The 71,366-nt window shown below is 39.7% G+C and overlaps 3 protein-coding genes across 4 annotated transcripts in view; all 3 read left to right on the forward strand.

The window, feature by feature from the left end:
- The window catches only part of MATN3 (matrilin 3), a 14,169-nt gene extending 8,958 nt beyond the window's left edge, over positions 1 to 5,211 (forward strand). The window contains 4 exon segments of the mRNA XM_054280469.1: positions 154 to 201; positions 204 to 263; positions 2,825 to 2,932; positions 4,755 to 5,211. Coding sequence (XP_054136444.1) covers positions 154 to 201; positions 204 to 263; positions 2,825 to 2,932; positions 4,755 to 4,810 — 272 coding nt within the window. The 3' untranslated portion in view covers positions 4,811 to 5,211.
- Positions 5,212 to 10,024: 4,813 nt separating this feature from the next.
- WDR35 (WD repeat domain 35) lies at positions 10,025 to 53,062 on the forward strand. 2 transcript variants are annotated; one of them, XM_054279593.1, is made up of 28 exons: positions 10,025 to 10,111; positions 10,865 to 10,982; positions 11,817 to 11,888; positions 13,213 to 13,305; positions 14,380 to 14,508; positions 14,725 to 14,858; positions 16,482 to 16,647; positions 16,742 to 16,887; positions 18,887 to 19,012; positions 21,499 to 21,684; positions 22,231 to 22,263; positions 24,318 to 24,378; positions 32,804 to 32,948; positions 34,210 to 34,279; positions 35,026 to 35,079; positions 36,855 to 36,964; positions 38,905 to 39,115; positions 39,694 to 39,774; positions 39,900 to 40,036; positions 42,269 to 42,472; positions 44,703 to 44,849; positions 46,005 to 46,137; positions 46,801 to 46,911; positions 48,348 to 48,512; positions 49,481 to 49,621; positions 50,394 to 50,550; positions 51,161 to 51,401; positions 52,338 to 53,062. In XM_054279593.1, the coding sequence occupies exons 1-28, from the start codon at positions 10,088 to 10,090 to the stop codon at positions 52,486 to 52,488; spliced, it is 3,546 nt and encodes a 1,181-aa protein (XP_054135568.1). In that variant the 5' UTR covers positions 10,025 to 10,087; the 3' UTR covers positions 52,489 to 53,062. The 2 variants fall into 2 exon arrangements, with proteins under 2 accessions (XP_054135568.1, XP_054135569.1); XM_054279594.1 differs by lacking the exon at positions 22,231 to 22,263.
- A 1,745-nt stretch (positions 53,063 to 54,807) lies between these two features.
- TTC32 (tetratricopeptide repeat domain 32) lies at positions 54,808 to 56,064 on the forward strand. Its single transcript, XM_054280231.1, has 3 exons — positions 54,808 to 54,920; positions 54,995 to 55,155; positions 55,923 to 56,064. Exons 1-3 carry the CDS (start codon positions 54,808 to 54,810, stop codon positions 56,048 to 56,050), a joined length of 402 nt encoding a protein of 133 aa, XP_054136206.1. The 3' UTR covers positions 56,051 to 56,064.
- Positions 56,065 to 71,366: the final 15,302 nt, after the last annotated feature.

Raw genomic sequence — 71,366 nt, forward strand, 5'->3', positions numbered from 1 at the left:
AATTAATGTATTAACCCCCAGTAAGACAATTGCTGCTCCAAGGTGAGATCAGTTACACATCTCAGCAGTTCCTGATAAGATTCACAGAGGAGAGGCTCCCATCATGGAAAAGCATTGCCATTGGGGAGCATTAAAAATGTTATCTTGGTTTTGGTGTGTGTGCACCAGGAACCTATGGCTGGTACCAGGTCTGTGTGAGTGATCACAGACCTGTGACTGCTATGGAGGCTTTATCTTAAATTCAGATGACAAAACATGCTCAAGTAATAACTTAATATTTAGATTTTTTCCTGAATATGTTTTTTTTTATTGAAGCACCTCTTTTTAATGTGTTAAACATTTTTAATCTGTTTGAGAAATGGTCTATCAACTCACAAGCTCTCAGGAAGTATAATCCCTTTTCATTCTTTTATACCTCTTTCCAAAATATGTTGAGCTAGTTTGGTCCTTCTTCTTTAGTTTTAGCAGTTACTGTATTTAAAAGTAGTTTAATGTTGTCTCTTATCTGTCATCATACCTTGAAGGACTCACTGTATTTAAAAATACAATATGTCATAATCTGCATTCCTGAAATGCGAATAACTGGGGGTGTTGGCAAAGCAGGGTTCTGGGGCTCCTGCCTCAGGGATGTGAGTCTCCATTGCCTGCCAGCATTTGGAGAATGGCTGGGGGGCTCCCAGGGGAGCAATGCTCAGGTCAGAACTGCTGCAATGCTAAACCTTGTATCCTTGGCATCTCCTCTGAGCTCAGTGGGGCAAGGATGAACTCACCAACTGTTTTCAGATGGGCAATACTGGGATCAAGTGTTGGCAGAACCTCTCCACAGTTTGATGCAGAATGCAAAGTTGGGTAGGAAGGGACCTCGGGAGCTGCCTAGCTGTACCCCTGGTTCAGAGTGGCAATAACTTGCCGTCACATCAAGTGCCTGAAGATGCTGTGTAAGAGCACAGTTATAAAATTGGTGGATATAGACAAACACTATCTGCAAAAATAGTTTTTTGTTGGTCTGGACTTGACCACAAAGGCAGTGTAAAAACACAGCTTAGCATGCTTTGTGTGTCTTGTTGGGCATCCCAGTGGCAACAGGAATGCCCCAAATTTTGAATATCAAATACTGGAACACTCTCAATTTTACAGTAGGACTGTAGAAGAATTCAGAATATCTTTGGACAATTGCCAGAGCTGGTTGGAAAAATAATTTTGCTAAAAGAGACAAAATCCAAGGAGGATCTGTATCTATCATTGGAGAATTTAAATGCAGACATAAAAAGTTAACTGGCAGCTGGTTGGAAACCAACCATGTTGGTATGATGTTCTAAACTGGCCTTCCTCCAGCTGACTCTTGAACAGCTCTTCTTTGTACATTGACCATAAAGCCAGTGGAATGTTCCAAAGAGGGGAACTGAACAAATAGTGCCTCAGTGGAATCAAGGAGACACCAATTTCAACATTGGCTTTAAGACAAATGAGTTTCTGCACTGCCAGATCTGCAACTTCATAGATTTTGCAGTTTCCTTTTAGAAGTGGAGTATTAATGGCATGATTGACAAAAAAAAAAAAAACCCACCAAAAATCCCAAACCAAACCAAGCAAACAAACAAAAAAAAAAGAAGCCAAAACAATCCAGGGAAAAAGGGAAATGTACTGGTGTATAATTTACTGGTTGTATAATTTACTTTACTTTTACAAATGCTCACACACTTTGCTAGACATTAATCAGCTATGCATTTATATATCTAGAGAAAACAAAATTTATTAATATGCTTTTGCTGCCTTTGCAAGTAATGCAAAAAAAAATTACCAAGAGATGGGTATTTTATGCACATAATACTACTTGGTAAGTTATTGAAAATGTATTTGTAGGCTCTCTTTTAAGAAGGCTTTGCTTTTGGAAGCTTATGATTCCAGTCTCAGATATGGATGGTGAGCTCACTACAGTACCTGTGCTGCAGTGGCTGTTGATACATTTGTTCTCAGCCTCCAGCAAAGTGGTGCAGCCTTAACTTATTTACTTTATGGAGTAGGTGAGGCTAAATTGCCTTTCATGCAGCCAAGAACTCACAGCCATCTACTGATGCTTGACATTATTATACTACAGTGAAATTGTCATCACTGTTGGGGTTTTTTTGTGAATTATGGAGAAAAAGGAATTGTTGAGGACAGCTGAAGCTGGTCCCCTGTAAGTCTGGAAGACTGAGTTCAAGATTTAGGAACAAATTCAAGGAAGCACTGTGGAGTATAGCAATGATCACTTTCCCTTTCTGAAGAGACTGGTAACTTCTGTGTCTTACTGACTGGCTCCTCCAGTTAGATGGCTGTGTCTTTCTGCTAGATTTTAAATTCACTTGGGCCTATTTGAATGATGCCATTCCCTCCATCTATATTCATGTGACATTTGAATGGATTTGTGTCCATACTCCCTATGCATGCATGTCGCAAATGTCAGAAACCAAGAGTACTTGTGGGGTAACACAATTAAAGTTGAAGGGGAGGCTGGTTGGTCTCTGCAGCCAGGCCTTTTTTATATTTTTATTTTTTCTCAGTAATGGTCTAATTTAAAGAGTGTAGAGGATCCAAGTAGGCAGGTGAGGATCATCCTGCTCTGCTTCCTTCTTGGCTCGAGTTGAGCTCTCTCTTCCCTGTCCTGGAGTCACTCACACCAGCCCCTGTTCACTGCTGCCCCTCCTTCCCACCTGCCCTGGCTTGCAGTGCTCGCTGTAGTCTCAGAGCGTGGGTTTGATCCTTCCACAGGATCAAGCATTTTCTTGGGATTTAAATGTTCAATAATTGTAGCAAATACAGTAAATGCTGTTTTCTCTCTTAGGAGCCATAACGAGCAGTCTTGTAACTGCTGAAGAGTCCTGTAAGTGTGAAGCTATAGCTGCCCTCCAGGACTCAGTGACCTCACGCCTCGAAGCTCTGTCCACAAAATATATCCTTTTTCTGACATGATCACCTGCATTCAGCACTTTCCTGGTATTTTAGAGGTAGATGTTTTGTTATTAACCAGGGAAGAAATATCCAGGGAAGAAAGTATTTTCAGGATGATTTCAGAAATATTATGGAAAAAAAGATAGGTTGTTGCAAACACCACTATGTTTTCACATTTCATTGAAGAGCAACATGATACAGATAAAATAAATGCATATGTCCACACCCCCTAGATTATATCTGCCATGTTGAACATCAAGCACTGTTCATCAAACTCATAATTCTTCTGGCTGGCTTTTACTGTTACATCAGACACTCAGTTTTGAGCCCTCCTATTATGTCCCAAAACTTTAGGGACAACTTCATGGGCAGTGTGACAACAGTCCCATTAGCTGTGGTATTCCTCAGCATCCCACCTCCATAGGCAGACACTGTCCCAAGTGATATTCCAGCACCTTCTTTTCCCTGAAAAGGTGTGAGCCTGTTGGTAGGAAGGCATGCAGGAGCATGAGGGGGCTGCAAGGCAGGGTGCTGGAGGCTGTGGGCAGGCTGGGCACCCGAGGTGCCGGCTGGGGTGGGATTTGCCGGCCGCGTTTGCTGCAGTGCCACGGCTGCAGCCGGGAAAGGAAACGTGGTCAGCCCCCGGATCAGACGTTCCACAAACATGTGGGAGAGAAAAAAACCCCGACCAATAAACAAAGAGAAAGTGGTGATCTCTGTGGTACCACAGCAAGCCTGAATGCTGAAATAAATGCCCTCAGATGACATGGCAGGAACTAATAACTGGAAGCTGAAGTTGGACAAGCTGTGGTACATCATAAGGCATGATTTTTAGAAGTGAGAGTGGTTGATCACTGCTACAATTTACCAAGGAACGTCACAGATTTTCTTCACTGAAAATTTCTGAGATGGAATGCTTTTTTCTGTCAAAGGTGCTCTTATTCAAATAGGAATTGATTTAAAGGAGCATTATGTCTGTGGTTATCATCCTAATCTCTGAGGCTTCAGAGTCAAGGAAGAGTGGATTAGAAAGGAATCAAGGAAGAGTCTATTTAAGATTAAAAAAAAGGAGAGCAAAGTAGTGATATATATATCAGTTATACATAATTTAGATAGATACATGAATTTTTCAGTTTGCCAAAGTTTCTGAAAGTCAAATAAACACTTCTGCCAAGGACACAAAACTTTCCCAGTTTTTGAATAAATTCACAGTTATTTTTATGAGGTCTAATTGCACATCCCTCTTCATGCGGTGTGCTTGGAGTTCAGTTTATCTGCCTGGGAAAAGCAAAGGGAAGAACTCAGATTTTCCTGGATTATAATGTATAATTCTAGGGAATCTAGTTAAATCTGAACACATGTATTAAACCTGTAATGTCATCTCAGTAGTAGCACGTCCTTCAGAGATCAATCTTTCTGCCCCAAGAGCTCATGTTGAACAAGAAAATGTTCTAGGTTTAAGTTAGGAATAGACTTTATACAAAGAACTGAGGCTTTCTTTCAAAGTTTTTCTTTGATGGGCCATTTCTATCCCCAGCCTCCTTTCAAGACAATCTGGAAAACATAGCAGAGACCATCACCTTCTGCTCCTCATCCCTGGGTATCACCTGATCCAACACATTATAAGAAATTAGGGTTGTTGAGATTATTTGGGAAGATGCCAGATCTTGACAGAGCTCTAATATGTTTGGAAATTTCTGTTTCAAGCATGTATTGACCTCACCGAGAAACCAGACTGTTTTATGAAAATGCAGCAATATGAAAGACTGTAAATAAAACAAACCTTATAGCCATCTATGTTATTGCCCTTAACAACTGACCACTAGATGAAGTGTCTGAGAAGCTGCAGGCATATCAAGACAGACAGCAGATTGTCTGAGCTATCATTTTGCTTCATTTTAAAGTAATCTTTCAGAATCAAGCCTTTTTATTGTTTTCAGGAAGCTTTATTTCATTGCACAGCTTACAAAACAGCAGTGGTTTATTATTATTGACAAACATGGAGAAGACTTCAGGAAGACAAGAGTCTTGAAAATACAGTGACACTAAGGATCTTCATGTATAGTCACTTTATAGCCATAAAGCTACTCATCCCTGCTGTGCTTCAGTTTCTACGGCAGATACTGCTTTTCTGTAGTAACTGCATTTTTTATTCTCTTACTTCAAAGTAAATACAGAAAAAAAAAGAATGGATACAGTATATCACATTATATAAAATTTTGAAATGGCAAGGCACAATGAAAAAATGTGCCTATGTCTTCTGTCAATTAAATGGGGAAGTAGGGATTGTGTAACTTATTGTAATAAAATATAATATGATATGCACATTGATGTTGGAAGTTATTTTGTATTCAACCCAAAAAAAAAATGTGTTATGAAATAAAGGGTTTAAAAAACCCAAGGAAACAAAACTTTAGGGATAAAGGAGGTATACATGGAAGAAATAAACAGAATACTGCCCCAAGTCACACGTTTTGAAAAAGAAGTATTTGATTTTAAAATCTAAATGTTACTGTAAATATAGATAAAATATTGAACAGTAATTTCAAGTATTAATAATGTTTAAAATGTAGAAGAACAAAAAACATCCTAGAATTTAGTATTTTTATCCTGCAAGATTTACTTATGTTCTTAGTCAGTTGTTCCTGTTGTCATTACAGACTTTACTGACACTTGTGTCAATCAGGCTTTTGGGATAAAACACACAAGCTAACAACTAAAAAAAATTAATTGTTAAAGGAATCCAAATAGATACACTTGGCATTTATAATAATCCAAATACTATAGAAACTATATTTAAATTATGAGTCAAAACTATGTGTTTTTTTAATGGAAAAATCCCATATATTTTGTAGACCCTTGCAATATAATTGCACAAAATATTCCATGTGGTAACTGGTTTGCCAAGGATGTATGAAACAACATCTGTACTTGTTTCACACCCTGCACACACCACATTCAAGCACGTTCAGTTATGTTCACTGCACATGGGAGTGTGACTTCAGGTATGCCTGCACAGCAATGTGAAGCTGGAATATAACACCAAACAGCACAAGTGAAAATGGGACACAGCTTCAGCTGTAAGGGCTAAAAATGACACTATAAACTCTCCAAGAATGCTGGATTTGGCTCTGCTTGGTATTTTGTGGTGTGTCCCTGTACTGATATTAATTTGCTGTAGTGCAATTAAAGTTAGCATGGGATGCCCTGGCTATACTGCACTTCTTTCTTCAAAGTGCTGTGCATGCATATTTTTTTGTATTTCTCCAAGTCATGGAGTTTTATATCCAGCACTTTACTTTGCTTACTTTCATGTCCTCTGCTTAGGCAGGAGTATTATATAGGCATTTATAGGGCCAGAAGTATGCCTTGGCCTCTGTAATTGGTAAGAATAAACAAATTGTAAATCTAATGCAAGACTTTACAAGTTCTTGGCAATTGGGAGGGGATGACATCAGTCCTATTTACACTAAGGCCAGTTTTCAGATGAGATGTAAAATTTTATAGGATAGTGGAATATTGTCCTGGAGGCCAGATGTATCTTGCAAGCTGTCAGCTGGGCAGGCTTTGATTCATGCACTAGTATTCATAACTTCATTTTGCATTATAAATTATAATATTTACATTCAATTCCTCTGAGCAATCACCTTCCTCACTTTGTGAGTACCAAGTAAAATTCCAAGATTATATAAATTATTTGTTTAAAATAGGACATATTGTTGTTCAGAAAAATTGGATTTATTATCCAGTGTGCTACAAGCCAATAATTACACACTCAAAAGAGACTCGATTGTTCATTTCAGAGTTGTGCACCCAGGTCTGGGTGCTCAGTGGTGTTCCAAAAATCAAGCACACTGCCTATAAAAACTTCTTAAACTTAGTAAAACACAAAAATATAGTAAAATTTCTTCTGAATACAATAAAATTGCACTACAGATTCTGTTTTTGTCCATGTGCACTTCATGAGTCCCGAGGCAAGTTTCAGTTTTGGGGGTCTTTCTGTTAAGACCACCACAAAGTTGGAGGAATACCTTTGGTCTGTGTAATGAATTCATGAGTCCAGTCATTTCAATTCCATGGCTCTGTGTGTGGTTTCAGCAGTACCTGAAAAGGTCCTTTCCACTTCTCAGCTAGTGGAGATCTTTCCAGGTTTTCAGGTACTCTTGATCTCCATGCTTGAAAGAATATATTGGTGACTTGATTGGGACTGGTGTTATAAAGAGCAAGTACCTGTGTAATAATCTCAGGTTTTTCTATAAAGACAAGAGATAATCTGTTAAAGCTTTTTCTCTTACCACATCACCTGGTCAGTTTTTCCTGTCAGTTTCACATCATGTGGTGTACCATATAGAATTTAAAATTTTTCTCAAATTTGTTTTTACAACCTGGCAGACTCCTTCCAATGTATCAAATCAGTGGTTGAAAAGGGAACTTTTACATATACAGGGTTTTAGTGTGCCCAAATTCTGCCTGCAATTGGACTAAATGCATCCCATAATTCAGTCTTACCATCAGTACTTTCCTGGTCCAAATTATCACTATCCTGATTCTTTCTCAGAGAAACCAACAATTGTGCCCTTTTTTCTTCACTATCCACTTTCAGACACCTTTTCTCTATACTAGAAAGCAGAACAGCAACAAGATAATTTCTTTTTCTCTTCCATCGTCATTAACACATTTGAATCAAACACCAATTACCTGCATTTCTTTCTTGTTTTATGACCATTTCTCAATGAGAAAAATAAATCCATACACAGGATTTCATCCCACTTATCTAATCTTCTGCAAAATAACAGTTGTAGCATGTTATTATGATTTAATGTTCCCATTTCTGGCCACTTTTTATCACCATCCAATTTATATTTTGGCCACCATTGAGTACAGTATTTCTTTAACTACCACTTTGTAAGAAGTTCTCCACCACACTTGTCCTAGTGATTCAAAATACATCCTAATGGAGAACAAGGAGAAGGTTTAACTGATTGCCCCATTCCACATTGTTACCCAAAAGAGAAAGTTTTTTAACCATGACTTCATACACTCCACTTGTCACTCTCAAGCATGTAAGTATGAGTTTTCCAAAATTCTACTACACAATACCAATTCCACAATATTATATCAACCTCTCTATTTACTTTATACAGTCTCTTTTCATGTGTTGCATCTTTGTGTCTCTTATCCACTCCTGGGTGAGGAGATACTTGCACAGTCTCTGACCAAAAGGACAATGGATGCTGTAGTTACATAGTGCTACAGGTTACATAGTTCTTCTGTTAACTAGTGTTCTACCTTCTGTTTGTCAATGACTCTCTTTCTTCTCATGTTAATTAATCCATGCGCTCAGTCTTTCTTTTCTTTTGGGTTGGTGGATTTCTTGGGTTCGATGGTTGCAATCTGCCCCTGCCAGAATTTCCTTTTACCCAGTCTGAGCTGATTGCCACACAATGCTGAGTTGGCTTTGTTTCTTTCTTATCTTGGGAGTTCTGCCAAATGTGGGCCTTGTGGCCCATAAATTCTCCATTCTTTGTGTCCATTATCAGTGTGACATCCTTCTTCCCAAGCTTTATTAACCTCCCCCTAGGTCTGAGATCATCAAAACTTGTCCAGTTGTAAATTTTAACATGGCAGTATTAGTGAGTAATTTATTTTTCTAATACCTCAGCATCACTGAGAACTTGTTAGTGTGACATACAAAGCTGTGTTTCGTGTCAGGTACGTACAGGCAATGTGTGTATTTGTGATTGTGATATGTGTGGAAACTGACCATAGGACAGTTATAAAGACAAATTCTAATAATAACTAAGGAAAGTAAAGCATGGAAGAAGGCCTTTGAACCTATCTTTTGTTTGCAATTAACCTTAGTTGATTTAGAAGCATTTGAATTAAAGCGTCAAGGATGTTGCTCTTTGCTTGTAGTTAAGCCTTAAAGAGTTTTGCAATAATAACCTTCTGAAGTATAATTTTAGAATATTGCTTGTATCCTTGAAACAATAGCTTTGGAATATATATAAAGGAAACATGCTTATCTCACACCTTAACAAAACAGAGAAAAACAGCTTGAGAAAGGAAGATGAACATCAACTCAAGGGTTTATAGTTTCAAGGACCAAGGGAAGCTGGACATCACTGTTATGAGATTTATAATCTCTGCAATTGAAAGGTAGGCCCACATCTGGAGAGCTGGACTTCACCAGATGGGATTCTTCCTTCTTTTGGAAACTGGACCATCACCATCTGGGGATACTCCTTTCTGGGATACATCCTGAGAAAAACTAAATCACAATAGTGTATAGAATTGTGATGTAAAAATTTGGAATAGAAACTGATGATGAGTAAAAATTTGGAATAGAAACTGCTAAGAAAGCTTATAAGTACCCCTATAAATACCTGTAAGCCTTAACTATCGGTGTGCAGTTGGAGGGAAAACTTCCCCCACTGTACCCGGCACTGTACTGCTCATACTGTACCATATTAATTAATAAATTGATTAATGCTTGAATATCGGCCTAATCAAGCTTCTTACTTGTAACATTAGTTGCTCTTTGTTTCAATGATTAAGTCTCCTTCCTTTTTAATTAGGAATGCCTTTAAGCTGAAGAAGGGCAGGTTTAGGTAATATATTAGGAAGAAATTCGTTACTGTGGGGGTGGTGAGGCTCTGGCACAGAGAAGCTGTGGATGCTCCATCCCTGGAAGAGTTCAAGGCCAGGCTGGATGGGGCTCGGAGCAGCCTGGTCTAGTGGAAGGTGTTCTGCCCCATGGCAGGACATGGCAGGGATGTAAATGGCCTTTGGAGTCCCTTCCAAACCATTCTATGATTCTATGTTGATGTAAGTTACACTACAAACACCGTGCGCAGACAACCTGCGGTTCACAAACTTGGGGATATTTCTTCGTGTAAAAGCAGCGTGACCTTTATTAACGAGCCGGCAGTGCCTTCTAACCGAGCCGAGCACTCCCGAACAGCCTGAGCCAGTCGATGCCCTCAGGGCCCAACGCGGGAACCCGGGCCTGCCGCCGGAGCGGGCACACCGTTAATGGCGCCGGCCGCTCCCCCGGAAGCGGCGCCATTTCCGCGGGCGGTTGCCAGGGGGACGCGGCGCCGGCTTGGGCGCGCTGCCGTGAGGGCCGGCCCGTCGGCTCCTGCGCTCCGCCGCGATGTTCATCTACCTGTGCAAGAAGGTGCTGCTGGGGAGGCGCGGGCGGCGAAGGGCAGGCTGCTCTCGGGCAGTGAGAGCTGCCCTGGGGAGTCCCGGGGATCGGGAGCGCGGAGCCCGCGGGGGCTGAGGGGACCCTCGGGGCTCTCCCGCCGCCCGCGGCTGCTGCGGCACTCCCGGACCCGGTGCGGCACTCCGGGACGCGGTGCGGCACTCCCGGACCCGGTGCGGCACTCCGGGACCCGGTGCGGCACTCCCGGACCCGGTGCGGCACTCCGGGACCCGGTGCGGCACTCCCGGACCCGGTGCGGCACTCCGGGACGCGGTGCGGCACTCCCGGAACGCTGTCCCGCTCTGTCCCGCTCTCTCCCACTCTGTCCCGCCGGTTCCCCTGGCCTAGCCTGGGGCTTCTTCGGTGTCCCGCTGCTCCGGCAGCTCCGCAGTGTTTCCCCCGGCAGGCTCTGGACGCGGCTTTTCCGCTGGAGGCCCAAGCCCTGTGCACTGTGTGACCCCTGTCACCTGGTTTTGTTGCTCAGCACACCTTTGCAGGTGTCCTGTTATTATTATTTACTGCATAAGTTCAATTGCTTGAGGGTGGCACAGTTTCTCTAATGCTTACAGTACTGTCTTCTCTCTTTTTTTGCATGTACAGGTCTGTTAATAGAAATAAATTTGTCTCTTGTGCTATTGTAGATGTCTCTGAGATGTTCAGATAAGACGATGTAAAATAAAACTTGGTTATTGCAACTGTGTAGAGATACAAATACTTCTTTTTCAGATTGCAATTCCCGGTAATATTCGATTAAAATGTATTTCCTGGAATAAGACCCAAGGTTTCATAGCCTGTGGTGGAGAGGATGGATTACTGAAAGTAATAAAATTAGAAACACAAACAGGTAAATGGGAGGGGTGTGTTAGTTTGTTAGTTTTTGTTTCTTTTTTTTTTTTAATTTTTTAATTTGTATCTTAACAAAACCTACCACACTTAAGCATAACTTCTTCCCCAAGTTACTTGACAATATTACATATGTTTTAAATCTGTACATAGCTATTATGTATTTCTTGTAACATCAAATTTTTTCATCATGGTCTTATGTATACAGTTTTTCTCAAACTGGTCTTATTTGGCACACAAATAATTTGTCTGCCCATTATATCTGCTGAAGTTCTCTTCAGTGCTGCTTCCTTTTTTTTTATTTTTTCAGGGCATATAATTAATTATTTTTGTGTAGACTCCCTCTTTATTTTGGAACTTAGTTTGTTATTTCTTGATTTTCTTTGAATCTTTTCTACCATCTTAATTATTTTACAGAGAAAGCTGTGTATTTTCTTTTAAATAAATATGTTCCAGAAAAAGTAAAATCCATTTTCAAAAATTTTGAAACTTTTTTTCTGAATGTAGCGAAATGTGATAACCATATATATTGTTGTGGGGTTTGGGATTTGTTTTTCTTTGGTTGTTGTTGTTTTTCTTTTTTTGTTTATTTTGTTGCTTTTTTCCCCGAAAAACTGCTAGACCATAAGGCATGTACCAATTTGGATGACAGATGTGAATGGCAAACACATGGAACTGAGGGGTGGAAATTTCATCCTGCAGTTACTATGTACTTCTTTTTAAGTAGTTCAGTGTATCTATGTAAATTGTGATTAGAGCTTCAGTATTCATAGAAACATGATAACAGGTATGCTTTCTAAGTTTAATTTTCGTAGTGAATTCTGTTATTTTTCAGATGAGGCAAAGATAAAGGGACTAGCAGCTCCTAACAACATTTCTGTGACTCAGACTCTGGAAGGTCATAGTGGTAAGTGTATTTGGACATTTGGTCTACTTTTTGTTAGAATAGAAATACAAGATTTTTTGAAGCTGATAGAGTAATTTTGGTATAACTTTTTATTGTAAATCCAAAATAAAGTTTGTGAGTATTCAGCATGGTATCTAATAGCTTGGCTGTATATTTTTACCATGACATCTTGGATAAGGCTGTTTGGGTTTTCATTCTAGTAATGTCTGTGAGATTACTGTTACAGTAGTTTTCCATTTTCTTCTGAAGAAATGAAAATTGGTTCAGTAAACTTGATTTTTGTGTTAAATATATGGTAATTTTCCCCTTTATTGATGAATTACAGAATGTGTATATGCATAGACTGCAGTGTACAAAGTTTAGAGAGGTTAGAAAGCAAGCTGGAGAAGTATAATGTGTGAAAGTAAAAACTGAATGCAGCACAAATTAGGGAGGACTTAACTTCTCACATGAGAAATGCTGGATGGTCATCAGCCATGGACAATGGGATACGAAGAGGATGCTAAAATCCTTGCATTATTTAAGGAAATGGACTTCTTTATGAGGACTTGCAGTTGAAATCTGCCAAGAGTCAGGGTATTTTAAGGGCTTAATTAAATATGATTGGAACAAAGTAATTGGGAGGAATTGATTTAGCTGATACTTTGAATGGATGTCTTCAATTCTGAAATAGATTCCTATTACCCTAAAAATCTCTGACAATCAGAATATCTTTGATTGCATCTGTTGATAATGTTCTTGACTGAAGCACTAAAAATGGAAAGGATACAGAGAAAATGGGTACCCAGCAGTGAGGGGAGGAAAAAGTGTGATACAATTTGATCTGCAGTATGGAACTGATAAAATTTCAAGTGTGTATTTGTGAGTGGGATCCCATGTGAAGCTTGAGGATCTGAAGGATTTGTGTGTAGAATGCTCTTTTGGGTAATTATCAGGGAGATTATGTTTTAAAAGTGCAGCAATAGTGAGGATCAGACTGCTAAGAGGAAGAAAAACCCCAAACTTCCTACAGCTGCAAAATTTTGTCAGTGACCCAGAGTGTCAGAGGTGGTCAGAAACTGCAAAACCATGATTTGGGTTTTGGGTGTGCTCAACAATGAGCAGGATTTGGAGAGGATGTTACTCCAGTGGGTGAATACAGAAGCAAAAGGAGCTCTTGAGCAGAATTTTGAAAGAGGAAATAAGTGACACAGAAAGAAGCCTTCAACTAAATCCAAGTCAGCAATGTAAATTTCTAAAAAGCTCCAGGTTGATTAAGTTGGATGTTGTATTTTTTATTAAGTACTTAAATAATGCCAGTAAAAAGCTTTTTATCACTTTCTAGGTTTTGTGCAGGTTGTGACATGGAATGAACAGTATCAAAAATTGACTACCAGCGATCAAAATGGCCTCATCATTGTGTGGATGATGTACAGAGGTATTCTGCAGGATAAACTTGAGATGGCATAATATTCTGTGTCATTAGAAATATTTTTATCCCTCACTTGTAGTTTTTACTGTTGTTTTTCAGAGTTTTTATTTTGCAGATTGTATAGCTCAAAATAGTTTTAAAATTACTTTCAAGTTTTATAGTAATATTTGTCTGTAATTTTATAGTGTAGTCACATGACACAAGGCATTTGTCCTGCAGAGCTACCACAGATGAAGATATCAGTACTCAGCCATGTGCTTGATAAACTGCTCTAATTTTTTTATCTCTGTTGCTTGGAATAAGAAATGAAAAATATATTGTGCAATGAGCACAAGCATGTTAGTAGACTACAAGAACTTATCAACACTGCAAAGAGCATCAATTAAATACTCTCATAAAACCTATCTTTAGAAATGTTTAAGGTAGTGAACCAATATGACTAACCAGTGTATGACTATAATTATCTTTTATTGCTCTTGACCCTTTCACACACACATATACTGTGGTTCACTGGAATTCATTTAAAAGCCAACAAACCTCACATCAAGGTAGCCACTTTCCAACACATGTGGGAAAGAAAAAGAAAATAAAGGGTTTTCCTATTCTCTTGGGAATTTTAGTTTAATGAAAAATGGAAACAAAATCTTAGCTGTTCTTAATATTTCAGGAGTAAAGAATAAGTCTTTCTGGCTGATACATGGTGGCTACTGTCACATAAATAATCTGTTAGTTTTGGAAAATAATCAGTAAATTACTTATTACCTATTCCTAGCGAAGCTAGTTTTTCCTTCTGTTTATGTTTCCTATTTTATTGTCAGTTCTGAAATTCCTGAAGCACAGAGCTCTTTCTGTAGGCCCCTCTTGGACTTTGGCTCCCCTTTCCGAGTCCTCATTCATCACGGTTGGCTTTGGGGATGAGCAGCTCCCATGGGAGCAGTGGGTTTCACAGTAGCTGTGTCTGTGCCTTCTGGGGACACTGTGCTGTGGTCTTGATAGGCTTTTACTGCAAGGGCAGCTCAGTGACTAGCATGTACCTTGAGTCCTCTAGAGGTAACTGAGTTTTTCTTTCACTTCTAATAGGTTCTTGGTATGAAGAGATGATTAACAACAGAAATAAATCAGTGGTTCGCAGTATGAGCTGGAATGCTGATGGCCAGAAGATTTGTATTGTGTATGAGGATGGAGCTGTGATTGTTGGATCAGTGGATGGTAAGATTTTAAGCCCTACTAATTGTTGTGCTGTCACACAAATTTGTTTGTGGTGTTATATACACAGTGGCTCTGTTTCTCTAGGTAAATATTATTAATAGTTATTTACTAATTGTGGCTTTGTCTTCAGCTGTGTTAGTTTTTACATTGGTAGCTTGCATCCTGTTTTTAATTTTTGTGGTATATTTTTTAAGTGCAGTCATTGTTTTGTTCCAGGCAATCGCATTTGGGGAAAAGACTTGAAAGGCACCCACCTGTGCCACGTGGCCTGGTCCTCCAACAGCAAAATTTTGCTCTTTGGAATGTCAAATGGAGAGATTCACATTTATGACAATCAGGGAAATTTTATTGTAAGTTCATTGTGGTATAATTAAGGATTATAATTATAATATCAGGGTATAATAAAAATTATATATAAGGATTATAATTTACTTCAATAGGCATAAAAGCTCACTTCCTTTTAATTTATTAATGTTTATTTAAGTGGTGGACATCAGTACTGAGAACTGGACAGCCTCCTTGAATAAAAGCACAGAACATTTATTCAAGAGTTCTGCAGCTTTTTATTATAATTACTTCTTTTTTGGTAGCTAAATGATTATCACATCAACTAATGCCTTTCAGCCTTGCAATAGTTACTGAAAATGTAAAGTAGGAATGGTCAGACTGATGAAATTGAGTTAAACTCTTCAGGACATCTGAAAATCTTTACTTTCAAAGATGTTTGTGATGATAGGTCAGATTTAATATTTTTTAGCTGTTGTTTTTTTCCTTCTTTCATAATGTGGAGGAACTAATGCTGGCTTAAAGGATATTGACTTCTTACAGCTTCTGCTTCCTAAAGTATTAGTAGGATTTTAGAAAAAGCAATAGTTTATTTTCCTGTTGGTTCTATCATTCTTTAGAGAGATCCTGGTAGTGAGTAGAAAAATAAAAGGAAATAGCTGTAGTATATTGCTGAATTCCTGCAACTTAGATTTATTTATTTATTTATTTATTTATATCTACTTACTTAAAGTATTGGAATGTGACTATAACAAAAAGCTAAGTAAAACAGTAACTTTAAAATCTGTGTATTTGAGACCGTGTTTTTAACTTTTAGATGCTTAATATGGTGAATTTTCTTCTCCTTTCCATTACCTTCCTAAGAAAGTGTCTGCTACCCTTCCCATTTTCTTTTCTTTATCCTCCCACTGTATCTTTCTCTCTTTCCGCTGTGTGAGTCATGGTATTTCCAACTGCTACAAATTACTGAAATTCTTGAAATAATTTGCTGTCATTTCCCCCACCATATCAACAATATGCATGGTTGTGCTTTCTCTCCCTCTCCCCCTCTCTCCCATTACTTACCTGGCATTCCTCTTGGAATTGATTCAGGAATTCCTTTATCTGTCAGACAAACCCTTACTTGTGTTACCAGGTGTTCTGGACTAGTTATTGCACAAGGTCTCTTAATTGGTGTTCTTATTTGGACATTAGTTTTTTCCAATTATTTTTATATGTTATTCAGTAAACTTTAGTCAAGAAAAAGCAAACAAAAGTTTTTTTGTTTTGTTATTTTTGTTGATGTTTTTGGGTTTTCTTTTGTTGTTTTTTAAATTTTGTGCCTATGAATGGTTTGAAATAATGATTATTTTTTGCTGTGTTCCAGGGGGTTTCTTATGTTTATGTACATGTGTCAGTGGTGGCCTTTTTACGTTGTTGGTTTTCTTTAAGTTACTTTTCAAAGAAGGAAAATGCCAACATTAGGGTACTTCTTAGTAGTTAAAAATATATGTTTTTTGTATGTCTGATCTGACTTTGATTATATAAGGAAGTTTTTCAAATCCATAAAATTCTGACAACTTCAACATTTTTCTTGGGACAGGAAAACAATTTTGCTTAGACATCTTGTCTTGCAACTGTCAGTAGAGATTTAAATTATTCTTTAAATAACATGTTTTATATGACTTGAATTAACCATTCCTGTGCAGGTGAAAATGAAGTTGAGCTGTTTGGTGAATTTAACTGGAGCTTTCAGCATAGCTGGGATCCACTGGTACCACGGTACCCAAGGCTACATTGAGCCCAACTGCCCTTGCCTTGCTGTCTGTTATGACAATGGGAGATGCCAGATCATGAGAGATGAGAATGACTACAGTGAGTACAAAATGTAGAGTGCAAGTTACTGAGCTTCCCTCGACCCAAAATGTCTACTTGTGTTGATATTCTATGTTTATTCCTTAAAAACTAGATCCTGTTTTGATTGATGCTGGTATCAATGTAGTGTGTATTCAGTGGAACTCCAATGGAAGCATTCTGGCACTGGCAGGCTCCCTCAAAGCAGCTTCTCAAGATAAAGATATCAATGTTGTGCAATTCTACACTCCCTTTGGTGAGGTAAAAATATTTGATACATAGTGTAAATGTTTGGGGGTTTTCTTCTTTCTAAATTTTATTATGTTTTGCTACAGGGTCATTACCAGTGGAATTTGGAAGCCAAAATGTAGGTGTTTAGTGCTCTGAGGTCCCCATCTGGGATATCCACATGGATCTGGAAACAGGACCATGTACCCTTTTAGAACAGCAGCATAGTGGCCAGTGTGAAAATCCTCTCTCAAAACACTAGTGATAGGATAAGTGTGGTGTCTCACTTTGAACACCAGACCCCTGAGATGACCCTATGGAAGATAAGCAGTTTGGAGCTCAGGTACCAGTCCAGATGTCAACATCTGTGTATCAAATCCAGAAATACTTGTCTTTCTACACTGGCTGTGTAAAGACCTGGGCATCTCTAGATTAGAAGCTGAAAATACAGCAGTGAATGAGTATTGGTATTAAATACTTGATATTTGCTCTTTTATATGGAATCAGTAAAACTGGCAAAAAGACATCTTGTATCAGTAAAAGCAATGGCTTAGAAACCTCAAAAAAGCTAATTTTTTTTCTAAACTTCTTCATTTGACTGTTGATGCTATTGTTTTGTAAATGCTTTTTGTCCATCCTGGCTTTTTATAGTAGATTAAATGTTTGATAGTTGAGAGACAATTGGTCAATACATTTTTTTTGTGCTGTTTTTACCTTACCAGGTAATATCCTGTTCCCTCTTGGTAATACCCTGAAAATCAGAGAGTTAGTGTTGTGTATCAGAGTGTAATGAAATTTGTCCCTTGTACAGAGGAAGTACTGGCCAGCTCTGAGCTGTGCTGTGACAGGGGTTAAGATCCAGCGTAATCTACAGGGGTTGCCTTAATTGAAAGGATTTAATGGAACCAAAGGTTTTGGCAATAATGTTGCATCTCTGGTTGCTCATGTCCTTTGGATTAACTGAAACTGGTGTTCCAGATTTTTTATTTAGTGTTTAAAGTTTTCAGGTATTAGAATTGTTTTGTACTCTTTCTGTACTCAGATATGGACTTAGCTTTTTTGGAAGATGGTATTTTCTGTGAATAATGTGTGAGCAATATTTTGACTTGGTATTTGCATCTGATCAAAGGCATGAAATAGGTACTCAAAAGGAAAGTTAGAACTGAGCATCAATGTTCAAATATTTTTTAAAGCCTAAGATTATTCAAAAATGTACAGTAAATAGTAGATAACTGTATCTTTTACTACATACATCTATATTATTTGCAACTAAAATGGTACCCTTTTAGAAGGATACCCAAAGAAGTGCTCTGTAGGACTTAGGTTATACTTTTGAAAACAGTATTTTTTTTCTAATTGTTTCCTTCATTCAATTTTAATTCTTCAGCAATATAAAAACATTTGAAAAAAGATGGAAAGTGTACCAATTGCCTTTCTTAGATTCTTTTGGGAAGGGGATAGAGAAGAGGAAAATGTCCATTGCCTCACTGAAAATTGTGTTCCTTTGCAGCTAATTAATTGCCTGCTCTTGACATCGAGTAGAGATATGTTTTTATTTGTTTAAGCTATCAACTGTAGTTTAGAGTGTTGTATGTGAACTGACTGATACACTGCCAGTGTCAGTGAAACTTCTGACACATGTCAGGATCAGTGCTACTGCTGTGTTTTAATTGTGACTGAAATCATAAAGGTGATTCAAATTACCAACCAAAGGGAATAATGTTTATACTGTCATTCTCTATCTTCTGTTTATTTCATCGAGCTTGAACTATCACTGAGTCCTGTTGTTTCTTTCTCTCTGGAGAAATAAAGTGCAAATGAAAAAACAAACCAAACCTGAGGTGAAAGAACACATTATGGTGTACGCCTTAAATATCTCTCTTTCTTTGCATATGTATTGCAGTTTGAGAATTGTTATGTCAAGAATATCTATAGGGCTTTTTTCAACAACAATCAAAACAGTAATTTATGTGTTTTAGAGTGGCTTTCCTGTGATAAATTCAAATCTTTTTCTTTCCTTGTTCTAACCAAGCACTTGCGTACACTGAAGGTTCCTGGCAAACAGGTGTCTTCCTTGTCCTGGGAGGGAGGTGGACTGAAAATTGCCCTGGCTGTTGATCATTACATATACTTTGCAAACATTCGTCCACATTACAAGGTACGTAGTAATGTGAAACTTCATTGCATTAATTAGTTTCCTGTTACTTATTGTCTTTCTGATCAGGTTGAAAAAGTAGCTTGCTCTAATATACACACATATATGTGTGTGTATATGTATATATATGAAACTAGTGCTTAACTTATGATTGCAGCTTGATCAACACTACTGACTTGCAGTTTTAATAGAATGTGGGGGTCTGTCATGGTGATGCAGTGACTTGATATTGTAAAGCCATGGCCTTTACAATGCATTTGGAGTTTCACTGTCACAATAAGGAAACAACTGGGCACGATTCTAAATTTGGTAGGACTTGAGGATGCCATTAGGTAAGGCTGCTGTGTTTTCACTGCTGTTTGGTTAACTAGGTTGGGCTGAGTCATATGATGGGAATTGTTTGAGCCTTACTTTACTGCCATTTTTTTTAGTGATGAATTATTCATTTGAGCCTGGAAAGTTGAGTAGACACCTGAACAATAGGAGTGAATGCAACCTGATAGATGTACTTCCTGCTTACATTTCAGTTCCCAATATACTTCTTACAAGTGTGTCTCATCTAATTCTAAATAATGTTTTATCTTGTTTACCACTTGAGTTTTTTCATTTGTTGTCTTTTTTTTTAGAGTTCGAACTATTTAATTTAAATTTACAGTTTAACAAATAATAGCAATTACTGTCCAGTATAGAGTATTGTATACTTCTTTTCACAGCACAGGATATGTTCTTTAATCATCAGTGTGTAGCCACTGTAATTAGAGAGAGTGCAATGTGAGGAACATCCTGCAGCTATATTGAAATGTATTTTGGTCAGGGAATTGTAAACACAAGTCTGCTAGGAAGCATTTTCAAATAGTTTGTTGTAAATATTCTGGAAAAGACTTTGGAAATCTGAGCTGGAAATTAGTCTTGCAGGAAATGCTACCTAATGTTTATTCTGGGAGATGTGCAACAGCTGGAACACAAGCCTGTTGCTTTTTCTTAAACTCATCAGTATCTAGGAGACCATGTGTGTTTCAAGATCTGGCACAGTTTGCAAATTAATAATACTTTGAAACTTTAGTTTTAGGAACTGCATGTGTAAGCTCATTTTTTTTCCATTTTGCACAATTTAAAAGGAAAGAGATATGTTCAAATTAATTTATTCCTGCAGCAAATAAACTTAATATGTTGGCAGTGTACTCTATTTCAGTGTTAAATATTTTCATGGTGAATGATAAATGTTTTTCTTCAATAAATACTTCTGCTGTGTTTTGGTAATATAAGTTACTCCCTTTTAAGAGCTACATATTCTAAAAGGTGACAGTCATTAAATGGGAGTGATTCAAAGCTGTAATTATCTTAGGCTGGATTGGAATTAATGACCTGGAGATGAAGAGTTAATATCACATTACCAATCTACTGAATAATCTGTTTTCTTCTATTTTTCAATAAGCCATAATAAGAGAAGGGGGGCTTTAAATGAATGTGACAGTAAAAACTATGAATTGAGCTGATCTTTTTAAAACTATTGATAGTTTGCCTGGAGTTGTAGTACTAGTTTAGAGTCTGTGGGTCTATTCTAGAAGTTCTTCTGTTGATGCTGTAGTTCATCACTTTGGTTTCATTTCCTGAGGAGTGTGGGAGCCTCTCTTGCCAACACTAACATGCTTCTTCTTCTCCCTCTCTAGTAGATGCTGATGCAGAGAATTCTGTTAGGTTTTCTACAATTGCATCATCATCTTTTGCTTTAGGTCTCATTTATTTGACAGATTCACCTCCTTCCTATTTTCAGATTCTGTTGTATTAGAAAGGATTTTCATCATTATATTTTGTACTTTAAATCAGTTGAATGCAAAAAAATGCATCCTCATGTATGTTCTGTTTCTTTTGCCTTTTTGCCCTTTCTTTTACTTGTTACAGGAATAATTACCTTCTTCTGGGAGGAAGGGAGGGGTTTTTTCATGGTACTAATATGGAAGAGGTCATGTGAGTTACTACAGTGCTCCTGTATAATTGCTTATTTTTGTCTGCCTCTGGAATTGCACTGTTTAAGGTATTTATTGTATGTCCTATGGGAAATGAACTTCAGGTTTCTGAAGTTCACAAAGTAGTCACAAAAGCAAACAGTAGACACAAAGCAAGCATTTTCATGGCAAAAACCATCATCACTGGCTATTTCTGAATACCTGCTGAACTATATAAATATGCTTATATACCTGCTGAACAAGGAGGAAACAGGGCAGAGTGAGATCTTGTCAAATTTTAAGGGTGATCCTTCAGTTCTGATGGTGATAGAAAAAGCTTGCTGTGATAGAAAAGCTACTTTGTCAGTTTATCATTCGAGTATCTTATGTGAGCTGTGTTCTCATAATAAATCAGATTGTCACTTGACAGGTAAGAAATATTGAATACTAATTGTGTATTAAAACTCTTTAATGGCTGGAACAATTCATTATTGAATTCTTGTGGTTTCTGATTGGTTTTACCAACATTGTGTTTCTTGGCAGTGGGGTTACTGTTCCAACACCGTTGTTTACGCCTACACCCGAGCGGACCGCCCAGAGTGCTGTGTCGTCTTTTGGGACACAAAAAACAATGAGAAATACGTGAAATATGTCAAGAGCCTTATTTCCATAACAACTTATGGGGACTTCTGTGTTTTAGCAACTAAAGCAGATGAAAATCAGCCTCAGGTAAAATCTGTCTTAATTTTCATTTGAAATGCTTTGTTCCACGTGTCAGTTCTTTACAGCCGGAATAAGATGAAATGTAAAAGTTTGTATCTGCCTTAGAGTTGTGTCAGTTGTCGTTTGGCAGAATGGCATAAATGGGCTCTGTGTTCAAAAACACACAGTCCCAACAAACAAAAAGTAGCTGATTCAAAGTAACTGCATCTACAGATAACTCCTAGCAGCCATTAGTAACCTAATAAAAACTGCAGCCTTCCAGATGAATGTTTCTTCAGAAATATTTGGAACAGTTCTCCAGAGACAAGGTTAAAGCATGAGAATGGTAATGAATATTTCGTCAGTCAGAAATGGAAAAAATGGGGCAATTTTTTTGTAAGTTACATTTTACTGCAAACTTCTTTGTTTATTAATTTATTTTATGTGTAATCACAATTGATAAATGTATTCTTTGGTTAATGAATGTTCTGTTAGTGTGATACTGTTACATGATTTTTCCTGTGTAATCATTTCAGAATTATTTTCTGTATCACTTGTATATTGCTTACAAAGGAGGAGCAGGAGACAGAGTCATTTGGTGCCATGGTAAAAATCCCCAAACGTGCTGTAGTGTTGCTTTGCTTCATTGTGCCATAAATGGTATACTCTCATATGGATTGAAAACATGGGACTGGGGCCATTTGCTGAAGTTGAGTGCAATAAAATAATTTTTTTTTCTGAATTGTAATTTTAAAGGAGGAAACAAACAGTTGAGAGACTTAGTGTAACTCTATTGAGCATAAATAAGAGATTTAATTTTCTCACCTGAAAATTACAGATAGTGAGGACCTATCATTTGTTTTGAAATGGCCCCAGTGTAATTATTAACACTGTGAGTTGCCAGGTTTTAGGAAATGAAGTGCATAGATTTGTGGGTAGCAGTTATTAGAGTTGTTGTCTGAAAAACTGATTTGGTTTACAAGAGATTTTGGTCTTTAGAATTGTGGTTTCAGAATGGCAGAATTTAAGCCATAGCTAATGGGAAAAAAATTACTTAATTTCAGCAGGACCTGTTTAAAGATATTGCAAGTAGATGTGTCAGACTTTGTGTTGATATCCATAACAAGGCTGGATAAATCAGCCAATGGAAGCTTCCTTCCCTGGCACCACTGTGTGTGGGTCATGCAGCCTGTCTTGGATACTTTTACTCCATTACTCCTTGACAGGCTCTGATCTGCTGACTTGGAGTCTCAGAAATGACTAGAAAGGACATAAAAGAGAAATTTATTGTAGACTCAATGTGGGGATAATTTACCAGAGAAGAATTAACGTAAACATGATATAAATAAAAAACAAGAGTTAAAAAAGCCATGTGTGTTTTCCTACACAGGCAGAGGCAGAGCATTTTTTTTTTTTAAATAGAAATCTGAGAATGCTGGTGAAAAGTTTAACTTATGAACAAAGAAAGAAAAATACTATTTTTGTGAGGTACTTATTGGTGACCAAACCAGAAAAAAAATCAAAAGAAATCCACGTTCAGCTCTTTTTCTTTGGAAGAATGAAGTTCATACAGTAGATGAAAAGCTAAATTGAGCTGCTCTCATGTGATGAATAAGATGTCAAACTATCAGTTTAAAAGGGTGGCTGTACAGTTACTGTAGTCTGCTACCACAATTACATGCATTGTTCAGGAGGTGAAAGAGCCATGAAAAACTAATTATCTTTCATTTCCCAGAGAGTCAGGGTAACAGCTCATGGGTAATTGACATTTTGGTAGCCCTGTATATTTTACTTATTTTAAGTTTAAAAACTTTACAATAAAAGTTGCTCCTTGACTTCCATACTTCTCATTCAAGGCATTTCCCTATATAATAACCATTCAGATATTTAATCCTTGATTTAGACCAGAAGAAAGAAATACATAAACTACAAAAATAAAGCATTATTGCCAAGTGAATTTTTATGTATTTGCATCTTCCTGATAAATACATAAATTTAACAGCCCAGTCTCTGAGGTAACTGTGCTATTAAAGCCTTCCTGAGTGAGATTACAAGAAGGGAAAAACTGAAAAAACCCCCTCATCACTTCTGTAGTACCTGTGATACTGCAGGGCAGAGGGAGAGCCTCACTGACAATTCTCCCCAGACTGTTACCCTCTTGGAAGTTCAAGGAGATGGAGATCTGCAAAGCATAGAACAAAGATCCTAAGTTCTGGGAGTTTATTAGATTGTCTTTTGCATGAGCAGCTGATGAGAACTAAATCCCTGAGTCAGGGCTGTATCATGCCTGTAAATGCTCTCAGTGCAGCCTGTGCCTCACACAGCAGCAGGGAAGATGCTCCCTGTGTTGCCCATGTGTTGTCTTTGGATTTTGCCTGGTAGATTTGCTCCCATGCATAAAACAGCTGGTTACTTGCCTGTTTTGTGCTAGTTCTTAATTTATAGTGCTAATTGGCAAATAGGTCTCATTTACTCTCAGTTGCTCTCGTGCTTATGCTGCTTTATATTTGCTACAGTCATGGTCTCTGTGTTTTCTGTTTCTGATGACCATTAAAATGTGTGCTGTGGGTTATGAGATGCACCTCCACAGAAAACTGTGTGCAGCTTACTGATCTACAAAAAGTGTGGTACTAATGACACTTGCTTTTATTTCCATACAGTATGTGCTGGTTCTCTGCAATTCTATTGGCACACCCTTGGACCCAAAATATATTGATATTGGTAAGTAACTTGCAATAGTCTTATTCTGTAATCTGTGTTGGAAGTGACCTGTTAGTTATCTTTTAATAAAGATAATGGCTTATCAAACCACTAACATTCCTTGTCAAATTGGCTCAACTTAAACTGATTCTTCCAGTTAATGCAAACTATGAATAACATAATTTTAAAAAAATTGCTACTTTTCTTTATTTCTTTTTTTTTTAATGGATGTCTTTTGGTACTTCAGATTTTCCTTCACAACAGTGAAGAAAAACAGTGGTAATTCAACCTCTTTATAAGAAAATGTACTTTGAAGAGGGTCCAGTTGTATCAAAGGAATTAAAATAATTAGATATGGACTTTCATTTAAAAAAACCTTGTTGCTGCTTTCCATATAACTTAAGCATCAATTTCTTGTGCTTCAGTGTTGAAAATATATTTTCCTTATCTTCATCACAATTGTTTTATCTAAGTAGTTTCAGATTGTAAATTAAAAGTCAATTAAAAAAAAATCAGTGGATTATAAGACAAATATGAAAACACTCCCAAATCCTTACTAGTGCTGAATTCCAGGTTTTCCCTAGTGCTTGTTTGCTGCAGGTGTGGTACAGAACATTTCCAAGTAATTGCATGCCACTGTTTTCTGTGATTTTTCCTTGAGAATAAATAGCATTGATTATTTTCCCTTTAAACAGATGAGGGAATTGTAGTAAACTGACAAATTAATCTTTTTATTTGACGAATGAATCCACTTTTATTTGTTCTAGTTTTTGCTTTATTTTTGGTTTCTTACCCAAATATATCTGAATTTGGATTCAGAGTAGACACTGTGAAACCTGTTTGCAGTTTTCTTTTTGAACCTTGATTCTTTGATTAACTCTCCTGTTTTGTTTTGCAAGGCTAAATAACTTATTTAAATTTATAAAAATATTTATTTGCTTTTGAATGAGAGAGAAGACTCTATTATGACAAGAAACCTCGTGAATTTTTTTTTTTAATGCAAATTGCCTTCTAGAGCCATTGTTTTATCCTCTCTGCAAAAAGAAACTTTTCTGGATAAATTAATCTCAGTAGAGAAGTTAGTTTTAAGTCATAGTGCTAATACTTGGAGTTAATATTAAACAACAAAGAGCCATTCTCTCTGATAAAATTGATGAGTAAAGTGTCTAGCAAAGTTTTGGTAAGATAGAAATGATGCGGAAAGAAAGGTGAAGAACTATTGAACAAGGAAGTAACAGCAATTCACAGAAGAGTATAGGTAGGAAAAAAACCTACCAAAGACTAGAAATAATCAAGATCATAAATGATTATTTTCCTTTGGTCTAAACAGCTTTATTCTTTATTATATATAAATTAAATTTTCAGTATCATTTTCTAATGTTCAGTTTTTCAGTGATAGCAGGAGGAAATCAGCTTTGAGTCATACATATATTTTGAAATTTGTGCCCTATATTGTAGATCATAATTAAAATTAAGAGTATGCTCTGATAAATGAATTTGACTACTTTGTCATATGAAAGGTTTATGAAATAGTGTGGTAGTTTTAGTCTTGTGAATTCTGGTTCTGTCCCTTTGATGTCCTCTTGCCACCTTTTGCAATAGGGGGGGCCATATCAGAGTCTGAAAGACTAACATGTCCAGGAGCTTCAGTTTATCAAGTTTATCAAAAAGTTTATCAAGACTGGAGGAAAAAACATCAATAAGACAATGTAACAATGCTCTCCACTGCCAAAAAAACCCATACAATCCAAAGCAAAAAACCTAAGCCCAAAACAGAATCCCATGAAGTAAGATGATGTGATGGGTGTTAGGGGTGTGAGTTGGGTGCCTGTTTTGTCCCTGTCCTATCTCTGCTCCTGATCAGATGTCTACACTGTATGTGCCCATTGGTTTCCTGGATTTGCTTGGCAGGCAGGATTGGGGTGGTGGGAGAGGGTTCAGGAACTTAGAGGGAGTAGTTCTTCTCATTTCTGCAGCTGACATCTAAAATAAGTTGGGTGAATCATTGATGAAGGGGGTCTTTTTGCTCTCCACTGGGTATGCAGAAGCCCAGGGCAGCCAGCTCATCTCTGTCAGAGATGTCTAAAATTAGGTGAGATGAATCCCACTCACTGTTAAAATTAGCTTTGCATGTACATGTCTAACTCTGCATTTAAACTCTTTGCTTTGCATTTTTCTAGTGTTCAGTTTGTGTGAACTTTGTGAGTCTGTGAGAGTTTAATAATTTTTTTTATTATTATAAACAAAGGTTTCTTTATGATTCTGCCAGTAGGACCCATCTCCTACAGCTGCCTGTACACAAGAAAAGAATCTTTTTCAGTAACTGGGAACACTTAAAAAGAAAGTCTATTTAATTGAAAAATGCTGTTGTTTTTCCAACTGTACTTGAATTGTCCTGATTAAATAATTTTTTCCTTTAGCATAACGAAGCTTTCTGCAGTCTGCTCCTGTTCCCTCCAGTACTGGAGGACCAGTTTAGTGCATAGATTTGCTCTTTCCTAGAAGTGAGTTCATTTGTAAAAGTTCAGCTTCATGGATGGACAAATACCTGAGGTTAGGAATATTTACATTTTTGAGTCCTGAAAAATTTCTGTAGCCTCAATTATAAGCGAGTCTTTCATTACTGTATTACACAGCCAAAGATTCAGCCTTTTTTTTTTTTAATATATGCATCCTGTAAGACTCCTTTAAATTTTGCTCTCCAAACTTGCAGAAGGATTGAAGGTAAAAGTGAAAAGCAAATGCCTATGAATGCAACTCTTTTGGAACACTTTGTGCTGGTTTCATCATAGTTACCTTCCTCTTTTTGTAACATTTGAAAATGCAACTTTATAGAACAACTAGAAATATTTACAACATAAGGTCAGTTGGTGTGAGAGGTTGACAGCTGTACATAGTCAAGGTCCTATTGTACAGTATATCATGCTGTTTATCACAGTTGGAGCTTTTTGGCAGTAGGAAGTGTAATTGTTCCAGTTTGACATCATGCTGAACTTAAGCAGCTGTCTGGCCTTGCAGAAGTCAATAGAGAGAGAAGACCTTGTAAAACCTTAAGGGCAGAAGACCTTTCTGAACGTTCTCTAAGATTCTGGTTGATACATGATTTCTAACAAAATTGTTGTCCTTTTGTTCTGTTTATAAATGAGGAAAATCAGCATTAATTAAATCAATTATCTGATCAGAGTCATTATTAATAGTTTAAGAAATAAGCAGTTAAACGTTAAAATGAACTTCTCTCTTACTCAAGATAATTGGATGAGTGTTGCTGACTTAAGAAAAATGCTATTATCTGTTTCTAAAATTCTTTTTTTCCCCTCTTCTTTCTACTAATACAAATTTTCAGCTAATTTCCTTTTAGTAAACTAATAAATTGTTGCATAAAGTTCTGTCCATAAAAAGTTAGGTAATTTTTGTTTTGAACTCTTGCACTTGATTCAGACTTCTAAGTGCCATCTTTCAGAGTGGCTTAAATACACTTAGGTTGTTACTTTATTTGATTTTCATAAATGCTGGTGAAAAATGATTTGAACATTGTAGAATGTCCTCAACAGAGCAGTTGGTATCTGTGTGCTCCTGCCTTTTCTTGTGTGTGTGCTCTTCACTACCATGAGTCTAAACTGTATTTTTTGACTGGCTGTAACTGTGGTTTCTAGCAGACTGCCCCTTGTTGGAGCAAGAATCACCTGGAACTCTACTGAACATAAAGTGTTTACTCCTCTTTGAGACTTAGGTGCCTTGCAGGCCTCTAGGGCAAAGCCTCTTGGATTTTGTCCTGGTAGGACATGTACAGTGGAGAAAAAAGACTGCTCATGTAGGGATGCTAAGTAGCTGACAGAGCATTTAAATAATGCATCTGAGAACGTGTGTTAAGACACAATTTGTCTGAATAGTCAATTTATAATATTTTCTAATACTGTTTCAACAAAGCACTATTAATCTCCTAATGACAAAGAAATTGTGATATTATGCAATGTTTGATTCGCCCTCAGGAGATGTAAATCTTGTGTTGTTGGGCTCTAAGCCAGTAGCTCAAGTAAGGCTCAAAAAAAGAAGAGCTTATTTCCTTTATTCTGTTGATTTTTTAATTATATCATTAGCTTTCTAATGTTTGTCTCTGTTGATGATGGCAATAGAAGATTAATTAGTCATTATCTGATGAAGAGCCATCACTTTAGCTTTCTTTAGACATTGATGGGTGGTTACACTTTCAGCTGTTCCTCATACTGCTTTTTATTTTGTCCAAAGGCATTTTGCTTCCCCTGCTTCCTGTGCCTTGTGTTTGAGGTCCTCCACAATAGCTCGCGTTTGCTAGCCCATAAATTACTCTTTTCTTCATTGTCTAACATTACTGCATTCCATCCTACTCTGGGACAACAATTAACCAGCACAGTGTCTTGTGTGCATGTTTTACAGGCTCACAGGCTTTCTGTCAAAGTCCTTTGATGAATAACTAAATATAAACTACAGAAGGTTAAATATCTTGTTATATAATAACTTTTTAATGGAAACACAACAGATGGTATCTGCTAAGAAAAGGTCACTCAGGCTGGATTATATCATCTTCTTACATGTGCTTAGGAGCACTGACATAGTGATGTGTTGAGTTATCTTTCAAGTGTGTGTTAGCACCCAGTGAAATTAATACAACAGCTTGACCAACATACAGGTGGATTAAAGGCAGAGCTGGAGTTCTGCCCAGGTGTCTTGCCTCCCTCCTGGATGCCATAACAGGGATGACTGAGCTACATGTGAAAAGCACTTGAATTGCTGTTACTTACTTGATCCTTTTAATGTAAATTGTAACGGATTTTGAATATTTATGTTCTGTAAACCGTGGTTGTTCATGAGTTGTCCCACATGTCCCAACATGTTCAGTTGTCCCTGCTGTTGCCTGACATTTTTTTCCATTTTGAGCCAACACTTGTAGAGATATTTCAATCAGGCTCTAAAATAAGGTAGATTTATTGATTAGACTAAGTTCATTCCAGTTTCTCAGGAACAGCCTGTAACAGACTTGTATGAAAACAACAGTTTAATATTGTGTCTGTCAGATTGCTTCCTTTCCATCAGATTTAGGTGGGATCACTTGTCTTTCTTGTTTGTGTATGCTATCTCATAGACTAGAAAGCGTCTCAGCCTTTTCATGTGGTGAAGTAATGTAGTCATGCATTAAGGTTGATTTCTGTCTATATTTTTACAAGAAGATTAGACACTAAAGCAGGTGTTTTCTAGCAGCTTTGAAGTGAGATGGAGTGTGTGTGGATGAAATGCAAACATTGTAGAAGGTTATTCGAGATTCCTGGGTATATAGGAAAGAAAGTTTCTTTCCTTCAGGGAGGAGGCTTTATGAAGGAATAGTGAAGAGAAATGAGGTGAGAAGAGAAAGGAGGGCCAGAAAGAATTTAAAGGGCAGTTGTTTCACATGTTGGAGTTGTTTTGATGGGGATGATGTGTTTACCCTTTTCAGTATTTGGTCAGCATCTGAAAAGTGAAGCACCTGTTAAAATGTTTTTCTCACATATTTTCAATGTCTGAAAATTAAGTATTAAGACATTAATACTGAAGTTAAGTATTGGCATGGAAAGCTGCTGTGTAGTGGAAGTGCTGAGAAGTGTCCAAATTTCTTGCCTTCTTCAGACTTGAGGTACTTGCATTTCTGTCTGCTTAACAGAGCACAGGTTCTGTGAAGGGCACTGATGCTCAGCTGAGCAGCACTTGCTGGCAAATCAATGCTGCCGTATAAGATGGTATTTCCCTACCCTAAAGGAAACTTAAGTAGTTAAACCAGCTGCCTGGGAAGGGATTCTAGGTCTTCCTCAGCCTGAAGGGATTGAAATGAGCATATTGTCTTTCCTTCTCTGCCCAGCAACAGCCCAGACTTGAAGAGGCTGGGACATTCTTCCCTCATGTTGAATTTATGCCGTCATGCAGTCAAGAAGGAAAACATTTCAGGAACAGACCATAGCCCAGTGTGGAAGGCTCTGAGGCAAGAAGGTGAAATGGAATACTTTCAGTTGGAGGGGACTGACAAGGATCATCCAGTCCAGGATCACTCCAGGGCTGACCAAAATCATGTTGCTAAGGGCATTGTCCAAATGCCTCTTAAACACTGACAGGCTTGGGGCACTGACCACCTCTCCAGGAGGTTGTTCCTATGAGTGCCTACCCCCTTGTAAAGAAATGTTTCATAGTGTCCAGACTTGCATTTGAGTTGCTTTTTCCACAGATTTTTCTGTTTGTGATTTTTTTTGTTCAATGACTGACCAATATAAAAAGCTAAAACAGTCCTACAAAAAATACCATGTGTCCTACTTTTATGTAATTGATGAAGTTATACAGGCAATTCTGTAAAAGCATCAGTTCCCATGTAGAAATGCTGCTCTCTCAGATGTGGCTCTGCATGGATCTGATCCTGATGATTGTGTCTCTGTGCTGTGCCCTGCAATTTCACATTTGGCTTAAATCCAGTCATTGCTGAGCCTGTTGTTGCAAAGAAGGGAAGGCCCTGCCCTCCATGCTGGCTGCTCATTCCTGCCTGCTCCAGCAATTGTGATTTTCTCTTTAATCCAACTTAATGTAATCTTTTATTTATTTAATTTTGAGGTCAGTTAGATGAATGAACTGATCAAATTTACTCTGTTGTCCAGCTGCTGCTAGAGCTGATATGAAAGAAGTGGCAGGAAAATGTGTCAGGGGTTGGTGCGTATGTGCTTTTTGGCAGCAACTGTCAGTTTAGTCTGAGGCATGTCCATAAAACACCTAATTGATTGTATTCTCGTGGATAAAGCACGGATACTTTGCCATCTTCTTTCTGGTTCACAACAGACCATATGTGAACAACTTTTTTCCCAGATTCAGGTGTTTCAAGGTGTGCACAAATAAGTTTAGGCTCCATGGAAGCTGTAAGTCAAAGGGGGAGTCACCTCTTGAGTGTGAGGAATGCCCATGGCTGCAGAGGTTGGCATGGCAATGGGATTTAACATTGTCTTGGACCACAAGCACTCAAATGTTGACGAAGTTAAGTTCAGATATGAGGCTTAACACAAGTGTTGTGATTTGAGCAAACCTTTTTCCCTCACAGGTCAGGAGATTCTCATGTTTAGTTTTTAAAGGATAAAAGCATTGGTTGTTATGGCACATACAGCTGGAAGTTAATAAAAAACCAGAGCAAACACATAGAATTTGTTAATGTTTTTGATGAAACAGGAGACTGTATCCTTCAGTGACTAATTATTGAAATGAATGTGTTATAAATACATGAAATACTTGAGTTGCATATAATGACTAAACAACTATGCTGCTCATGTTAAGCATCATCACTAAGCCTTCTTGCCCAGTATTGACATTTTTACTAAAAAGTATTCTGCAGCCATTGGGTAGCTTATATAATCCTCTTGGTTTCAAAGAAATGAAATCTGTTCAACCAATCTTCCCCCATCTGTCTCTTGTAGCACTGCTCTTCTATGTGGCAGGCTTATAGCTCCCTCCAGAGTTCTGTTCTGTGCTAAAATTAAGAGGAGAAAAAATAAGAGATTCACTGTAAAAGAATTGTATTTTCTACTCACATCATGTTATCTGCATGACTCAGTGTTCCACTACCAGGCTGGTTTGCACAATTCTTTGGAATTTATCTAGCTTTTTTTTTGGTGTCATAATGATTTACTTATAGAACTTTAAGACATTGGCTGATTTGCATACTAGGTTTCTTTATTTTTCTATGCTTTCACTGTTTTTGTTTTTTCTTTTTTTTTTTTCCCACTGAACATGGACAGCAGGAATGAGATACTGAATTTGTGCGCATATTCTAAGTGGGCTTAGAGCTAAAGTAAAGAAAATGTCCTGCATTCCTACACTGTGATTTTTTGGTATATTCAAATAAGACTAAGTATACAGTCTGCTAAATATTTAATTTATTGCCATTCAGATAAAGATTTTATATTTGGCCCAACTATTAACTAAGGTACAAACAGCATTTCTAGGTCTTGTCTAACTTAAAATTTAGGAATTGTTTTTAAGAAAAAGAATCTCTTCTAGATTGCCAACTTTTGAATAGCCTTAAATAAGTATTTAATAGATCTTGTTAAGGAGATTCAAGATGCTCCTGAGCTGGTCATTAACCTGAAAGTTTGTCTGTATGTATTTGCTGTTTTCTGCATCAGTGCATGAAGATTTGCTGAAATAGCAGGGAGAAGAAAGTGTTAATGGTAAAGTCAGAACTGGTAAAGAAGTTCTCTGCTCTTCTGGGCAAGTCCACAAGGCTCCTGTGAGATTTACTACCAGCTAATGAAAACTGCTGTTAGGTCGTGTGTGGGCAGATTTTTTTGGTCATTGTTTTTTGCATTTAATGTATGGGTGTGTTTTCATCCATCTTGGAAAAAATGTACAAACAAGCATCTACTCCAATGCTTGCTGCTGTAATTTTGCAACTCTTTGGGTTTTGTAACAGAGCCATTGTTTGTCACGATGACCAGAACTCATGTGATCGCGGCTTCCAAAGTAGCGTTTTACGTCTGGCAGTACCGGGTGGCCAAGAAGCTCACAGCCATGGAAATCAACCAGCTGGCACGCACCAGGAAAGAAGGCAGGGAAAGGTTTGTCTTCAGGCTTTGCCATTTTTCTTCCTCTGCTCTAGTGTCATTGATAAGGTGGATTCTTCCATGTCTAAAATGCAAACCCTTGTCTTCTCATTTTTCTGATCAGGTTTGTTGAATTTCAGGCCTGTAAGATGATATACTAGTTTTGTATAACAACTATGTGTTTGTTATCCACATCCCTCAGACATTTTTGGATTAGTTTCTGTTCAGTGTCTCCATTTGGTTGCTGCATGTTTTCCCTTATGGAACTGTGTGTCTTGATGCCTTTTTACCCCTCTGCTGTTTCCCCTCCATGCTCTTAGTTTCAGGCAGCTCCATTGCCTCTGATAACTTGAACTGCTTCTCGTCTGTCATTGCCTGCAAGAACTTAGTCTGTCCAGCTGGCCCTTCTCTAATACACTTGTGTCTGGTTGTGGCTTTGGCAACTAATCCTGTATGGACTTTTATCCTCTCAAACTAAACAAGCCAAAGTCAACATTGTTTTGCTTCCAAAATATTTCTTTCCCAGGTGCTCATTTGTGGCATTAACTTTTCTGTCACCTCCACAAAGCTTGCAACTTTGTTATGGCTTTCTTTTTAGTTATTTTGTGTGTTCTTCCATATAATCTTTCTATAAACCTACCATCTCCTATCACCATATATCCCTAATAATGAGTAATTATTTGTGCATGCTATAATAACTTAGATTGTTGTAGGACTTGGATGTCCTAGCCTTGGACAAGATTATAAATTGATAAAAATATCAAAAAATGTAGACACTTGTAATTCAGCCTTAATGAGGATTTTAACATTCTAAAATCTTTCCTAATGCTACTTTTTAAGGCAAGAGAGAAGTTATAAGTGTTGAAGAGTACAGTAATACATAAGTTTTTGTGGATGTGAAGGTGAAGTGCTTCATAGTTACGGAGAAGACCCTGGGGAGATATGGAAGTGCACGTTTGAAAAGGACAACTGAGTGGTTGATGGTTTTCAGCAGGACATTTAACTGTAACAGCAGAAACTTAATGTTACAGGATGAAAGTTTACAGCTCATAGGGAATAGACCATCAGGGGCTGTGAAAGGGAAAGCAACTGCCATATCTGTATATCAATATAAACCAGATTTATCAAAGGGGATGCTTTTGAGCATAAGAACAGGCAGCTTTTATTCTCTTCTCCAATTCCAATGGTTTCTTCTCCAAGGATGGGACATACTGATGCTACCAAAGTTGATCCTTTCTTTGGACTCACTTTTTCTTCTCACTCTCCTCCTTTACAGGATCTATCATATTGATGACACCTTTTCAGGGTCTGGAGACGCTCACCTTGATTACAGCAAAGCTTTTGAAGTGAGTGATATTATGAACTAGTTTATTGTGGTGTCACTGGTAGCTTGAAAGAGCAGTAATTAGTGTTGATTTATTTATTTTCATATATTTTCATTAGTAGAAATGGTTGTACTTAAAATTTCTTTTACTTCTGCCTTTTTTTACGTGTTATGTTTCTTCCCTCTGGCTGGTGCTGTACTGTGTCGTGTGTTACTGGAAATACATAGCAAACTATAGTGAACATGGAAAAAGTATATTCTGAGTGTGTACAGTATATTGACATCTGCTGTCTTCCTGGTCAGAAGCAGCTCCCCTTACTTCAACAAAACATAACTTTGTTGAAACTCAATAACCTTTATGATCTTTTCTAGTATTTTTGGCCATTTTCACTTCATGTGTGTGTGCAAGTGCTGTCTGACCCTACTAATGTATCTGAAATGAATTACTTAACAGCCCTCACAAGCCAGGGATTGTTGCTTTCTTGTGTTTTCTGTTAAACACCTGCTGCATTTTGGATTTCTTATTTTTCTGGAGGGAGGGGCAGGAAAAGAAAGGAAGCTGTTAATATTATTGTTATGATTGCCATAGCAAAGGCTACTGATGCCATCTACAAACTATCCACAGACTGTATGCTGACAAGGTTTGATAGCCTCTTTTCATGTGGATACTTAGCAACACTCTTGTTTATTTAAATAACCTTCTTTCTTTAGCAGGGCATGCTTACCTTTGCAGTAAAACTGATACTGATATCACTTGTTTGCTTTCAGGGAACAAGAGATCCAATTTGTGCAATAACAGCATCTGATAAGATACTGCTTGTGGTAAGCTACATGATTAACAGAACTCCTAATTGCCTCTTGTGTTTGTAGGTATAACATTCTTCTCTCTATGTTCATAAGCAGTCATAATTTCAAAGCATTTCTGAATTTAGAATTTACACAGACAAAACCTCTTTCCTCTTCTTCAAAGATAACTTTAATGGTTTCTTCTGTTAACTTGGATTCTTTCTTTAGGAGGGCTAATTCACTAAGTACTTGCAATTTAATTACAGAGTAGTTGCCTGAGTTAATACTTACACATAGGATTTTATAAAGTCTAGATCAGGACTTAATTCTGTAATCTGAGTCCTGAGAAGTCTCTTTGAGACAGTATTTGAGACAGACAAAGACTTACAAAGTTTGTCTGTTTACATATGAATGGTATAATGCAGAGTACTGTACTATATACAGATGAATACTTCTGGATTATACAGTTGTGTGGGGTATTGAATCATGCCAAAGAGCTGGTGCATTTTTTTGTTCTAAGCTGGAAAGTGATCTCATTAGGTGAACAAACTTATATATGGGCTTTAAAGCAAGCTAACTGAACAGAACAAAGAGAGAGAAAGAACTGTTTCTTCCTGTTACCCACCTTCCAGGAAAGATCTTGTTTTGTCATGTTCTGATTCTAGTGTGGATTTTTGTTTGTTTTTTTATATTATCCTTTGACTGCATTTGACAAAATCAGAAGTTCATGGGAGAAAGCATGAACAAAAAGGTGTGATGGTTAATAGGTGACTATGGGCTTGTTGCTGCTTGAAGAATATGAAAATGAACTTCTGAAAATAATTAATCTGTAATTTTTTTTAAAAAAGGAAAGGAATGAGAGGAAATGCTTTTGAGACCAGATCTGGATAAATGTGCTGAAGCTGAATGCAAATGATAGTGGTTCAATTTTCTAACACTTCTGAACTAATCTGCTTTTTAGTCTATAGGGTATACATATGTGAAAAAGTCAAAAATGGTAATTTATGCTGAGGATGTTAGGGACAGCTTTGGGGAAAGAAGGAAGACAAGGAATAAAGTTTTCACTCCTTTGAAATTTAATGTTGACTTATTTCCAACACAAGAGTTGAACAGTAGGCAAACCAAGCTGGATATGTTATTCATTTTACAGAAACACCATGAGAAAATAGTGGCAGTGATCATTTCATTTCAAGGATGTCACTCCTTTCACCCTGATGGCCTGATGGTATCTTGACACAGGGAATTGGTGTTTCATTCAGCAAAATAAAGATAAACCACACTAGTACTTAGATTTATTCCTGTTACTCAAGGCTGTAAAAAACCAGTATATTTTATAGCATTTCCTTTTAAATCTAGCTCTGGTTCTGCAGTAACTGGTGAGACTTGTTGGTATGGAGACAGCCCCACATGAGCAGAGCTGTCCTGCTTTCAGACCTGGGCTGGTGCTGCTATGTGCAACTCTTTGAGGGGATTTGCCAGTGTGGGACAAGAATCTTTTCACACTTCTCCTGTTTTATTGTGTAGACCCTGTCTGGATGGTCATGGCTCCTGAAATTCTGTGTGCTGGATGTGGACTGTAACTGTTTGTTTCAACATCCCTGATTTAAGCAGATTTGTCACTTGTAGCATCTTAGAGTATCTTGTTTGAATACCAGAATTCAGAACTTTTAGGGTGATGATTCTCTCTTTTCACTCATGCTCTGTCACTTATCCCAAGGCTCTTTTGTCTAAACCAGCATATAAATAAGACCATTTTAAAGGGTTTACTGATGGAGAAGTTCTCTCACTAAGGCAGCATTGCTTTCCTCTAGGGAAGAGAATCTGGCATTATTCAGAGGTACAGCCTCCCTAGCGTGGCTGTGGTGCAGAGCTACTCCCTGGACCGGCGTGCTTATCAGCTGTCTTTGAACTGCAACTCCAGGTAAGCAAAGACCTGTTTCTAACACAGATATCCAATTTCAAAGTGAAGCACTAAAATTTGTGAAAATACTAATTCTGTAAAATCTAAAATTCTATATTTGTTATGTACTAATTTTAATTTGGTATAAACCATTTATTAATTTTAGTTGTCCTTAATGGTTGTTTAATGATTTATTTATTACTAATTATTTCCATCTGGACAGTCATTGTTCTGAGACACTGTTAGTAAAAGTCTCCTATTTTTCACACCCTGTGTACATGAAAATATCTTTGTTTTATTAGATGAACCAAACATAACCTTTCTTTGATCATGACACAAATAGATAAAATTATGTCATAACCTGAAATTTCATATCTATGACTTCTTTCTGTTTCTGTGTCCTTCTAAAGCCTGCAAACTTTGTACATCCCATTTAATTTTCCATTGTAACATGCTATAACTAGTGGTGATTTCTAGTAAGTCTGGTTCTGCTGAACTTCATCTGTGCTAATACTGAAGTTGCTTTCTACTCAACAGCTTTTTTTTTGCAAGAGAGTGCATTTGAGTGTTGGCAGAAAAGGCAAAAATATACAAGGATTTGCAAGGCAATTTTAATAACTTCAAACAAACATAATCATTTCAAACAAAATTCATAATGCATGTGTAGAGATCTCTTGCCTCTTCAGGTATAGCCCAAAACCAGAATACTTTGCTTAAAAGGCAGTGTGATGTAGTCAGAGCCACATTCATTTTGTTTTGAACCCGAGTTGTTTTCTTGCTAAATGATTTTATTCTAATGAAATAAGCTCAGATCCATAAGTATTTTGAGGTTAATTTTCTAAATTGTGTTTGAAATTGTAATAGGAATTAAGGCTGTCTACCTATCTATGTTTAGAAATACTTTTAAAATGGCCTTGTAGTAAATATAGGTTACTATGATGCACTGAAGACCTATGCAACTGTAAATTTTCAAATGTAGCCTTTTAGAAATTGTATTTTTCCCATCTTTTGTCACTGTAATATTTTATGAAAAATCCCTTCACCAGGATTTTTCTCCTGAGAACCTGAGAAGCCTCAGAAAAGAAATGTAAACAATAATTATCTGATTGCTGGGAATGTGGTTTGGAGGTTGCTTACCAACAGGTGCATCTTTGTTTGGTTCCATGTGAATTGTTTTTAATTAATGGCCAATCACAGCCAGCTGTGTCAGACTCGTTGTGTCTGTCACGGGTTTTTATTCTTCATTCTTTGCTAGCCTGCTGATGTCTCCTTTCTCTTTCTTTAGTATAATTTTAGTATATAATTTTGTTTTAATATAATATTATATAATATCATAAAATAATAAATCACCCTTCTGAGAACTTGGAGTCAATTCTCATCTCTCACCTTGTCCTGGGGACCCTCAACAACACTGCAACAATTAACAACCACAATATTTAAACTATTTCAAAGACGAATTGGATTATACTTAACATTGTTTTTGAAAAAAGTGAAGAATACTCTTTGTAGAAATGCAAGAAATCACATTTTAGGAATTAACAGTCTGCTTCACCACACTGACTTTTTAATTTAATAATCTGCTTCATTGCCTCCTAGTAAATAAGGAAAACCCATTCTATTCAGTTGTTAATTTGAGTCTTTGTCAAAAAAAGTTTGGTGAGCAACAGACCTGTAATTTATTCAACTTGGTATCTGATGTATCTTCAAAATGCTGGATGTAAAAATGGGCATATTTCAGAACCTTTGCGGGGCCAGATCCTGTGTGAGCAGATGAAGAACATCTTTCCATGAGTCTGGTCTCTGCTGTGCAGATACATGAAAATCATATGGATCTGTGCTGGTTCTGGCACACGACAGCATCTCATGGAATCTATACTGTGCCAGGTTAGAGAGCTGTTTCAGATTCACAGCCTTGAGCAGTGTCACTTAGCTGCCTTGTTTCTCTGTGTGCTTTTCTGTAGTCGCCTCGCTATCATTGACCTGTCAGGGGTTCTGACGTTTGTGGAGCTGGAGGCGCGGGCCGCCGACAGCGCGGGGCAGCCGGAGGCAGGCGGGCAGCTCCGGCTGGAGCGCAAGGACGTCTGGGACATGAAATGGGCCAAGGACAACCCGGACCTGTTTGCCATGATGGAGAAAACAAGAATGTATGTCTTCAGAAACTTGGATCCAGAGGTAGATATCAACATATATAAACTACTCATTTAAAAAAGTTCACTCTTACGTTAATGGCTCTTTCTTGAATAGCGTTATTGTTGTGCTTACTGCTCAGTTCTGCAAGTGTTTGTTTATATAAACTTGCTTCAGGTTATATAAAGCTCAAAATCTTATCAACTCTCACATGGGAATGTTGTTTTGGATCATATAGGTAGAATGAATGGTCAGTCCTAGAAACATAAAAATGGTGTCATATTTTTCTATAAATGTATGAGATTTTCAGGGGTGTATTTTTTGTATGCTTTGGAATACATAAATGCGGTTTTAGTAGAGATACTTGTAAAATGGTTCAGTTGAATCTAAATATTGGCAGGTGTTATTTTATTTCTTTGTCATAATTTAGTTGCAGAAAACATGAGGATTTTTAATAATGTCTGTATTTACAGACTTGTCAATAATGTTAATGATTATAGTATTTGTTTCTTGTTGGAAGTGCAATTATATCCTAGGTTGGAGAAGAATGTATCTAAATGTATACTTAGGATTTAGTCAGACAGAATACAAGTTCATTCCTTTATAACTTATTTAACTTTCAGGAACCTATACAAACATCTGGATATATTTGCAACTTTGAAGATTTAGAAATCAAGTCTGTTCTTCTGGATGAAATATTAAAGGTCAGTATAGCTAGTTTTATTTTGTAGGAAAAGTCGATGTCTTTCTTAATGATAGATATCTGTTTTGTTGGGTGAGAATAAAAGTCACCAGGAATAAAAATATGTTTCTTTATCCATTATGTTAGAATCCTGAACATCCTAACAAAGATTACATCATCAATTTCGAGATTCGGTCATTACGAGACAGTCGAGCATTGATTGAAAAAGTTGGCATTGAGGAATCTTCCCAATTCATAGAAGACAATCCACATCCCAGACTTTGGTAAAATCTCCTATAAGCCAAATTTGTTTAAATTTATCTACTTTTCTATTCTTTTCCTGTTCAGACAGATCCAGTATGAAAATAAAAACCCTCAACTTAAAACCAGCCAAAGCAGTATACATTTTACACACAATCATTTAAGATTTAATGAATGTTGGAGTACCTAGAATGTCAGGCAGGTGCTGTATCATGATAGTGGGTATAGAGTGTAGGCTCAGGACACCTTTTTGCTCTGTGCTATATGGGCCCCAAAACACAGTGTTCCTTGTGTGTTGGAGGGAACTTAATGGAAATGAAAAGCTAACAGAAAGTTAACCAAGTTGGTTAAATTAAAAATAAAATGTATGTATTGAACATTAAAGAGCTTAAAACCTGGTAAAAGGAACACATCAGACTGATAGTAGGGTAAAAGTAGTTTGAACAACCTTGTAGCATTTGGACAGGCCTTGAAGGACAGAAAGAAGGGCTGGGTGTGTTGTGTTCCCATGCAGCATCTCAGAAGTAATCTGAGAAATGGAGATAGTGGCATGCTTAAACTAAACATGGCTCAGCTATTAAACTAAAGCTGAAAAGCCTGCAGACTAAACATGTTAGAGTAAACCTGTGAAAACAGGAGTGCTTGGAAATCTGTTTAATATCCCAACTTGTAAGGGCTGGAAGAGTAAAGGCCTCTACTGATAATTTAATGAAGAGGCAGTGCAGAACCTAAAACTTCATTGACAAGTTCCTTGATGAAGGAGACCAATTCTCCTTAACTCTCTGGAGACTGTTTAATTACCTGTGCCTTTCTTTAGTAATATTGGCTCTGTTTAGAAGCTAATGGTCTCTTGCAGCATTGGATGCTTAGCTTGCATCAAGGGGGTTGGAGAGTTCACTATTAGTTGTGATGGTTCAGAGATGAATTTAGAGTTGATGAAAGACTGGACAAGACACCTTGCTTTAAAAGTTTGTCCCAAAAACCATTCTTTTCTATCTAGTTGTTCCTTTGTCTCCAGAATGTTAATTTTGAAAAACAGTTATATATTGAAAGTTTCTGTAATACCATAATTTTATTAGCTTGAGTGCATACGGTGAAATGTTAGTGTTTCGAGTCTTCATTTTTACAAATGTCTTGAACTAGCTGAAGATTTTTGGAGCTTTCAAATTGTTCATGTGGTTTTTTGCTAGTCCTGTCTGTTCCCTTAATAAAAAATTACTATTAGTTTTGCAAGTCTGTGTCTCAGTAAAAGTTCTATATCATAAAAGCACAAAATATAGGTGAAATTCTGTTCACTTTGCTCTGGAATTGCCATGAATTTTATTTTATTATGAGAGAAAACATGTCACATATTTATGAAGAGATTCATTAGAAGTGCTGGATATAAAGCCAATATATTCCAGATCAGAACAAAACAGTGACCTTGCTTCTAGAAGGCAACAAACAGGGTGATGTGTAGATCAATTGGTTTCTTTGATGTCTGTGATGAGCACTTAAGTGATCCAGCCTTCTCAAATTGATTGAGAGATACACAGCTGATACTGCCTAAGCATGGCTTGGGTCACTGAATACAGCAATAATATTAGTGGTTTTGTCAGTGCCTCACTGCACTGAGTTTGCTTCACAATGTCAATCAGCCAGTCTAAATTTTAAATAGCCTTACTTTTGCAGAAAATTCTGGAGCTCATTCAAGCACCTGATACACACAGGTTGGCCTGAATTCCCTATTTGCAGAACTAACCAATAGGGCAGTACCAATCATAAAGCTCCCCAAAAGTTTTCCCTCCTGTCCCAAGCTGCTGTCCTAACAGGACCAGGAACATCCAGATGGATCAGAAGGATAATTTATTTGTCATGGCCAATGGAGCTGGAGGCACTTAGATAGAGGCTGCCATCAAGGCTTAAAGTTTCCACAAATGCACAGGGAGAAATAAATAAATGGAACTGCACTGAGACCAGCAACACATTTCACGTAAGTGTAACAGTCAAATCTTGCCCATTCCTCCCAAGCCAGTGCCCCTCTGAACAGCTGAACTAAACAATATTAGAAATTATTTGAACATCTCTCCCTGACCAAGTACCAGGCAGATCACAGAATGTTTTAGGAATAAACAAATGACTGTATTAAGATTAGCTAGTAAACAATAAATTGCAACAACTTGTATGTCTTCTTTAAATGATTACTAGTTAAATATACCCTCATTTAATTGACTCTATGGCTGCTCTTCCATCTGCTGTGTTTGTTTTTCACACAGGCGACTCCTGGCTGAAGCTGCTCTTCAGAAGCTGGATCTGCAGACGGCTGAACAAGCTTTTGTGCGTTGCAAAGATTATCAAGGCATTAAGTTTGTGAAGCGCCTGGGCAATCTGCAGAGCGAGTCCATGAAGCAAGCAGAAGTGGCAGCCTATTTTAGCAGATTTGAAGAAGCTGAAAGAATGTATCTGGATATGGACAGAAGGTAATTGCATGTAAACATCTCAGCAGTAGAGAAGTCTGGGGGGGAAAAAAAAAAACATTCCTTAATCAGGAATGGCTGTTTTCTCTGGAGAGTCTTTACCAGTTTCTGCAAAAACATAAAAGGATCAGATGGAGAAACTTTTGGTTTATCCATAGATAACCAGTTCTGTATGTAAAACAGTGCATTCCAAACTGTTTACAAAACCTTGGCTGCTCTAGGTAGTGCTGTGTTTTATAGATGGTTTTTTCACAAGTATTTTGTTGGTATTTCAGCTGGGATTCCAAAAATACAAACAATCTTAAATAATGTTTAATTTATGTGGTGTTGCTCTGTGCTAGTAGCCAAGTACACATTCTTCTCAATTACATATACAAACAACAGAGTTTTTAATGAACTGTAATCTTTGGAGAGACAGAAAGACTCTGGATGAAACTGTGAAACATTGAAGCCAATCAGTGTAATTTTTGCTCAGGAATGAAAACAAACAAAGCAGAATTTTAGTATTGCTGGGAATATAAATTAACATTAAATAATTAGCCAGAGCATTGTCTCTGCTGAAAAAGGATAATGAGAAATCACCAGCAGCAGTTGTGCAATGTAGCCTGTAGATGGTAGTCAAACATGGAGAAACGTGAATCACTTAGGCACATGAGAAATTTTTAAGCTTTGATTAATGGAGCCATGAAAAACAGTAGGGAATGATGGAGAAAAAAAATAGTTATTATTTCATGCTGTAAGAATAAAAATAAGGGGGACAGGGTGTCAGGGCAGAGAGAAGGCAGGAGCTGGGGAGAGATGCCCAATAGTGCCTGGTAATGAAAACTTCCTTGCATGTCATTAATTAGTTGCTGGCAGTTGGGTGGTGTGGGGATGTGGGCTGCCTCCTCAGCACTTCAGTCACACTGCAACACCCAGTTTTAGATATGGCATATTCATTTTCACATGGCCGAAGAGAAGTTTGGACATAGAATTGCAGAAGTCAAAAACTTACTTTTTTGTTTACTAGTTTCAACTTTCACAACTAGAAAAATCCTGATAAGGATCTACCATAAATCACAATGAAATAAATCTATTTTTCAAATAAAATTCGAATGTTTTTAGATAGATGCTCTTACTTAGCTGACTGCATTGAGTTTCTCGTGCCTTCCTTAATTTACTTGTAAGTTGAGGGCATTTTTAAAAGGGCAAAGGTCTCTCCCATTTATTTTCTATGCACCTGCAGAATTACTTTTATATGAGGTAATAATAGAATTATTCTATTTGGTGGAAAAAACATGCCAGACAGACACACAGGGAGTCATATGTATGCATGAATAACAAAAAGGAAAAACTACTGCGGAGTCCTTTCTCCTTTATCCAAAATCACCCTGAATCTGGAAAATAAGTCCCTGAAATCCATTTTATTACATCTCAGCTTTAGCCTCCATTATTCATATTTGTTGCTTCTTGGTCTTTCCCCTCACCTTCCTTCTGCTTTTAGCCTTTTGCAGCTGCTGCCATCTCTTGTAGTGGGTCAGCAGTGAAAGATGCAGAACAGAGTAAGAGGGAACCTGAAGTAACATCAGCCCAACTGTCTCGCTCATTTAACTCTTCACACAGGAGTGTGGCTGATAAGGAAGCGCATACTGTTGTATTTGCAGGGATGCTCCGATGAAGGCAGGAATGATGCATCTGACTCCATGTTCTCAGAAGGCTAATTTATTACTTTATTATACTATATTATATTAAAGAATACTATACTATACAAAACAGAAAAGATACTTACTGAATGCTCAAAAGATAATAATGAAAACTCATGACTCTTTCCAGAGTCCCTACACAGCTTGGCCATAATTGGCCAATGAGTCAAAACAACTCACACCAGAATCCAATCAGGCAATCACCTTTGGATAAACAATCTCCAAACACATTCCACATGAGCAAAACACAGGAGAAGCAAATGAGATAAGAATTGCTTTCCTTTTCTCTGAGGCTTCTCAGCTTCCCAGCAGAAAAACCCTGGGCGAAGGGATTTTTTCAGAGTGTATGAATGCCACATGCATATGTGTGATATAACCTGGGAGCTCTCTTGAGTATTTGCTTTAATGGAATAGTGTTGAAATCGTAAACAAGTTATCTGGGATCACTCTGATACCTGCATTGCATGTGAAAACACTTTTGGATGCTTTTCTCAAGATGTTTGGTTACCTCTTTTGCTGTGTTTGACTTTTCCCTGCTGGTTCCTGTTCAGAGACCTTGCCATCGGGCTGCGGATCAAGCTGGGCGATTGGTTCCGCGTGCTGCAGCTGCTGAAGACGGGCTCGGGGGACTCGGACGACGCCCTCCTGGAGCAGGCACACAACGCCATCGGAGACTACTTTGCAGACCGACAGAAATGGTAGGGCCTGCAGAGGAACCAGCAGTAAGGAGCTTACAGAGGATATTATTAAACTGATGACAAGACTTAATTTATGAGGAGGGACAGGTACAAGGAAAGTCAGGATGCAATACATAGGATAATTTTGGAATAATGAGATTTTGCTCATATCTTTATGGTTCCATTATATGATAAACAGAGAGCTGATGATCAGCTACCGAAATGGTGAAGGTCACAGAAATCTCTGCTTTGCCAGAAGTCTGTCTCCTTCAAAGGAAGGCAAGGAAAGAGAAATATCTGTAAAGTTATATTAGGGTGGATATAGAACATATTAAAAAAATCCCCAAAAGGGATTAAAAGTAGTACATAATTACTAACTACCAGTGAATTTTCTAAAATGCTTCAAATCACAAATATTTGGTAAGGTCCAGAGTTCTCCGAGCTGCATCTGTCTCCCAAACTGGGTACCCAAGGAAGATTTTAAGGGCAGTGCACACCTGTAATGGTATTTCTCCAGAACACATTTTGCAGTCAGGTGCTTACTGAGCCAGAGGTAATGTCTTCATAGCTAATAACTTACAGGGAATGTTTTTTGTGAATGTTTGTTGTTGCCTTCTAAGCCCATGTCTTAGTTCCACAGCTCCACTATGTATTGACATTATCCAAACTGTATTGTCCCAATGCAGCTGAAAATTTGTGATTAGATTAGAAATTTGTAATGAGATTAGATTTCGAAAGTTGACTTTTAGATGCTTTAGGTAACTCTGGAGAATGGTCTTGGAGGTCTTGGTGTTTGCATTTTAAAATACAGAAACGCAACAATAAAGCCCTTTTCTGGAAGTTTAGCTATAAATTGTCCATTGTCTCCCCTCATCTCTGCAAACGTGGGAATAAAGCTTTAAGAATTCTTTGACTTCCTAATCTTATGCTAGTCAGAGAATCAATATTGCTACACTTTTAATATAATGATCTGTGAAAATTAAAAAAAAAATTAGTGCATTTAGTGCACTGTTTTTTGGAAAAACAGTGAAGTTCTAGCTATGAAAGATTTTCAGGCAAAGTTACCTATTTAAAATAATGTGATTTTAAATTTAAAAATGCAAAATACTTACAGAAGTGAAAACTTCTCTTGTGTTTATACATCAGAAGCCACCACTTATTTTTTTGTCTTATTAGGTTAAATGCTGTACAGTACTATGTCCAAGGACAAAACCAGGAACGTTTAGCTGAATGTTACTACATGCTAGAAGACTACCAAGGATTGGAGAATTTGGCCAACTCACTTCCAGAGAATCATAAATTGCTTCCTGTAAGCAAAAAGCACTTTTATTGTTCATTGTCTTATACCAAACGATTTATTTGAAATTTCCCATCTTGGGAGGGTTAAAAACAAGAGAATGAATTCAGTGTATGACCTACTCACTTAACTGCAGTGGTGTTACTGTGGTATTGATCTCTAGTATTACTGTTATTTTCACACTCCATCACTCTTCCTTTCCCTTATTGTTCCAGTTCCCCAGAAAGACCTGACTGACAATACTTTTAAAGGAGGGAAAGTAGATGGGATAGGGTGTGTAGGATAAATAGGTGTACAGGGTATAGGTCTGTATATGTAGCAGGAAATTACCTACTAAACAATAGCTAATTTAAAACTATGCTGTGGTTGACTTAATCCAAAATGCCTGAAAAATGCAAAACATGCTCCTTTAATGCCTTTTCCAGTAAATCAAGACATAGCATTGTCTTTTAACCTCATTGTAATGGCTTTCTTGAATTCAGAAGCAGTGTGTGAGCCTAGCATACTGTTCTAGAGATTTAAAACAATGCCTGGTGCCTTCACAGGGTCCATGAAGCAAACAGCCCATTCCCCACCCTCTTGGACTTAAATTAACCAAACAGGAGCACTGCTGTTGCTGCACAATGTACTAAAAATGAAGAATTGAATTTAATACAGTGCTGATGTTTTTTGCAGGATATAGCTTATATGTTTGTGAGAGTGGGGATGTGTGAACAAGCTGTGTCAGCCTTTCTGAAATGTAATCGACCCAAGGATGCTGTGGATACCTGTGTGCATCTCAACCAGGTAAAACAGCAGGAGATAATCTGTAATAACACCAGGGTAACAGTGAGATTTCTATCCTAATACCCAGTGGAATACAAATCCATGTTAAGTGTCAGATGATTTGTCATAATTTCTGGAAAATTCATGCTTCGGTGCTTAAGCCATTTCTCTGAGATTAAGATTAAACTACTGGAGGGGCTACATGCAAAGCTACATGCAGGGTATGTGGGCAGCATGCTCAGCACAGACACTTGCAGCCTCTGTGGAGCTAGGCTGTGCTGCCTCCTGATGGAATGGGACAAGACTGGAGAAGAGATAGGTGTCCATTCTGGATATTTTCCACATCCCCCTCCTTTGTATAGATGCAGATGGATTTGTGACTGCATGAGGATGTAGCCGGAAAAAGCAGAGCTGGAAACTGATCTGCATGTTCATAACTAGAGTTGTTTCCTGGTATGATTTAACCTGTGCAAATGTCTGTGTCAATACAAATAGGGGAAAAACTGAGGATGGCTATGAGGAACTCAATGGATAGGAATGGCAGGACTGCCTAGGGCTGGCTTTTTGTGAACAATTTCAGTTTATAGATCTGAAGAGCTATAAGGTGTGAGATTCAGTTGAGATCTCAGTCCTGCCAAACTTTTCATCTGGGGCAAACACAGTAGCCAACCACTGAAGATCAGGCAAATTCACAGACAAAATGAAGTGTATAGAAAGATAAGTAAAGTGCTACTGTGTGCTTTAAGCTTCTGGGCTGAGGTCCTCTTTCAGACATGCTTTTGAGAGTCTGGTTTAGACTTTTCTGGGTCGAAATCCCCATGTCCAGATACGAGCTACAATGAAAGGATTTTGCATAGCTTCATAAAAGTAGAAGCAACTGTTTTATATGTGGTTTTGGACAGAGGTCTATCTATCAGCGATGAAGAAAGACGGGGAAGATTTTGAGAAGGTCAAAGAATCCGATTTTATTGTGGACTACAAATGTTTATATACTGTTTTAGGAAAGCTAGTAATGTTTTACTACAATGATTGGGCTAAAGATCACATAAACTTATAGATTTTAAACATCTCTAGCTTGCAGAAGTCTGATGTAATTTTCTTTTTTCCAGTAACACCGATTTGATCTTCTTGCAATCTTGATTTAATTCTCAAAGTCCTGTTTGCTCTTGCCAAGGCATCCTGTTATCAAATCTCTTATGCTAATAAGGTCCAAAGTAATCTCTGTTTTGGGTACCCCAACATCGATCCAGCATTTTTTTCAGTACTGCAGCATCACGTGATTGGCAATGATGTAAACATTTGTATTCTCTTGCTTTTTATATTAATTTGTAGTAGTCTGGTTCAAAATGGTGATGAAATATTGCACACAGATGCTGCAGTCTGTTCATGGATAACTGGTTCGTTCTGAGAGTATATTTGAAAAAATGAGATTAATAATTGTCTCCTTTAATTTCTAGTGGAATAAAGCTGTGGAGCTGGCCAAAAATCACAATATGAAAGAGATCGGATCCTTGTTAGCCAGATATGCAAGTCATTTACTGGAAAAGAACAAAATCCTTGATGCTATAGAACTCTATCGTAAAGCCAATTATTTCTTTGAAGCTGCTAAGCTCATGTTCAAGGTATGGCAGGTTTTATTTTTATGTTGAATGACTGGGTTTTTGGACTAGCTCTTACTATGTCTGTGCTACTTTTATTCCCTTGGGGTTATTTTAGTTTTAACAATGTCTAGGCAATAAGCAGATGTCATCATACAGGATACTGCAAAGATCAACCCAACTCCCAGAGTTTCGATATCTCTATGTGTAATAGTTACCCTGGGTGTCCTCTATAGCTAGTGGAGAGGAGACTTTGGGGACAAAAGCCATCAATTTACTTATTTTGAGACTTTCACTTCAGTAGGAGATGAACTGCACCTCAGGAAAAGTCCTGATGCCCTGCATTGCCTAGTAAAAGAGTATAGTAGACTGGCCTGGGGTGCAATGTCCACATTATTTTAGATGTCATGGGAGTTATTTTTATCTCCTTTAAAAAAACCCCAAACCAGCAATGTAAATAACTGGAAGTTAAATTTTGGTATTTCTTCAATTAATTCCTTCAATTAGAAATGGTTGTGGTGTGCTTTTAAGATAAAGATGTTGCTTAGATTTGGTTTGGCTGCAGAAATTTCTCTACATAGCTTAAAGTCTTGTAGGACTGATAAGTAATTTTTACAGCAAGTATTTATAGCAGTATATATATATATGTTACTTCAAAATTCATTCTTCTTTTCTGGGAAAACCATCAGACCTTATTGAAAGCTATGTATGTGTTTAAAAATTGCTATTTTTTTAGTTTATTTTTATACTAGATCACTACCCTTATACATGGTTACACTGATTTATCCTTCCTGAGAATCTGGCTTTATATACATGTTAGCTAAATAAATATAAAATAACGTGCATACTTCACTTTGACATTTTCATTTATAGTTCTGTTTGCAGTCTAAATTATTACATTTAAAGGGAGAATCATTTTTTGGCATGATTTCCTAGGTTTGTACAAGCATGCAATTGTCCAAGAGAATTAAATCCCTTTGTTTTTCTTAAAGATTGCAGATGAAGAGTCAAAGAAAAGGACGAAGCCTTTGCGAGTTAAAAAGCTTTATGTGCTATCAGCCTTACTTATGGAACAGTGTCATGAACAAATGCAAAATGCACAAAGGGGAAAAGTTAAAGAGAAAAGTTCAGAGGTAATGTCTTTTTTTTCCCCTTTCTGAATTCTGGTATCTGCTAGCTAGTCAGAATAAAGCAAGCCATCTTCATGGGAGCCTATAATGTTTTTTTAATAACCCTTTTCCCTGCTAAGAACAAAGCTTTCCTTCAAGCAAGTCCCCCATGAAAACATATTGTTTTAGGTATTACTTTAAAACGTTTAAATCATATGTATTAGTAGATATTTTGCTTCCTAAGTTTAACATGGTTTTCTTAATATTTTCACTATAACAATGAAAACCATACTAAGAAACTTCCTGCAAGACTCTTGTGTCATTTAGGAGTAAGAATTGATCCCAAAGGGTGATCTGTGATTAGATTAAGCTATGTTGCCTGTAATTCAGCAGGGAGATGGCTCCAGATACAGGGAAAGCAAATGGAAGAATTTTTTTTTCTCTGCTTACACGTTCATCTTCATATCCACAAATGAAATGGTTTAAACAAATTTTTAAGACCTCTGGTGTTGAAATGCAGTATTAATCCAAACTATGAACCAGTCTGCAGATGTGCACAAAATATATTTGTATACACACGTATATGATATTTATCTTTGAAAATCTGCACCAGATGTTGTGCCTGTGCTCTGTACAGAACGCCTGACAATGCTCACTGTAGGTCCATTTGTATTTTGCCTACTTAGCACGGACAGTGGTGTAATCACCAAGTATAGAAAAGCTCTTTTCATATATCCCCATTTCCTGCTGTATCTGTTTCATGTAAAAATTACTTGTGATACTGGTTTGTTTTCAGAGTGCTTCAGCTTTGGCTGGTTTGCTGGAAGAAGATGTTCTTTCTTCAACGAATCGCTTTGCAGACAATGCCTGGCGAGGAGCTGAGGCTTACCACTTCTTCATACTTGCACAAAAACAGCTCTATAAAGGTTCTGTAGATGCAGCACTTAAAACAGGTAAAAATTAATTTTCAACCCTGTAAAGACAGCACATATCTTCATTTATAGCTGCCACATTTTTCAGTTCTTAATAAATCCATGGAATTTAAACCAAAACCATATGATGAATTGAATATGGCTGCAGTCACAATACCTGGAAAGGACTTCGCTGAAGAAAATGCAAATCTTTCCAAATATTACCTGGTAAATTGGTTAATCTCTGTAGATGTTCTGCTGACTGTTTTGTTTCTCTCCCTAAATTATAAGGCATGCCTGAATTTACATCAGACCTCCTTGTAGAGCTTCACAAAAAATCTGTGGGAATTAAGAGAAACAAATAGCACCTTGTACTTTGTCCAAGTAATGAAGATTTCAAATCCTTCTAATATTTTTACAACCCACCAACCAAAATAAAGTGTTTCAAGAAGACACCAATTTCCAAGTGAAATCTGCTAGTTTGTTTTTTAGAGCAATGCTTCAGTAATGTCAATAAAAAGACTGTGGTTAATTTTGTCCTATTTTTAGAATTAATACTGTCATCTGGTAGTAACTATTTCATACAGATGCTTGCACTTCCCAAGAAAATGTGTAATAATTTCCTTGGATTTCTTTTTTTCATTTTTTGTAGCTCTTCATTTGCGAGATTATGAAGACATTATCCCTGCAGTTGAAATCTATTCCCTTTTGGCACTCTGTGCGTGTGCAAACAGAGCATTTGATACTTGTTCAAAAGCCTTTGTTAAATTAGAATCCTTGGAAACTCTTCAGCCAGAGGAGAGGCAACAATATGAAGAGCTTGCTCTAGAGATATTCACAAGATATAGACCAAAGTATAACAAAACAGCTGATCTGGATGATGTTCTTGAGAGGTGGGTTTATTTTTATATGATACTATAATAATACTGTCACTTTTTTCTGCTGTTCGCTGTGTTTTGGGTTTTAGCAGGTTTTGTGTGTGACCAAATTAATTAAGTACTTTGCTACTTAAACCAGATATTGGTCAAGAATGAGGCAGGAGTTAGCCAGTTTGGAGGAAGGTAATACAGCACTGTGTTTGGGAAAATAGACACTGACTGCATTTGAGGATCTGGGCATAAAGATGTAACTTCATCTCAATTTGAAATGCAAGTAGACAAAGCACAGGAGTTTTAGGACCTTTGAGACTGTGTCATGTGACATTAGAGCATGTTACTGTTTGCATCTCCATGGTGGAGTGCTGAAAGTATCAACAAGGGACTGTTTAAACATTATTAGCGAACAGGTCTCCAGTGTTTTGTGAATTACCTAGATCTACTTGATGTGAAAAGAGCAATAAGTGAAGTTAAAATTAGTATGAAGGGCACATTTAAGGGGTAAATCCTTGGAGTGGCTGTACCCACAACAGTGTGTTTGACATTTCCCGTTGAGAGCATGGAACTTGTAAATATGGAAATCAATTTTCTTTTAGCAAACAGGATTTTAACCTGTCTTGATTGATCCTACTGTGCAGCTGTACAGAATCTCAGTAGCAGCTGTGATTCTGTTGACCCTTCAGACATCAGAGGACAGAGTATAATAGCAGTGCAGGTGTCTGATCAGGCCTTACTTTTATATGGCCTTCACTGCTTCTTTTCACCCCATCTTTTGGATCTGCTGGTCCTGATTTGTGACTGTATGGTTCTGGGGGTGGGCATTCTCTGGTGTGAAGATTTATATACTTGGTTACATGAACAGGGAAGTGTTACATGAGCTAATACCTTCTAATCAACAACTGGCCCACCGCATTTTTATTCTTTCAGCTTTACTCTTTTCTTTTTCTTTTGTAGTGGAGATGGTAAACTTCCTGTATGTGTTGCAACAGGAGCCCCTATCCTGGAGTATCAGTTCTGGATGTGCAGTGTGTGTAAGCATTGCATGAAAGCCAAAGAAGCAGGCCATTATAACGCCTGTCCTCTGTGCCACAGCACAGTAAGCTGAGGATAAAGACTCTGTATCTGCATTTATGACTGCTAAGAGCAGCCTCTAAAATGTTACTATCTTTTGAAATACAACTCAGGTACTGTATTGTAGCAGTTAGTGCTGCTATTAGAGAAAGATTAAAAAAAAAAAGCAAAACCAAAACAGAAAACCCACAAGAGAAACCTTTACTGCTTCCATTTAGCTGAAGAAATTACCATGGAAATAGATTCCATTTTTTTCTACGCTTTTTAAAAAAGGTTTAAGGTAAAAGCATTCTTTTTGAATTGTAGATTGAGCCATGTGAGTCGAATGTAGGCTCATATCAATATGTTCTACTCTGAGCAGGCTCAATTTTTTTGTCTTAATTCCATAGGAAATTACTGGGTTTTCTCAGAATTCACAGTTTTTTGAGGGAAGTGATTCCCGAGTTGAAATAACATCACAATAATTTTGATAATATTACCATATGTGTTTTTGTACTACTGTTAAGAGTTACTAGAGTGATGATACCAGTATAAGCATACATTAGTGCTGGTTTCTTTTACTAAGTGTATTTAAACCCACCATAAAATAAAGGGCTTGAAAACACGCAGCAGTCAGTGTGTCGCTTGGGTTCCTGAGCTTGGGTGGTGTCATCTTCACCAGCTTAAGGAAACCTCCATGAACTTGCAGCCTGGAACCTGGCACTTTCCATGTAGCTTGGGAGAGCAGCCTGCATCTGTTGAACAGATTTCAGGAGCTGAAATGTCACCCTTGTTACACACAAAGGTCCAAGGAACAATGTCTCGGTGTCCCACCTTACTGCTGGTTTGTGCTCTGGCAGTGCTGCAGGGCCTTGAGCATAGGGTGAGCTGTGCCCAGGCCAGCACCTGGCTGCCTGACAAGAGCTGTGACGTTCACATTGTGCCTTGGCACGTTTGAGAGGAGAGCAGAGGAGCTCTTCTGTCTCTCACCTAAGCTTAGGCCAGGTAAGGATAAGCCCCATCTCCATAGAATCACCGAGCAGTAGAACAGCCTGGGTTGGAAGGGACCTTAAAGACCATCTTGCTTTAAACGTGCTGACACGGGCTGTGACACCTTCCACTAGGCCAGGTAACACACAGCGCATCTAACCTGTTCCTGAGTATTTCCAGGGATGGGGCATCTACAGCTTCTCTGGGCAATCTGTTCCAGCGTCTTACCACCCTCACAGTAAAGAATTCCTTCCTTATGTTTAACCTAAACCTTCTTCATCTTAAAGCCATTCTCCCTTCTCCTATTGCTTTATGGCCTTGTAAACTGACCCTTTCCAGCTCTCTTAGAGCCCCGTTAGGTACTGGAAGGTGCTCTGAGGTTCCCACCAAGCCCTCTCCACACCCCCATCTCTCCCAGCTTGTTTCCCCAGGAGAGGTGCTCCAGCTCTCTGATCGTCTTGCTCTCCTCTGGCCTCGCTCCAGCGGCTCCACACCGTGCCTGCGCTGCGGCCCCGAGCTGGGCGCTGAACTGCGGCTGGGGGGTCGGGAGAGCGGAGCAGCGGAGCAGAGGGCTCCGTGGTCCGGTGGTGTTACTGACACCATTGCCGTATTGCTGTGCTCTGTGGGCAGCTCTCCCCGGCCCAGCACCTTGTAAACGGGTAAAAAAGAGTCAATTTACAAGGGCATAAAGGGATAGGAGAGGGGAGAATGGCTTTAAGATGAAGGAGAGGTTTAGGTTAAACACCGTCTCTCCGTGGCCCTGCTGTTGTTAGTGACACTACTGCCGTGTTTCTGTGCTCTGTGGGCAGCTCCTTCCGGCCCAGCACAGTCTCTACGCAGCCCGCTGTTGTTATTGTGACCACTGCCGTACTGCTGCGCTCTGTGGGCAGCTCCTGCTCTGCGGGCAGCTCTCTCCGGCCCAGCACCATCTCTCCGTGACCCTGCTGTTGTTACAGACGCTATTGCCATACTGCTGCGCTCTGCGGGCAGCTCTCGCCGGCCCAACGCCATCTCTCCGTGACCCTGCTGTTGTTACAGACGCTATTGCCATACTGCTGCGCTCTGCGGGCAGCTCTCGCCGGCCCAGCACCATCTCTCCGTGACCCTGCTGTTGTTACAGACGCTATTGCCATACTGCTGCGCTCTGCGGGCAGCTCTCGCCGGCCCAACGCCATCTCTCCGTGACCCTGCTGTTGTTACAGACGCTATTGCCATACTGCTGCGCTCTGCGGGCAGCTCTCGCCGGCCCAGCACCATCTCTCCGTGACCCTGCTGTTGTTACAGACGCTATTGCCATACTGCTGCGCTCTGCGGGCAGCTCTCGCCGGCCCAGCGCCGTCTCTGACGTGGCCGCGCGCGCCGGCGTGCCCGTGACGTCACCGCGATGGCGGAGGAGGCGGCGGCGCTGCTGGCGGCGGCGCGGGCAGAACTGCGGGCGCGGCGGCTCTCGGCGGCCGAGGAGCTCTTCAGCCGCTTCATCGCCCGCAGCCCCGCGGGGTAACGCCGGGGCCGGGAGCGGGGCGGGCGCGCCGAGCCGGGTCCCGCTAACGCCGCTCCCTCTGTCCCCGCAGTGCCAGCAGCGACCTCGCCACGGCGCTCAACGACCGCGGGCAGGTGCGGTACCTGCGAGTGGAGTTCGCCGCCGCCGTGCGGGACTTCACGGCCGCCATCGAGTGCCAGCCCGGCTTCGAGGTGCCCTACTACAACCGCGGGCTGGTGCGCTACCGGCTGGGTACGAGCCGGGCACGGCAGGGCCGGGCAGCCCCGGGTCACGGGCGGGACGAGGGCGGGCATCGCTCCGGGACCGGCGCCACACGCGGTGCCAGCAGTGACAGCGCCTGCCTGCCCCCCGTGTGCGCTTACACCCCTCTTGCAGGCTATGCTGCTGTCATTCGAAACGATGCTACTTCGTGAAGAATGGGAGGAAAGGTGTAATTGACTTGTGGAGAAATTCGCGCTGGAGTGAAACAAGCCAGTTCCAAATACTGCCATTAAACCTGAGCTAAAGCATCTCCCAAGCACCTGTAGCACAGCCTTCTCCACTTCCAGTGGGCTGCTGGCCACCTCTGGGGAGTTTCCTGCCCCGTTTTTGGTGATGCCATCCCAAAATGACAGCCCTGTGCCTTCTGTTGGAGCTTGGCCATTGCAGAGGTCGAGCCACTGGAGAATGGAGCCGGGCCATGGGCACCCGCTGGAAGCTCTGTGCCTGTGTGCCAGCTTTAAAGCAGCCTCATTGTTGGTGTGTGCCTTTTGTCTCCTCCTCTTTGGAACAAACTGGCTGAGTTGAGCCTTAAGTGCATTTGAGTCCATTCTTGATGTGAAACTCTTTGACTCCCAGTTGGGCCTGTGGAGAATCCAAATGCCACGGGTCCAGGAAGCAGCTGCTGCTTTGTGGGTGAAAGTGTTGGAGGTGTTCTTGAGTTGTCAGAGGTTTGTGAGCATGAGCAGTTACAGAAAGATAATTTTACTTTTCCTTTTTTTTTGTCTTTTTTGGGACAGGAGACTTTGATGAGGCCATGAAAGATTTCAGGAAAGTATTAGAGTTAAACCCCCAATTTGAAGATGCTGCATTGAGTCTAAAACAGGCTATGCTTGATAAAGAAGAAAAAGAGAAGCGAGGTTATTGAAAATTCAAGATGTGATGTGAAAATATTCTGCTAAACATGTGATTTTTGTCATTGATGGGTGAAACACAAGATCATTTACATCTGTTATGACCTGCTGGAGAACTTCATTCTTAGGTAAATAAGTTAAAAATTGATTATGATTGCAAAATAACCCGGATTTGGGATTTTTATTCTTGAGGGAAGGAGTAATGTTGATCTCTGTGAGACACTTGTACAGATTTTGTACAGAAATACTTTGTGATTCTATTGTTTGAATTAATTGAAAATAAATTCAGATTAATTGAAAATAAAAATGAACATGTACTTTTTATCTCATGATTGTCTGCAGAGTTTACCATAGAAAATATTCACAGGAGGAATTGTGGCTTTCTCTTCCTTATTAAAGAGATCAATTCCCTGAAAAATGCATGTGAAATCCATCTGATAGAGCTGGCTGTGAACACCCAGGCAGCTTCATTTCTCACAGGGTAGGAGGGACCATTACTGAAATCTGTAAATCATCAGCAAGGAACACCCTTGCAAATTCATAGCAACACAATTTCTCATAAAAGAAATACTCTCTGATTGCTGACATGAGCATTAGGATTTTGTTTTTTATATTATGCCAGTGACATTTCTGCTTCTCACGGCAAGTTCCTCCATGCATGAGCCAGGAGCTTGCAGAAGCACAGGGCTCACTGAACATGGTGGGACCACTGGGGCGAGTGGTGAGAGCAGACTGGAGCCTCTGGACATCCTTCCCAGCAGCCTCACCCAGATCACTTTCAGTGTGGGGATGAAGTTGCAACAGCCACAATGAGCAAATTTGAAACAGGGCTGAGAGAATGCTGCGTTTACCTCTCATGCTCTTGACACTTGACTGCAGCCTTTTGAAGTTACAGAAATAAGATATGTAGTACCAGGATGTGACCATTCACAGTTTGAGAAATAGGCAATGCCCATTTTTCCCCCTCAGAAGTCTTAATTTTGGACTTGATATATTAAGCACATGCTTTGCTACCATTTATCTGGGTGTTCTGTCTCTAAAACAACACAGACAATTCAATAACTTAATACACTGCATGCCACCTCAGTCTTAAAAAACTGAGCAATCCTACCAACTCTTGACTGATGGTGAGAAGGTGAGCTAGAACTAGACATGTTCCTGAGTGACCTTGCCAAGACAATTAAAAAAGCAGTAATGAACAATTGGATGTGACTTAGGAAGTTTTACTGTGAGAAGAGAGATCACAGATGTGATTCTGCACAGAACACTTAAAATGACAGGATATAGATCAAAATATTAACAGTGAACAAGCATTTTAGGAAACAAAGATGCTAGAGATAATATTCCAGCTTGTGTTGTTTTGTGAATGTTGCTTAATTACTTCTCATGCAATTGCTGGCACAGAAATACTGCACAGGGCTGGGGAGCACTTGCCAATTCTCCACAGTATTTCCTTGTTTCTCCTGTGAAAGGATGAACTGTCATCCTGCATTTCACCTTAATCTGGAATTCTTTCAAGGTAATTTTGGCCAGTAGGGTTTTCACATTTTCCTCTTTCACATGCACACAAGTCACTTAGCTCTCTGGCTTTCAGGTTTTCAGCCTGAAATTATTAAATAGCCCTGCTGGTTTCAGATGGGGTAGAGTTGGTTTTCTTCACAGTGGCTGGAATGGGGCTGTATTTTGGATTTGTGCTGAACACAGGGCTGATAATATGGAAATGTTTTTGTTATTGCTGAGCAGGGCTCACACAGAGCTGAAGCCTTTTCTGATTTTTGTACTGCCATGGTGGGGAGGAAGTTGGGGATGCCTGGGAGCATGGGAGGAGACACAACCAGGACAGGTGATTAGGGCATAATGTTCAGTATATAAAATGTATAAAAAACCTCCAAAACTTGAAGAAGAGGATGTATTTAGTAACTCCCCTTGTCCTGCAAAGTTTCCTGTTATAAAAGTTTAAGAATTAAAAGTCTAATGGAGGGTAATAAAATTCTTTTATGTAATGTTTTGTGAAATTCAGGGAACCTCTCGGCCTGTAAAAGGAGCAGGGTTATGTGCTTTGGGTGCTTTGCAATGTGAGGTGCTGCAGCTTTATACCTTCACTGGGCTTTAGGGGTTGTCTCTGCATGAGAATTCCACACCTCTGTGGAGCTCCTGGGTCAGTCCTGCCCATTCCACTGCCCTTGTCAAAGTCATGGGGTTGCACCAGTAAGTCACACAGATGGTTGCTGCTAATGCACTGTGACTCTCTTTACTCTGGCCAGAAATATTTCAGATGTGAATAATTCTCAGCTGCTTTCCCAAGGTTTCCTACCTATAAACCTCCTCTCCCAAACCCTTGACTTTCCTTCCACAGCCATCACTGGCAGCCCCTCTGCTTGGCTTGTTCCCTGTAGTCAGGGTTAATTTGGCAATGAGTAACTGTTCTCACCTGATGATTTACCTCTAAACTTAGGAAGAACCCTGTGAATTCCATTACACGTTACAGAATCTCAAAGAATAACATCACTGCCTTACAGACAAGGCAAAGAGTAACATCATCATCCTGTGCTTTTCCTAGGACTCCATTTGTCCTACTGAAACATGGGAGGAGGAGTTGTTGTCACACAACTCTCAGTGCTGCAAGGCCTTTCCCTTGCTTTTGCAGAAAGGTGGGGAAAGCTGACAGAATGCCAAGGTTAGCAGGGCACTGAGCAGTGTGACAAGAGTTTCATGCATATTTAGTGTGAGTGCAGCATGGGGAACAGGGAGAGCCTTTCCAATTGGAAAGCTGTGGCACGTTGAGGCCAAAGGGTTTGTTTGTCAGGTTGCCAGAATAAGTCTCTCTTCCAGATGCCTTCTGAGTGAGCAAGGGAGGTTTGGTCAGCATGGAAAGCCTGAAACTTCTGGGCTGTTGCAAGTGAGGGCTGCACTGTGCATTTCTCATCTAGTAGGTAACCTTGTTAAAAGTGACTGAGGAGAGAAAGGTGCACTATTCCACTTGTGTGGGATTGAACACCTCTGTCTCAATCAAATTCAGCTATGCAGGTCATGCTCTCTGTTGCCTGTCGGGATTCAGAAAAGCAAAACCAATGTTCAAACCAAAGACTGCGAGTGGGAGGGTAATATCCAAAATTCTTTTATGTCAGCAGATGTTCATCTGCCTCATCCTTTTAACAGACATGGGCTGGATCAGTGAAACAGATTTGACCCCAACCTGTGGCTTTCATGCAGAATGGAAGGTCTGGTTGCTCTGTATGAAAACAGTTTGCTAAGAGATCTGGTCAGGTTGGAGGCTTCACTTCCAGTGTGTTGTGACCATTTGAGCTGAACACTGGTCTGTTTCCTAAGATCATTTCCAGGACATTCCTTGTAGGATCCCTTTAGTGCATGAGCAGGGAGGGATTGGATGCAGTCCAGAGCATTGCTTCCTACAGCTCATGGTGATCAGTTCTTTTATCACTTGTGTTTGTGATAAAATGAGCATGTGAAATGGGCCTGAAGGATGATATTCTTGTCTCCCAGCAAGGAACAGCTGGTCCAGCTGTGTCCCAGTTCACAACAGTAGGTTTCAGCCTAACTCTGTTGCTATGGAAAAGGCTGATCAGTGCTTTCCAGGCTGGGGACTCCCCAGCATGGGGACTCAGTTATTTTTAAAGCATCTGTCTGTGCATTAAAAATAACTTCTCTCCCAATTCCTTTTCTCCACTTTGGCTGAATAATGAAGGCTTGTTCAACTACAGTGGTATGTCCAGAGTGGTTCCTGAGAGCTAATCCAAGGAACCATTTAAGCCCACAGGCCTGAAAACTGCAATCTAGGGCAGGAGTTAGGTGCTGAAGTTCCCTCTGCAACACCTGAGAGGTAGGAATAATCCCAGGAGGATGGAGTTGCAGAGCAGTACACCCATGCAATAGCATGGCTGAATCATACCTTGGGAAAGACACCCTCAAAGGCAAACAAGGAATGCCTAACCCAAAGACACCATGAGCTTTGGTGTGAAAATCGTCATCTACACCATGAACAGCAACCAAGGTAGGAGAAAGAGACCAAGGATTGGAATTGCTCTGGCTTGTCTTTGGGAAGGGGGGAAACCTGAAATCACTGTCGAAATGGGTATGCACATCTGTCTCTTCTTTTCCATCTCCCTCCCAGTGTATGTGGAAAACTCTCCTCATCTGTCAGGTGGTGGGGGAAGGATATGGAATGCTCCTGTACCTCTTCCTGGTTTTCCGGGCAAAAGGAGAGGATCTGGGATAGCCCACTTACTGCAGACAAGTTTATGTAAATATACTCTGCAAAGCTGCAAGACAAAGTGAACCTCAGTTACACCAGAGCAGACCTGATGCTCCCCTGTGTGGCCTGAGAGTGCTGAGAGGAGCATTTGGTCATTATTATGTTCCCTTCATCCCAGTCTACAAATTTCTAGAGGACTGCTTTTTAGATTAACAGAAAGGTAACCTAACATTATAAATTTGCTGCTGTTGTTAGAAACAGGGAGTGTGCTCTCCTGGCAGATGCAGTAACTAGCTGGGCTCTGCAGTGTGGGCTGTGGACAGCAGAGTGCACTGCTCATGCAGCAGAGGAAGGCAGCACCCAGGCAGCTGCTGGGGGTGCTGGGGCCACAGCACCGTCCCGTTCCTTTTCACTGATCTTACTCCTTCAGCAGGTACAGCCTTAAGAGGGCATTTATTCAGCAATCATCTCAGGCAGGACTGCAGCTTTTGGGAAGTGGGCCAGGTGTGTGCACTGACCAGCCAGGCTGGGAATGCAGGGGCTGCAGGAGCTGGGAAACCCTCTGGAGAGCACACACAGTGTGCCATCAGCACGAGTGTGCCATCTGCCCCCTCTCACTGCTGCTGAACATCTACATGTGCTGCTGCCACACCTGCAGGTACACTGTAGGCACATCCTGAGGGTGATTACAGCTGGTCATGGGGCAGGTTTGATCTCTAAAAAATAAATAATTTTAAAAAAAAGAGCTTTCTGTGTGCACAGAAACAAAAAATAAGAGGTGTCATTTTTGCTCATACTACAATATCCATCTGCTCACATTTAGTTAGCTTTTTCCATACAGGGGCAGGTGAGAGAAATTGAGGAACTAACAGATTTCCAGAAGGTCAGGTTCATGTCATGATACAAAGCTCTGCATTAGGGGGAAGAAGTGTGTGCCCTGGTGTTGCATGCTGGAGGGGCTCTGGCAGTGACTGCTTGGCTCTTTGAAGCCAGTGTTGGTACAGCAGATGGTTGCTGTTGCACATTAGCAAGGAGATGTTCTGTGCTTACATTGCTCTGGTGCATTTTTATTTGACTTTTCAGATTTGCACTTTACATTCAGATGGGAGGATTGGCAGCTACTTTATGAAGTATTACAAGAAGCAGCCATAATTAGGACTGGAATAATTTTAGTGATCTGCAAGTCCATATTTGAGCATCTGGAAGAAACACAAAGTGTTATTTTGCAGCCTTGGGTCATTTTCTGCTAAGTTTTCTTCTGTAGTCACTTCAGAGAGGCAACAGGTTGCAAGATTTACTGATGCTGTCAGCAGACTCAAGAACTTTCCAGTGCTGTCCCACCATCTGGTCTTTAAACTTCATGCAAGTAGTTCTGGTGGTTCCTGGAAGCAGTAGCTCCTGTGTCCAGTGGCACCATTTGGAAAGCAGCCAGCACAGCAGAGCCTTCAGGTGCTGTTGGAGACACACACAGAGGCTGAAGTGAGGAGTGATGCTGGAGCAGACAGCTCAGCAGCTCTGGTTGTCCAAGGGTGGATGAAGCTATAGGAGAAACCCTGCTCCTTGGAGGATTTGAACAATTCAAAAGCATTTGGAATATGGCAGCGTGCCTTAGTGCCTTAGTGTTTGTTTCTAAAATTTGGATATGTTTTCTCTCAGACTGGGGGCAGTCCTGTTGAAAACCTGCTGAAATAATACCTGGCTCCAAAACTGCCTGCTATGGCCCAAGTCCAGCATGCCCTGCTCTGCTGTTGGCATCTGCTCCAGAGCCACACCAGCTGTGTTTGGCTTGGCAGGGAGCTCTCCTTCTTCCCTCTCTCATGGGCTCAAGCTGAGACCATGGGACTGCAAACCACGTCCATTCCCTGTTCTTGTCCCAGAACTTTTATTTTTGAGGTCCTTAAGGACAGGCTCTGCATCGCTTGTGTCACAAAGCATGGTGACCTCTCGGGGTGAGTACACAGGGCCTGGTGTTCTTACCAAATCCAGTTTCTGTGTGTCATCTTCGATCTGGAGCAACAATCCATACTGGTCCAGCAAGTACATAGCCCTGGAGACTATCAGAAGGGTGACCTGGAAAGCCTGAGAAGGATACACCGTGTGTTTGTGTAGCTTTTAAAGAATACATACATGCTTAAAGGTGACATCAATGTTCACAGCCCATGCTCGAGGCATTTCAGATGCCAAAGTCACAGCTCCTAAATCTCTGAGAAACATCAGGTCAGGGGTGCATTGCAATGGTTTCTTTCCTCCTTGACAACCTACCCTTCCTCTCCCTGCTTGAGCTGCACTGTCCTCTGCAGGTGCTGCCAGGTTGTGTGTTGGTAGGAGAGCACGCTGCCACCAAGCAGTGCACATACACCTGAGAAGGAGAAAAAGTGACATTTGATCCATGTCAAATCCCACTTTGCAGAGCAATATTTTGTCCTTGTCTTTTGCAGAAACTACATCTGATTAGACTTATGCTTCTCTGGACAACTCCTTGTGTCACCTTCTAGCTGAACCTGCCTTGAATTTAAAGTTGGTGTCAAGGAAGCCCTCAGGCAGTCTGGTAACTCAGAGGCTGAGACAGGAGAAGTTAAAACCTCACGTGCTGCAGAGTATCAAAACTAGACAGAAACTCAATCTGGTGCCTGCTGCAGCTGCACACTTAGGAAGCAGCACAAGCTAGAATTGCATCATGTTCATTTCTAGCAAGTTCAAGAGTTGAGGTGCCTATGAAAGGCTGAGTAAATAACAGTGCAGTTGGTTGAGCTGCCCAGGCAGGGTGAACACACCATGGCTGATATCAGTACATGTCAGGACAGGCAGTTCACTCAGCTGGAGAAAAGTACCCTCAGGGACTGTCCTGGGTTTTTTTCTGCTCTCTTTAGTCCTTAGAGGGAAAAAGGATCTCAAAATTTAAGACCAAACCCACATGCCTCTGCTTCTCTGACACCCGAGGAGATGGATGACTGACTAGGACAGATGAGAGACAACAGAGCTGAACTTCGTGTGGCTATTGGGACACATAAGTTGATTTTTCTCTCTAGACATTTTGAGCTGAAGTGATATGAATCTGAACCTATTCAAAGCCAGAATCACCATTAAAAAATCATATTTACATACAACATTCTTTTGTTTACTCCAGCCTGTCCAATCTCAAGTTAGCTAGGTGGCAGAGGAGATTTAAGAAGAGAACAGAATTAAAGCTGCACACAAGGTATTTGAGATGAATGTGAGGTGCCTAATTAAGTCTGTGAGATGCCTAAATCTCTTTCTAGAAGCATAGAGTCACAGAATATCTCTGGTTAGAAGGGACCCATAGGGATCATCAAGTCCAACTTCCTGCTCCTTGCTACCTCCAACTAAACCACATGACTAAGAGCATCATGCAGACTTCCAGGATAGGGTCCACAAGTTGGAGGTGAGCCTTTCACTCAATCCTACCTGCTCCAGTTGCTGTGCCAGGGTCCTTACTGCCAGCCTTTTAAAGTGAGGAGGGTGTCTCACCCGGGGGCTAACAGGCACCGGGCAGAACTCTGCAGCAAACTCACTGCCATTAATCTCACACCTATTTGAGAGAAAGAACAACAGATATAAATAGAAATCAGGGCTTTGCTGATGAGTTAATTGGACAGCTAATACTACTTGCCCATCCACAGTGATGTTCCATCTTGGGTTGCTGTTGAAGTCTGGAGATGAGGCTACCCAGCAGTTTTCCAGATATAACTCGACACTGGGGCTCTCGTCCTTCAGCTCCACCTCAAGGAACACAGGCTCCATGGGTTCTTTGAGTATTGTCGTGCTGGGCCCATAGAACTCCATGAAGGATTCATCTTGAGAAAATGTCAGGGGGTTTTGTTGTTGTTTAATATTATTTAAACTAAAACATACTTGGAAATTATCTGATTTCCATAGCAGGAGATTTACCTTTGGACACTCTTGAAACTACATTCAGAGCTTGTCTTACCCTCCTGTAAGCTGCGGAGAAGGAAATTTTAGTGAGGTTCTTTAGGTGAAAGTAAGGCATTTCTTAACAAGGGAACTTAGGAGTGAAAGAGTTAGAGAGGTTTAAAAATGGAGGAAGAGCATTGCACACCTGCAGTATTTGAACGTGAAAACATCGTCCCAGAGCCAAAGGGAGGGGATGTGGCTGGGTCCCTGGAGAAGGCACCAAGCACTAGGGTCTCTTTGGCTTGGTAGTAGCACAAGACTGCTAGTCTAGAATAGAAGAAACAGCAATTGTTGTGTTCACATCTGTTTCCCAGCAGCTGTACAGAAGTGAGCAGTGTCAGCCAGCAGCAGCTCCTACCTGTAGTCTGGATCTCTTGTGATTGTTGGTATGCTCTGTCTTGGAAGAGTCTCTTTCTCATAAGAGATTTCATTCTCATAAATAATGTGGTCACCTTCAAACTGTGCAAATGGGAAGTTCATTGTAAATTGACTCTTCTCAGGAGCTGGGGCAGGGGACCAAGGGAGAAAATGCAGGAGAGGCAGAGAGTTCCAGCAGGTGTATCTGCTCTGGCCATGGACTTACCCTTACAGAAGTGCCACAGGTAGTGACATGGAACTTGAAGAAGGCATGGGCTTCATTATACTCCTTAGGCTTGCAGGAGCTGTCTCTTAGCTTGGTTTTACTCATGTCAATGGCAGGAACTGTCTTCATTTGGGCAGATACCATTATGGTACCATCTGGGTGGCATACTGAGAAAGGCAGAGAGTTGATTTGAGCTCAAGAAAGAATCACACATATTTTTATTGATTGATCAGTTACATAACTTACTTATAAATGCTGAAGAATTAAAACTGCAGCTAATGGAGAACATCTGTAAGGTGTCCATAGTTCTCACTTTCCTTAGGGCAACATCAAACCTTGCTTTAATTTTCTGAAAGGACACTTCCTGTGAAGGAGGAGATGGAAGAGATCTGTTATCTGCTGTACATCATCCATGTGTACCAAGTTCTGCTCCATAGCTTGTGCCACTTGAATATTAACAAGTCACAAGAGGTAAATCAGTGTGAAGGCTCAAGCCTGAAGCAACATGAGGGCAGAACTACAAGTTTTCTTGTATGAATTTATCAGTCACTGTCACAGAGATAAATTTGGGCTGATTATTGTGGAATAGTTCAAATTATCACAGCATCAATTTCCCCCTGCCATGTCTTAAAATTTCAGCAAAATTTCCTTTAAAAGAGCTTCTTTCATAAAAGCTATATTGAAATATTATTTCTGGCTCAGTGCAGATGTGACATTTTGCCTCATCTTACTAAAAACACTGAGGAGTTTATTTTTGAAGACTTGGTGCATATCTTTTAGAGACAAATGGGGACTGCAGATTGCACAATACGTGGTATTACCATAAGGGTCCATGTCTAATGCCTCTTATCCTTGCTCTGTCTCAGAGTCCTTCCCTCTGGAGATTTTCCAATATGTGCAATACCTCAGCACTACAGGCTGTGACTGCAGGACTCTGTGGGAGCAAAGAGCTCTATGTGCTTTAGAAAAGGCATTGCTGAACAGCTCCTGTACCTCATAGATGAGTCCCCCAGCAAACAGAGGTATTTGCAGGATCAGGTGTGTGGAGTTGGTGGCTGCAAGGTACCCATTGGTGAGGGCAAGGTGCCGGTTCAGGAGCTTGTTACCAAGGTACAGGTCCCAGTACTGGTGCAAGCCAAAAGTGGGCAGGGTCAGATACAGGTTCTCTTCATCACATGAACCAACTGCTTCTGGAACTACTGTGGGAAGAAGGTGGGATGAAGAGTTAGCAACGAAGGAAGGTTTGATGGTGAGGTTTGGCCCAGGCAGGGATTTCTGTCACAGGTAGGAAACCCCAGCAGCCTGTTATGTGCATGCTGGCACTGTCTGCAGGGCTTGGCTGTGTTGCAGGGGTGTACCAGATGACATCTGGTGGGATGGGGAGTCCTGCTTCAGCAGTGGCCTGCCAGCTTCCTTCCAGGACTGTTCCCTGTTTCAGTAAGGCAAGCGGAGCTAGGTATGTAAATACATTTTTTGATCAGCCTTCTTTGAACTGAACCAAGAGCTACTTCAGAGATAAAATAGGACAGTGTCATCTTTGTGGCATGCAAAAATCTAATAAATTTGAGAAAATACCAAACAGACCTCCTGACTGTTTCAGCAACCTGCTAAATACAGCTCTTAGTGGATGATTTCTCCTTATAGAAATACTGTCTTTGCAGATTAGAGCAATGTTTTTGAGTCAGTTAAGTTCTGCCCTGGATGCAGAGGCAGAATTGTGTTTGCGGACAAACTGAAACTTGTAGCAATGTCTGAAAGTTTTGCCAGTAGATGTATGTTCATGTTCTGAGGCATCTTGTTCAGAGTTTGCAAGCCAACTTCTTCTACACACTTGTTTTATTGCTCTCAGTGTCTCGGGGGCAGACTGTCTTGCCAGTATGCAGAAGAGCTGCCATCAGTGGAGCAGCAACTTGGCTGTTACCAGCAAAGAGCTGTGGAGGGGTGGGGTTTTCCCCAAAGCTCTCACCCTCACTCTGATGGTCTCACTGAATTCAGTGACAGCCATGCTGTTGATGCAAACCAGTTAATGTCAGGGGAAAGCTTACCAATATCGGCAACCACACACTCCACCTCTGCTGCCTGATAGTAGAGCGTCATCTCCAGACCCACACTAAGGGTGTAGTTGACCAGGAGGGTGTATTTTGTTTCATTTCTATTCACATACTGAAAGAGAGAGAAGAGTAAGGCTGCAGCAGCTTTTGGAATAGGCAGGCATGTATATTTGAACAACACTAAATAATTATTCCAACACCCTCCTCTCCCCTGCAAATAGCTCAGGCTCCAAAAGCATCGCTTCAGCTGGCCTAAAGCTATTCAGAAATCTGGCCTGGATTCAACTGCTCTTTCAGCCAAATATGAATGTTGTGCTTTTTTCAGAAAATGAAGACATTGAAAATGAACACAGTGGTGGTTCCTCTGTGGTAGCCCAATGGTGAAAGAACTCAGAGGGAGATCCAGGTCCAAATCCTTATTCTTCTTTACTCAGAGTATGGGCTGAAACCAGGAGAGTAAGTAATGGGTTGCATGGAAGGTGTGAGGAGATGCTGTGAGAGTTCTCTCTTAACATCCTCTTTTCCTTCACTGAAAGTGTTCCCAAAGCAAAACCTAGTGTTCAACCTGAAAGAAATACTTCTGGATTTTTTCTTTTCTTGCTTTGATCCTTAATGCAATTTGACTGTGGTTTGACTGCAGCCTGAAAACTATTTGCACAAATCCTGTGCGTTCACAATGTTGTTCCTTGTAACAGCATCGCAGCCTTGCGTGGTTTGGTTGAAAGAGTGGTAGAGGACTTGCAGTTATACGTCCTCCCACTGAAATGAGAGGTTGAAATCCCTCTGTGAGTATATACCTTTTACAAATATTTAGATTACAAATGGTCTGAAGCTTAGCAAAATTACATTTAGAGTCTCTGAGCCTTCCCGTAGCATGCTCACACGGGGCATGGCCCATGCCAGCAGTCACACAGTGGGCCCAGGAGTTACTGGATTTTTGAAACTGGTGTTTGCCAGCATTGCAATAATTGATTCCAAGACACTCCTGTTTCAAAGGACAGCATCTAATACAGACTTGACAAACCTCTTCCTGCTGGATGTGCACTCAGACATTAGCCATGCTGACAGGCACTACAGGAAGTAACATTTCATCCCATCTAATTACACTTGATACTGATCTCCTGGAGATCTGTGGAGAGCAAGGTGGGGACATAAAAGCCTCTGATCTTAACTCAGATGATCTCAGACTCACTGACACCTTTATGATCAAGGAACTGTTGGTTTATAAAAGCTATACCATGCTCTGCAAAGGGACTGCCCCACCTCCTCCACTCTGCTGCTGAAGTGACCTGCTGTATCCTACCTCTCTCAGAACATAGGGATCATCAAAAGAGACTTCCAGGATAAATGCTTTTGTTCCATTAGAAAAGGGAGTTTCATAAATCTTGAAGCCGTGGTGCTGCGCTTCCCTCAGGGAAAATGGCACATTTCCTACTGTGATTGCCACCAGAGAGACATCGGGAAGAAAGTGTCCAAGTGCAACATTAAATAGCCTTTCCTCTGGCGCAGTGTCTGCAGGGAGAGAGCATCAAATTACTGCTGATGTGGATCAAATAAGGAGGACGGTTGGGGTGGCCTCCCATTCAAATTCCAGGAAACTTAGCCAGCAGCCATCTCTTTAATGGCCCTGATTAATGAGTGTTTGTGTTCCAGTCAGATCTGAAATACTCTGAGTACATGAGAATTGCTTCAAGCTGCAGGGGATTAACAACAAATACATAGAACTTTATAGAAAGTGGGTTCAGTGACTTTCTAGAGGTGCACTATGATGTGCAATACCTTTAAAGAAATCTAGAATTTAGTTCAGTCACATAGCATTTGAAAAAATTATCATAATGTATGGTAAGAGGCTTCTTTTTCTTTTTATATCACTTATCCAGACAATTCCAAGTATCATTAGTGCCTTAATGCATTGGAACATTAAATTTAAAAACCATGACTGCAGCACTGGGTGGCACAATGAGTTCAGTATGCTCCCAAGGTATCAAATGCAGCAATTTGGGGGAGAAAATACAGTCAATGAATGCTGTCCTCAGACAGTTCTTCCCAGTGTGATAACTGCACATCACAACATCTTTATTCCAGTGCTCACTGGAAAAATCCAGGCATTAACAAGAAAGGAATGTTTACATTTTTATCAGCAACTTATAAGTTAAGGCTAAAGGGTTTTTGCTGGTTTTTTTTTGTTTGTTTGTTTGTTTGCTTTACTATAGTACTTGAATCTTGACATTGCCTAGAAAATTGTAAGTGGGAGTTGAGAACATTCTGGTGAATGGAAATGTGTGGCACAGGTTGGGTGGAGCGCTGCATAGCACAGCAGAAAATTGGTAAGGGTCAATGAGAGGAATGACTTACTGTTGATAACAGTTGGTGTTTGTGGCATGAAAGGGGTGGTGATGGATTTGATGACTGTATACTTCGTGGTTTGCCAATCTGCATCCGTCCATGTGTGCTCCAGAAACAGGTCAATGCAGTAAGTGACTCCATATACACCACCAGATATGGAGCTCTAGGAGGTAAGATGTGGGATTAAATCTTAATGCTCAGTAGCTTAATGAAGAGATGACTGAATATGGTTAAAATTCTCACACTAGAAAGAGCTAAGGTATTCTAGTACAGCTTGAGATGGATTTTGCTAGATTTTGCTTTTTTCTTTGGTAGCTTGGCCCATTAGTCTGGTCCATGTGTGGGTCAGATACTGCTGAGATCCTTAACAAGGAGTATCAGGGGTGTCCTCATTAAGTTTAGCACATCACCATGTTTGTTTTGTTGGGATTTTTTTTACCATTCCTGGATTGCCAGTCATGTCCCTTGTTCTGTCTGTTGCACAAATAGGGAACTTGTAGGGGGATAGAACATAAGCAAATAAAGGTAGTATAGAATGTAATCTTACCCCCTAAAGAGTTGCAGTTGAGCCAATTATTAAGGATTAGGAGCAGGCCTGATGTTAACAGGCCACACCTGTAGCCAGTCAGAAGAGTGTTATAAAAGAGTGGATTGGTTGGTTGAGGGAACTGGAGTCAATTGGCTGGAGGAGCTGCCTACAAGAACCATCAAGGAGGTATGGAGCGCTGGCAATGTGGAACCCTTGCAATGTAATGACAATAGAACTCCTGAAGAGGATAAGTAAAAATCACACCAATTCCATCTTGTAGGAATATTGCCAATTCCTTTCTAGGTGTTCAAGTTTGGTGGCGTTTTGAGCAACCTGATCTACTGAAGGATGTGTCTGCCCATGGCAGCGGAGTCTGGAGTAAATTGTAAAGTGCTCTCCAGCCCAAACTAGTCTATGCTATTCCTTTTGACATTGCCTCTGTATCTGTAAATTATGTATTGGTGAGGAATAAATTGTGTTCAAAGCAGATGACTGCACCCCAACAACATGCAGAGAATATGTCCCTTGCTAAATCCTTCTGTCTTGGAAATTGACAGGGAAATTACTCATTGAACCAGGCCAGAAGTTTACCAGGACTAGCTTCATTATTGAACAACATTAGACAATTAAATTCCAATGTCCAGAGATCCCTTCACTCTAAATGTATTAGTATGCCTTATAGATTAACAACAAAAAGCAGACTCTTGCTTTGACCATGTTTTGTCATTATAAATTCCCAGTTTCTGAGTAAGTGCTTTCAAAACACAGAGAAGCATCTAGCTCTTCAAATTTATTGTATCTGCAAATTTTAAGCAGCAGTCAATCAGTATTTGGATTTATCATGATTTGACACATCTGTAGTACAGGCCTTCAAATGTATTTGTGTGTGACAGGTTTTTACTAACCTCTAGCTTGCCCCCTTCTGCTCCAGTAGGGATGGTTATTCTGATGTGTGTCTCGTTGTACTCCAGTAAGTAGTTCATCTCCTCTGGATTCACTATGACTTGATCATCCACTCCCATTACAATGCTTTTAGACAGGAAGGTGGATTCCTGGACCACTAGTGTGGGGATAACTCTTGGCACAGTCCATGTTAGCGTGGTATCGGTGAAGCTAATGCCATCTGTGGAGTTAGATAGTTCCAGAGAGGGGGCAGTTACCACTCAGTCCTGTCTCTGCCTTTTCCTGATTCCATTTCACCAGGATATCTCTACAGCTGTCACTGATGCAACACCTTGCAGGATATTAGCCAAATGATGGCTATTTTGTCACAGCGACCCTGGCACTCGAAGCAGACCTGAATCACCAGTTTCAGGTGAATCATTAATTTATTCAGAAGAACTGGCAGCTGTGCTCTCAGCTACCTGCTCTGTTGTCCCAGGGCTTACTGGCAGAAGAAAGAGGGCACAGAGCAACTTGTTTGCACCTTCTTGAAATATTGGCTTCAAGGTCTCATCAACTTAAAACCTTGTGCTTCCTCACCACTTGTTCACATTAATAATCTCTGTGAGATTATAAATGGCTGTGAGAGCCAGGTGCAGCCACCACTTTTCTGCGAAAAGCCAGGCCAGTCCTGCCTCTCCAGAGAAAAGGATTACGTGAGTTTCAAGGATGCAGAGCTGCATGCCTTGCATGGAATGGTATGAAAAAGAGGAGCCAAGGCTGTGGGATTAGT

The sequence above is a fragment of the Melozone crissalis genome, unplaced genomic scaffold, assembly GCF_028551555.1.
Source record: "Melozone crissalis strain CALT ecotype California unplaced genomic scaffold, PUWL_Pcris_2 ptg000027l_1, whole genome shotgun sequence".
Taxonomy (NCBI): domain Eukaryota; kingdom Metazoa; phylum Chordata; class Aves; order Passeriformes; family Passerellidae; genus Melozone; species Melozone crissalis.

Coding starts and splice junctions, on each gene's coding strand:
- WDR35 (XM_054279593.1), top strand. CDS start 10,088: ATGTTCATCTACCTGTGCAAGAAG. Junction 14,509..14,724: donor GATTGTTGGATCAGTGGATG/GTAAGATTTTAA, acceptor GTTTTGTTCCAG/GCAATCGCATTTGGGGAAAA. Junction 14,859..16,481: donor ACAATCAGGGAAATTTTATT/GTAAGTTCATTG, acceptor ATTCCTGTGCAG/GTGAAAATGAAGTTGAGCTG.
- TTC32 (XM_054280231.1), top strand. CDS start 54,808: ATGGCGGAGGAGGCGGCGGCGCTGCTGGCGGCGGCGCGGGCAGAACTG. Junction 54,921..54,994: donor ATCGCCCGCAGCCCCGCGGG/GTAACGCCGGGG, acceptor CTGTCCCCGCAG/TGCCAGCAGCGACCTCGCCA. Junction 55,156..55,922: donor GCTGGTGCGCTACCGGCTGG/GTACGAGCCGGG, acceptor TTTTTGGGACAG/GAGACTTTGATGAGGCCATG.